General features: G+C 45.9%; 1 protein-coding gene across 1 annotated transcript; it reads left to right on the top strand.

Annotated features, from left to right (window-relative positions):
- Window positions 1-23,845: 23,845 nt before the first annotated feature.
- dbh (dopamine beta-hydroxylase (dopamine beta-monooxygenase)) lies at window positions 23,846-51,791 on the top strand. The gene is made up of 12 exons (XM_060841238.1): window positions 23,846-24,175; window positions 24,564-24,710; window positions 24,848-25,105; window positions 30,602-30,778; window positions 34,457-34,559; window positions 38,685-38,851; window positions 41,343-41,486; window positions 45,340-45,378; window positions 49,534-49,593; window positions 50,143-50,270; window positions 51,110-51,269; window positions 51,405-51,791. The coding sequence occupies exons 1-12, from the start codon at window positions 23,846-23,848 to the stop codon at window positions 51,540-51,542; spliced, it is 1,851 nt and encodes a 616-aa protein (XP_060697221.1). The 3' UTR covers window positions 51,543-51,791.
- Window positions 51,792-52,036: the final 245 nt, after the last annotated feature.

The raw sequence follows: 52,036 nt of genomic DNA, 5'->3' as shown, positions 1-52,036 counted from the left end.
CTCTAACCTCACAGGATCCATTCCCCACCCTCACAGGATCCATTCCCCACCCCCACAGGATCCATTCCCCACCCTCACAGGATCCATTCCCCACCCCCACAGGATCCATTCCCCACCCCCCATAAGGCTTGCTATAACTGTATGACAGAATAACAGAAGACTTTTTAAGTTTTTCTACAGCCACATCATTCCATGGGGAAGTGTATAATAAACAGATTGTGTTAACACCATTGTTCACACTCCATCTGCCGGTGATGCATAGTGTGCTGTGGTGTGTGTGGCAACTACCTCCATGGCAACCAAGTTAAAAACAGGTCGCAACTCACTCAGAATCATCATTAAAACTCAAAATATAATTTTAAATGCTGCCTGTGTAACAAACTGTTTTAACATCTCAGTGTCAGAATTCAGGGAAACCTTTGGTCTTATGTGCTGAAGAGCTCAAAAACATTTCTTTACTCTTAATCTACAAAAGCCAAATAGCCCACTGAAGTAACAAGCCAATGTCCGTTGTATTGCACCACAGTGTCATATGGTGACAGTCGAGAGTGTGGTGCTGGAAAAGCACAGCAGGTCAGGCAGCATCCGAGGAGCAGGAGAATCAATGTTTTGGGCAAAAGCTCTTCATCAGGAATGAGACTGTGAACCGAGGGGCTGGAGAGATAAATGGGAGGGGGATGGGAGGAAGGTAGCTGGAAATATGATAGATAGATGGAAGTGGGGGTAATGGTGATAGGTCGGAGAGGAGGGTGGAGCAGATAGTTGGGAAGGAAGATTGACAGGTAGGGCAGGTCATGAGGGCAGTGCAGAGTTGGAAGGTTGGAACTGGAATAAGGTGGGGGAGGGGAAATGAGCAACTGGTGAAATCCACATTGATCCCGTGTGCTTTCAGAGTCCCGAGGCAGAAGATGAGGCGTTTTACCTCCAGGCGTCAGGTGGTGAGGGAGTGTCGATGGAAGAGGTCCAGGACCTGCATGTCCTTGGCAGAGTGGGAGGGGGAGTTGAAATGTTCGGCCACAGGGTTGTGGGATTGGTTGGTTCTACCTTGAAGAAGTTCTCTTCCTCTCTCTACAAGGATCTCATTGAGTCTCTCTCTCTCACTGCAACCCCCAGGTCGTAGGTACCAACCCAACTCCACCACCCCATGGCCAAACATTTCAACTCCCCCTCCCATTCCGTCACATACATGCAGGTCATGGGCCTCCTGCATCAGCACTCCCTCACCATCCGACACCTGGAAGAAAAACACCTCATCTTCCGCCTCGGGACCCTCCAACCCCATGGCATCAATGTGGATTTCACCTGTTTCCTTATTTCCCTCCCCCTACCTTATCCCAGTTCCAACCTTCCAGCTCAGCACTGCCATCATGACCTGTCCCACCCGTCCATCTTCCTTCCCGTCCATCTGCTCCATCGTCCTCTCCAACCTATCACCACTACCCCTACCTCCGACTACCTATTGCACTCCCAGCTACCTTCCCCCCCAGTCTCACCCCCTCCCATTTATCTCTCCACCCCTCAGCTCACAGCCACATTCCTGATTAAGGGCTTTTGCCCAAGACATCGACTCTTCTGCTCCTCGGATGCTGCCTGACCTGCTGTGCTTTTCCAGCAACACACTCTCGACTCTAATCTCCAGCATCTGCAGTCCTCACTTTTGCCTCATATGATGACAGACCGGAGCATCAGGGAGGAGAGAAATTTATTGGAGCACTGTTGAAGCTTGATATCAGGAATCCAGCAACACCAAGGATTCACTGAATTCATGTGGATACGAGCCTAACAACATTTTATAACACAACGTCACCAGCCATCATCCTAGTAAAGAGGTATTTAATGTCTTGCACCTCACTTCGGATCAGCATGATCCCAATTTTCCAGAAGTTCACTTCAAACTAAAATAAATATTGGTCCAGACTATGGTAATCCAATTAAAGACTGGCCATTTGCTTATAAGTAATTTTAACAACGAGACTTCTGATTCTGCTCTATCTTGGTAACCTTGATTCTAGGTAACCAGACTAGAATCCACTCTGCAAAGATGCAGCATTTGAGACTAAATACATTCCCTTCATACAGCAATAAGTGCTGCATTCCAGTAATGAAAATATTTTAAAGGTTCCAAAGCTAATTTGACAGGAACTAAAGGATGCTGAAAGAAGAGGGAGTGGGGAAGGAGGTAGGTGGGTGTGGGGGTCAGGTGAAACAGTGTGGTGGCAGGTGTCTGGGGGTGGGGACATTTGTTGTCGATGTTTGTTATTGAGTGACCTCCTCTAGACCCTATTTCTTCTGCCTTAAAGTAAAACTCATCATGATTGATTTTTTCAACTTTACGTTAATCTCAATTGAAAGAGAAACTGTTTAACCTTCATTAAAGATTTGTTTGATTAAATTCTGTCGTAAATGTCCAGTTTTTCTAAGAGCAGTGTGACATCACCTGGACGCAAACAACTGAGTTCCTGCCTTGTAATTGGAAGGATTTCCTTTGGCTCATAGTCTTACTATCCAGACAGATGGATGGAAATGGCAGAGGAGATCTGGAAAATAGATACTTACTGAAGTCAACTTTCTTTGCACAAGCATGGTCAAGTCTCTACAAACACAAAACTTAGAAATTTTGCATCTTTTAAAAACTATTCTGCTTTTCCATTCCTATGAACTGAATGAATAACTTCACACTTCTCTACATTACAATCTGTCTGCCACTTCATGGTCCATTCACGTAACCCGTCAATATCTCTCTGCAGGCTTTCTAACAACTTACCTTTTCATCCAACTTTGTATGATCAGAAATGCCTAGATACGTTACTGTTGGCCTCCTCATCTACAAAAGCCATAAACAGGTCGAGGCAGCGGGCCGTGGAGGGGGTCGTTTGGGCCGACTGCTTGCCCCTCTTCCGCGGTTACGTTAGGGCCCGGGTGTCCTTGGAGAAGGAGCACACGGTGTCCACCAACTCCCTGGAGTTGTTCAGGGAGAGGTGGGCGCCGCAGGGAGTGGAGTGCATTATTTCCCCCTCCAACTCTATTTTGATTTAGTCCCTGCCCTCCCCTTCACTGTTTGATCACACAGCGTTGCCCTTTGATGTGAAGGGCACTGCTTGTCACTGGCCACTCGGGTGTATCCCTTCTTCCTGGTAGTGGAAATTAACTAAAGAGTTGTGCACTTTGTGTCTCTCACTGCGTCTCACACCTGCACACAAACACCATGGGGGCTGGGGAAAAATAAGCACTACCGCAGTTAGGCGATAGTGCGGGGGTTAATTAAAAAAAAGAAGGAAAAAGGAAAAAAAAAGAATGAGAGATAATCTCATTGAAACACAGAAGATTCTTAAGTGGCTTGACAGGGTCAATGCTGAGAGGATGTTTCCCCTCATAGGACAGTCTCGGAATAGATGGCATAGTCTCAAAGTAAAGGAACGCCAATTTAAGGCTGAGAGAACAAGGAATTTATTCTGTAAAGGTGGTGAATCTTTGGACCCCTTGCCACAGATTGTTGTGGGAGCAGAGTCCTTGCGTTTACTTTAAGGGTGAGATAGATTCTAGATCAATGAGGGAATCAAGGGTTACAGGGAAAAGGCAGGAAAGTGGATGTGAGGAATATCATATCAGCCATGATCCTACTAAATGTTAGAACAAGCTGGAGGGGTCAAATGGCCTACTCCTGCTCCTATTTCTTATGATCCAGTCAGTCTTACATCGGTGGGCAAATTATTGGGCAGGATTCTGAGAGACAGGGTTTGGAAAGCCATAGCTGGATTAGAGACAGTCAGCATGGCCCTGTGAGGGCAGGTCATGCCTCACTATTGAATTCTTTGAGGATGTGACAAAACACATCAATGAAGATGGAGCAGTGGATGTGGTGTATATTGATTTTAGCAAGGTATTTGATAAAGTTCCACATGGTAGGCTCATTCAGAAAGTAAGGAGGCATGGGATACGGGGGATTTTGGCTGTCTGGATACAGAATTGGCTGGCCCATAGAAGACAGAGGGTGGGAGGAGATGGAAACTATTCAGCCTGGAGCTCCGAGACCAGTGGGGTTCCACAGGGATCGGTTCTGGGACCTCTGCTCTTTGTGATTTTTACAAATGACTTGGATGAGGAAGTGGAAGGGTGGGTTAATAAGTTTACTGATGACACAACAGCTGGTGGAGTTGTGGATAGTGTGGAGGGCTGTTGTAGGTTGCAACGGCACATTGACAGGATGCAGAGCTGGGCTGAGAAGTGGCAGATGGAGATCAATCTGGAAAAGTGTGAAGTGATTCATTTTGGAGGGTTGAATTTGAATGCAGAATACAGGGTTAAAGGCAGGATTCTTGGCAATGAGGAGGAACAGAGGGATCTTGGGGTCCATGTACATAGATACAAAAAGTTGCTACACAAGTTTTTTTTTGTAATTATATTTATTAGCAAATTTTGTTTTAACTTTACAAAAATATAAAATTATTGAAAAATAAATCAATAACAAATATCAGTCTTATAAAAAGAAAAAAAACACAAATTACAATACACCTACTGTCTCCTAACTGCTAACCTACCCTCTAATACAAAACAAACCCTAACACTGTGCAAAGCAACTCCAAAAAAGAAAGAAAAGCAAAAAAAACCAAAAAAAAACACAAAATACAGAACAGCTATGCTCAACGCAAGCCTTCCAAACAAAGGAACAGGAGCATTGTATATATACCTGTATTAACTCAGAAGACCCCCTCCAGGGCCCAGGGCTTGACAAATCTAACCGTCATGGTTAAACAAATGCCCTAGTTAAGGTAACTGACAAATCTATATCCAAATAACTCAAGTAGGGCTGCCATGTCTTATAAAAATAGTCTGTTGTGTGGTGCACCATGTTTGTAAACAAGTCCAAGGGAATGTGCTCCACAATTAATTTCTGCCACCCCAATTCTTCAGAAAATTCTTCTGTGCACAGGATGCAAGAACATTAAGTAGTTTCTTCCCATGCCCATCTAAAGATGGTAAATCTGGTAGACCTAAGAGGAGAGATATCGGGTCTACTTTGACTTCAGTCCTCAATCCCCTCCCTATCTCTCCTGCCATGGCGCTCCAGTAAACACGGAGCCTGTGGCCTGTCCAGAAGCAATGGGTAAGAGTACCTACACTTATTCTACATTTGGGGCACACTGGAGATGCCCCTTTTTAAAGCTTCGCCAGACGGTCTGGTGCCAGATGAACCCTGTGCAGAATTTTTAACAGCGTAGCACATGTTCTATCACAGATTGAGATCTTTCGAGTATTCTCCCATATGTTCTCCCATGTTTCAGAAGAGACCTCCACTCCTAACTCTTGCTCCCAGACCTCACGTAACCGGTTAATATCCTGCCAGACCCTGCCACCCAGCAGGCAATAGAGGGCACTAACCGAAAGGGTGCTTGTGGAATGTAGCTACAACCTCTCGGTATCGGGCTTATAGGGCTTAGTGAGAAGCGTAGTTGAAAATGTGTTGCTGGTTAAAGCACAGCAGGTTAGGCAGCATCCAAGGAATAGGAAATTCGACGTTTCAGGCATAAGCCCTTCATCCTGATGAAGGCCTTATGCCCGAAACGTCGAATTTCCTATTCCTTGGATGCTGCCTAACCTGCTGTGCTTTAACCAGCAACACATTTTCAACTGTGATCTCCAGCATCTGCAGACCTCATTTTTTACCCTTAGTGAGAAGCATAGTCTTCTTCTGGATGAAATCCCTAACCTGTAAAAAACGGAAAAGATTTCTGCTGGGCAACCCGTACTTGTGGCTCAGTTGCTCAAAAGACATCATAACCTCCACCTCAAACAAGTCTCCCAAACTAGGAACTCCTCTCGCTGCCCATAGTTTGAACCCTGAGTCCATCATTCCTGGTCAGAACCCTGGCATGCCAACTATAGGTGTAAGTGGCGAAGTCTTGGATAAACAGCCCTCACTCTGACGCATCGCCCTCCATGCCTTGACTGTACTAATGACAATGGGGTTCCAGCAGTGGTCCATAACTGTCCTCATCTTATCCATGACCAACAGGTTAATAAGAGGGCACTTTTCCTGGGAGGCCTCAATATCCAGCCATATTGAGCTTGGATCGTTACCTACCCAATCACAGACAAAGGACAGCAGGGAACTCAATTGATACCTCCTGATGTCTGGGAAATCAACTCCTCCCCCTCCTTGAGGCAATTCCAATTTAGTAAGTTTGATAAGGGGCTGCCCACGATGCCAGACAAAGGAACCAAACAATCCCATAAGCTTCCGCAGCATTGACCTGGGAAACTGTATAGGGAGCGTACGCATGGGATAATGCAAACAAGGAAGAACATTCATCTTAATGAGAGATATTTGGCCCAGACATGAAACTGGAGATCTCGCCTAATATTGTTGAGCAAGTGAGCAAAGTTAGTCCGAAATAACAGATCAAACTTGGGGGGAATAAAAATGCCTAGGTATCAGAACGCTGCCCGTGACCACTTAAAAGGGAACTTAGGGCCACCTTCAACTTCTGGCACATCCTTAAGGTTCCCCCAAAGGCATAGCCTCCGATTTTGCAAAGTTAATCTTATACCCTGAAATAGCCCCAAATGAATTCATACATTGTATCAAATGGGGTACGGAGGTCATTAGGCTCAATAAAAACAGAAAGACATCATCCACATACAGTATAATCTTGTGTGCCCTCAATACCACTTCCAGAGTGAATAGCCTCTGCCAGCGGCTCTATCACCAACGTAAACAACAATGGTAAGAGGGGGCAGCCTTGCCACTACCCCATCAATCCTAAAATTCCCAGACTTCACCCCGTTGGTGATGACCATGGCCAGAGGGTGGCGATATAAAACCTCCACCCAACCCAAACTGTTCTAAGACATTCCATCCAGTCAGATGCTTTCTCTGCACCTAAGGAAATCACCAACCCCTGAATCGATCGTTGCTGACAACACTAGACCATATTCAGCAACCTTTTAATATTATTAGAGGACCTACGGACCCTTATAAAGCCTGTCTGGTCCTCTTTAATAATATGGGGCAACATCCTTTCCAATCTCAGCACCAGGATCTTAGACAGAATCTTGAAATCTGAATTTAATAGAGAGATGGGCCTGTATGAGGCACAATCTTCAGGAACCTTCCCCTTCTTAAGAATTAAGGAAATATTAGCTACTCTCAAAGATGGTGGTAGGCATTCATGCATATAGGAGTGATTGTACATCTCCCTGACATCGGCCCTGACAGAATCCCTATAAATTCCTTATAAAATTCACCCGGAAGATCATCAGGGCCAGGCACTTTCCCACTCTGAAGTTGTCGAGCTGCATCCTGTATTTCCTGAATTGTCATTAAGGAGAGAGGCCTGTACCAAGTTTACCCCTGGGAGGTCCAAGTTCTTAAAAAAGGTCTCCATTTTAGCCATCCTGTCTTCACAACTTTCAGACTGATATAATTCATTGTAAAAGCTCCGAAAAGCCTCATTAATCTTTTTAGCATGGTATCTAGCACGCTTTTTCCTAGTCAGGTGTGCTAAATACTTCCCTGTCCTTTCCCCACATTAGAACAGCCTTTATCTAGCAAAACCAAGTTCTTTCTTTGCGTTCTGTGTCAGTGTTGAATTCAAGGCAGCCCGAAGGGCCGTGATCCACTGTAGCTTAGTCACTGAAGGCCGTGCAAAATGTGCTGCCTCGGTTGCTTTCAACCGCGTCTCAAGTAGACGCTGCTGTTCCTCCTTCTGTCATTTCCGGCTAGCCGAATAGGAAATAGCTAACACCTAGCAAAGGCCTTAGCAATCTCCCATAGCATAGACAGACTACTAGGCGTGCCTGAGTTGATAGTCAAGAATTCCTGAAACTCCTTCAAAAGGTATTCCACAAATTTGGAATCCTTAAGGAGAAAAGGGTCCAAACATCAGTGTTGCAAACCTAGCCCTTCACTCTTGGCCTTAACCTCCAAATATACCGCCGCGTGATCAGAGATAGCTATATTCCCAATTTTACAACCCATAATCGAATCCAGATGGCTCGAGGGAGCCAGAAAGAGGTCAATCTTCATGTGACATTTATTTGGGCTTGAAGAAAAGGTAAAGTACCTGCCAGTAGGGTGAAGACATCTCCAAATATCCACCAGCCCCAACTCCTCGCATAAGTCAACCATCTGCTTGACCTGCCAAGAAATAGTTGGGGACCCACAAGGCATCCTGTCCACTGTCGGATCCAAAAGATTAAAATCCCCCCCTATAATAATGTGCTATGTTCCAAAAGCACTCAATTTAGAGAAAGCACTAATCAAACATATGAGAGGACAGTACACATTTAAAATACCATTTTCCTCCCCATGTATCAGGGCTTTAAGAATCACAACCGTCCCTGCTCATCTTTCACCTGCTCTAATAATGTGAATGGAAGATTTTTCTGGATAAGTACCTCCACTCCCCTACTTTTAGTAGTAAAGGATGAAAAGAATACCCAGCCATAACCCCCTTGTTGTAATTTAAGGTGTTACCCATCATCAAGACGGGTTTCCTGCAACAAAACAATATCAATCCGTTCCCTCTTAAGGCTAGAAAGCACTTTTTTACTTTTAACAGCTGAATGACTTCCCTTAATGTTCCAGGTGCACCATTCAATAAGACACTTAGCCATATCCCCTTTCAGAGACCCTTGAACCCCTCAGAGGGAGAACCCTGCTTACAAAGCGCTGAGCATGAATAAATAAAGACTCATAAAAAACTACAAAGAAGACCAACTATAAAACCTTGAATGGAAGACTCTTCCACCTGCCCACAGGGGGCACTCACCGTACACATCCCCTCCTTCACAGCTCCTTCAAACCCAGACTGTGCCCCAGTCTTAGGCCAGAAAAAAACCAAGGAGATGATCCTTAAATCAACAGAAAAAAGACAAAGTCAGGATGAACGCTTCACTCATCCCTGGCTTCATGTCGCCCCTACTTGTAACTAAAAGAGAAACAAATTAAAAAAAGGAGAGACAACAAAGAACATCCACACAATTTCCCATCAGAAAACCCAGTTATTAAAAAAAAGCAACAACTTATTCCAAGCTCTTTTCCCCCCTTTCCAAAAAGGAAATTATTAGGGAGAAAGAAATGAATTAAAGAAAGGAAGGGAAAAACATGGAGAAAGATAGAAAAGAGAACTAACATTAACATATTCTTCAGGCCAATCTGTCTATTTTAAAGTGTCTACTACATTTTCAGCTTTATCTGCTCAGTCAAATGTATAAACTGAGTCCCCGTGGCTGAAATGGAGCATTGTGGGGTACCTCATGGAGTACTGGATGCCCAGGTTCCTCAACCTCTTTTTAACTTCATCAAAGGATTTCCTCTTTCGAATTACAGCTGCAGAGAAATCCTGGAAAAACATGATTTTTGACCCTTTGTGCAGCAGTGCCTGCGGATCTTTTCCCAGGGATCTGGAAGCTTCTATGACTTTTTGCTTATCCTTATATGAGTGGAGGTGCACTAGGACCGAGCAGGGGCGCTGCAATGGCCTGACCTGTGCACTGTAACCTGATATGCCCTTTCAATCTGCAGCCTGCTGGACTCCATGTGAAGGCCCAAAACCATAGGCAGCCAGTTTTCAAAGAAGCTGACTGGCTGCTCATCTTCCTCACCTTCAGGGAGCCCGACAATTCAGATATTTATCATCCAACCTCGATTTTCGAGGTCGTCGATATGGTTTCCCAAGGCCCGCACCTCTCTCTCCAGCACCTGGATCCGACTGGATGGGGACTCCATCGCAGCTTCCGAGGCCTTAGTTCGACCCTCCACCTCCCTCCAGCCTCACCCCAAGGCCCTGGATCTCCTGCTCATGCTTCTGCAGCATGGATGTGATAGGTTGGACCTGGGCACGAATCTCCCCATGGATCCCCTCAATCACAGCCCCAACTTTCAAGCTAAGCCTCTCCATCACCGCAGCCAATTCCTGTGAGTCTGTCAGGTCCCCGGGGTATTCAGGAGAGGCTGCTGCTGCTGCAGTCTCTGGTGGGGTAGGTGCTGCAGGGCAGTGTCCTCCCTGCTGCTGTTTGCTTGCTCCTTTTCCCTTTGGCATCCTTCCCACTCCCAAATATTAACAAATATGTGTTCTGTAAGGTTTTAAACTAATAATTCCACCACATGAGTTGGTCAGGGATGGCAAAAAACACTAGTGTGCCTTTGCTGTTAGGCAGAGCTGTCCACAGCAGTTCTACAGAATCGCCGCCATCTTGCTGAGTCGCCACCCACATTGGTAGGGTTGTTAAGACGGTGTATGGTGTGTTGGCTTTCATTAGCAGAGGGATTGAGTTTTAGAACCGTGAGGTTATGCTGCGGCTCTATAGAGCCCTGGTTAGACCACACTTGGAATATTTTGTTCAGTTCTAGTTGTCTCATTATGGGAAGGATGTGGAAGCTTTCGAGAGCATGCAGAGGAGATTTACCAGGATGCTGCCTGAACTGGAGGGCAGGTCTTATGCAAAATGGTTGAGGGTGCAAAGGCTTTTCTCATTTGTACAAAGGTGGATGAGAGGTGACTTGATCAAGGTGTACAAGATGATGAGAAGCTTAGATAGAGTCGGAAATGGCTATCATGAGGGGGCGTCATTTTAAGGTGATTGGAGGAAGGTTTTGGGGAGGTGTCACAGAGAGTGATGGATGCGTGGAATGCACTGCCAGCAGTAGTAGTAGAGTCAGAGACATGAGGGGCATTTAAGTGACAAGCACATTGATGGTAGTAAAATGAAGGGTATGTAGGTTTATTTGATCTTAGAATATGATAAAAGGCCAGCACAGCATTGAGGGCTGAAGGGCCTGTATGTGCTGTACTATGTTCCATGTCAGTCCTATGTCTCCATAGCAACTAGTCTGGGGACAAGAGCTAATGTGCTCAGGGAGATGTCAGGGCACCTCTTGACCGTACCTCAAGATCGCTCGAGAGAATGGGCCACAGTTAGTCAGTTGGTTCCACCTGGAGAAACGTGGGGGGCGAAGAGGGGCAGGGTGGGGTTGGGGAGCAATGGGTTGAAGGAGACGCAGGAACCTATTCATGGGAGCTGGGGGGGGAGGCTGGTGAGGGAGAAGACAATTGTGAAAGGAGTTGTAACAGTAAGGGGTAAGGGAGATCTAAAGTACAGCATGGATAGGAATGGGGTAATACAAGAGGGGAGCTTGCTGAAGGTCAGGAGTACCTGACTCCGAGGGGGGGCACACTGTATGATCACAGCTGGTATAGACACCTCATATGGAGCAAGAGGAGACGGTGCACGGTGATAATTCATGTAGGCGGGTTCTATTTGGACCTCGGAAGATGCAATGATTCTGAGGTTCACAGGAAGTGATACCAGGAAAGGGATCAAAATGTTCAGTGCCTCTCAATGTCACAACACTGACAGCAAGGGAATTGTTAAGAAAGCCCATAAATGCGAATACAACCAAGGAGTCGTGGAAACAGAGAAAATCAGAGGAGGAATAGTCTATTCAGCCCTTTCAGCCTGGTCCATCATCTAATCTGATCATGGCTGATCATCCAACTCAGTCCCCTCTACACACCATGCCTTTTGATCTCATTAGCCCCAAGAATACTGAGTACGATTCCGGTCTCCCTCCTATCAGAAGGATGCTGTGAAACTTGAAAAGGTTCAGAAAAGATTTTAAAGGATGTTGCCAGGGTTGGAGGGTTTGAGCTACAGAGAGAGGCTGAATAGACTGGGGCTGTTTTCTCTGGAGTGTTGGAGGATGAGGGATGACCTTATAGAGGTTTATAAAATCATGAGAGGAATGGATAGGGTAAATATACAAGATCTTATTCCTGGGTTGGGTGAGTCCAGAACGAGAGGGCATTGGTTTAGGGTGAGAGGGAAAAGATATAAAAGAGACCTAAGGGCAACATTTTCAAGTTGGACCGAAGGGTCTGTTTCCATGCTGTACATCTATATGACTCTATAAGTATATTTAACTCCTTGAAAATATTCACTGTTTTGACCTCAACTGCTTCCTATGCTAGAGAATCCCGTATACTCACCACTCTCTGGGTGGAGAAATTTCTTTCCGTCTCTGTGTATCCTTAGACTGTGATCAAAGTCCAAAGTCAACCAAGCACAATTCAAGTTTCAGAAGATGACCAAGCTTTCCACATTGTTAACCTCACACCCCATGTCAATGGCATCACGGATCAAAAGCTTTTACAAGACATGGTCAAGACAATACGCAATAAAATTTATACAACAGCCAACATACTCCCGGCACATATTGAGATTGACACTCCATGTACAGCCTGCAAGAGACCATCTTACATCAGTTTGGTGACAGATCACCAGATCCATGGATTGGTAGCACCACACCGCAGAGCCAATAAACAAGCACAGCTTGGCTTTCCAAAGTCTTTCATCTGGTCCATCTGAACAGGCCAGCAGCAGCTGGATTCCTCGTTCTACACCAATCTCTGTACAGTCACAACTCAGTAGATTCAAACCACATTCATTTGAAGGACAGGGCGCACATGACTCAATCAACTCAGTCAATAATCTCAAATACCTGGAGTTAGACTGATTGAAAGGATGATACGAAGTCTGTATAACACCAGGGACACGTGGGTATTGAACACAAAAGATGGCTAACACATGGAATGATCAGGATTGAATCAGAATAGTCAATGACTTGTGAATTCATGTGAGGCAGCAAAATGGGTCAACTCTAGCAGCAGTTGGAGCTCCTCTCTCCACTTCTCAGACAAGAGTAGCAACAGAACCACTTCCAGCACAGGGGAAGATTACACCCTTGTGACAGGTTACTTCTCAAAGTTTCTCATTGTTTGACAACTTAGCAACACAACAAACATGACCATTACTGACACAACGAGTACCGTTTTCATTTAATTCCATATCCTAGAATGGATATCTTTTGATAACAGAGAGCACACTTGTATTGTGAATGTGTAGTGTGTATGCATGTATGTGTGTTTCAGTATTACCTCCCCATCATGCTCAGCCTTGTAGAGTGTACGGGATATACGACCAAATCAGTGATTATTACATTTTGAGCAACAAGATTTTCACATTGAAATGCTGCATTTTTACATCGTACCAATGGAGATGGGATTGCCATTCGTAGCACACCCTCTGTTTGCAAAACGCATGTGTATGACCAGCAACCAGCTGTTTAACCATTCTGAGACACATTCTTCAAAAACCAAGGAGAATGAAAAAGATACACAAAGCAGATGAAGAACTCCAAAAGCCACTTACTGTGCAGGGAGTGTAAGTTAGAAAAATTATTGTAAATGCTTGGACACCAGCAACCAACCCAGATCATGGGAAATCATTACTGATCATGGAAGCCCAGTTCAGACAAACATGACAGAGAAAGTGAGAACATGCCGCTGTGTAGTGACATAGACTGACAGCAACCAGCAGCAAGGCCACCAAATAATGGACAAAACACAACATAACAGGACATGCCTCTCCTGATGGTGAAATAGTCACCAGATCACAACGTGTTGTCAAACCTTCAATGCATGGAACTTGAATTGTTTGTCTTGTAAACTCTGTTTTAGTTAATTGTATATTTATCAGATTTACCCACATTCCTATGTATAATTATGTCTATCAGTTTAGGATAAGTTTAAACTTTAGGAAAAGGGTGATGTTTTATTTTGTTTCATGTTCAGTATGTAAGTGTAGCTTTAAGCAATATGCTCATGGTGTCATCACAATGTCATAGTGTGTGACCTTAAGTTAGAGAAGTCTCAAATTCCATCTTAACCTGGGGCTCATCTGAAACATACTCTCTGTAACCTAAAAGCTAGCCAACACACAACGTGCCTGAGGAGTTTAATATTTATGTATAATAGGTGCTTGTAATAAATATCTGTTTGATTCTTCAGCACCATCATATCCATATCCAATTTCAGATGTTGTAAGGAATAACAAACATCACTGCATGATTTAACATGCAATGTCCTGATGAAGGGCTTATGCCCGAATCATCGACTCTCCTGCCTCTCGGATGCCGCCTGACCTGCTGTGCTTTTCCAGCTCCACACTTTTTGACTCATATCCTTCTGGTGGCAAAACATGCATCAAATCTTCATATTTCAAATGTATTTTGTATTTTTCTTGACCACTTTGAATCGTTTCTTTAAATATTTCCCTCTGTTTATTTACAGCAATACCTTTAATCTAAATGGATTAACCTAAATTACAATTAACCTTAGTCCATTCTCCCCTCAAACCTCTGTACCCCACTTCACTCAGGTTTATGATTCATGTTTGTGATTGGAATGTCATCCCCAAATTTAATATGGAATTCAATTATTTTATGATCACTATTTCCAAGAATATATTTTACAATGAGATGACTAAAGGATCTTGCTTGATTTCCCAATAATGGATCTCAGACAGCTTTATCTCTGATCAGATCTGCAATGCATTGCTCCAAGCAACTATCATAGCTTTAAATTAAGGGGAGGTAGGTATAGGACAGATGTTAGGGGTAGATTCTTTACTCAGCGAGTCGTGAGTTCATGGAATGCCCTGCCAGTAACAGTGGTGGACTCTCCCTCTTTATGGGCATTTAAACGGGCATTGGATAGGCATATGGAGGATAGTGGGCTAGTGTAGGTTAGGTAGGCTTGGATCGACGCAACATCGAGGGCCGAAGGGCCTGTACTGCGCTGTATTTTTCTATGTTCTATGTCACAAAAATATTTTATGAATACATCTTCTAGAGCTCTCTTGCCAATGTGATTGTCCCAGTCTACATGAAGATTTAAAGTTCCACACAATCATTACATTCCCGTTGTTTCATACTCCATTACCATCTTGTTTAACAGTCAGTCCATTTGAGAATACATTGCATCAAATAGGCTGTGTATCAGGTTAGTCCTGAGTCATCAAGAGGCCAATTGGATGCCTCAGAACAAATAAGTTACTGAACTAATGATTCAGATGCTCAGAGATGTGACCTCAAATCCCATCATAACAACTGGGAATCTAAACTCAAATAATTAAATTAAATGTGGATTTAAAATGCCACTGTTTGTAATATACGCTTGAAGTTATCAAATTGTTGCAGAAACCCTATTTGGTTCACTGTTGTCCTTTAGGGAAGGGAATCTGCAATTTTTTGTCTAACCCTTTCTTTGATGAGATGTGAGCATTGTTGGCAATAAAAGATAAAGTCAGCATAGTCTCACATTCTCAAAACACAATCAGAAATTGCTAGAAAAACCCAGCAGGTCTGACAGCATCTGTGGAAAGAAATCAGAGCTAACATTTAAGGTCGAGTGACCCTTCCTGAGAACCTTCTGATTTTGTTTCTGGTTTTCAGCATCCACATTTCTGATGGTTTTTATTTATCCTGACTAGAGAAAGACAAGTGGTGGTAGGTTTAATCTTGTGGACACCACAGCTTGGGAGAGGGGTGGAGGAGGCAGGACCTTCAGTGTGACTCCAGCTGGTACCTGCAATGTTGGCATCACTCTGCAACACAAACCCCTGGACATGGCTTTCTTTGACCTTACAAAGATGTTTGACATTGTCAATTGGGAAGCATTATGGAGCGTCCATAATGGCTACACTGCTTTGGCTACACTGTGAAGTTTGTCCCCCTCCTTCGCCTGCTCCACAATGACATAGAAGTCGTGGGAATGACAAATGGTACCCCCACCAAACCATTCCCCGTTCGGACCGGGGTTAAGCAACACTGTTCCTGATCTACCTCACTGCAATGCTTCACCTCAATGGGACACACTCCCTGCTGGAGTGGGTCTAACCTTCAGAGTGAGCAGGAAATTATTCAACATCCCCCCCACCTTCACACCGAAACCAAACTCACACCAACGCAGTGCCATTAGCTGCAGTTCGTAGATGATGCTTGTGCATGTGCAATCTCACAGGATGTACTCCAGACCATCGTCAGCACCTTACAGAGACATTTGAGAGCATGGGTCTCACCCTCAACATGTGCGAGATGAAGGTCCTCCACCAAACTGGCCTGGGATTGTGGAGTGAATCCCTGATCATCAAGGTCCATGGGGAGGCCTGAGAGAATGTTGGTCACTACCAGAACCTCGGAGGGGTCCTGTCAGCCAAAGCAGTTTTTGATGACAAGGTGCAGCAGTGCCCCCCAGCGTGCTAGCGCAGCCTTCGGCCGCCTCAGTAAAAGGATGTTCGAGACCAACAACATCAGACCTGACACCAAGCTCATGGTCTACAGAGCCCTCCTATACGGCTGTGAGCCATGGATTGTCTACAGCAGACACCTCAAGGCACTGGAGCTGTCCCACCAACACTGCCTGCCCAGGATCCTGGGAAACTGCTGAGAAGAAAGATGCACCAACACCAGTCACCCCGACCAGGCCGATATCCCCAACATCGAGGTACTGACCACCCACACCTTCATCAGCTGCAGTGGGCTGGGCATGTTGTCCCCATGACCGACACGAGATTCCCTACTCCCAACTCCGACAGGGCAGGTGAGCCCCAGGAGGACAGAGGAAGCACTTCAGGGATATTCTCAAGGCCTCACTGGGGAAGTGCGGCATTCCCACAGACCCCTGGGAATTATTGGCCCAGGACCAAACAAGTGAGGGAGGAGCATCTGGGAAGGTGTTGAGCACCTTCAGACTGGCCACTGGGAAAAAGCAGAAACCAGGCAAAAACAGCAAAGGGAGCACACTAATGCCCCACACTAATGCCCCACCCACCCCTTTCTGTGACCATCACCTGCCCCAAATGTAGCAGAGTCTGTGGAGGTCAGAGCGGTCTGTCCAGCCACTTACAGACTCACTCTGAGAGTGGAAGAGAGTCATCCTCATTTCTGAGAGACTGGAGATAATGAATGCAATGCAAACCAGCCATCCATCCAACTGAGCTAGCAACCCCTATTGGCAAAGTTATCATGTACTAGTTTTGAGGGGAGGGGGTTGGGAGGAAGGCAGCAACGTTTCACCAAGAACGGTTTGATATTGTCTGCTGCACTGCCTGGACTTTGTCCATTAATTTTCTTTGTTCAGAAACAGTGAAACAATTTCTTGGACCCAATTTATTCAAATCTTTCATTATTTTAAATATTTTGATCATTTTCCTTCCCAGACTTTTTTCCAAGAACAGACAGAATTTTACAAGGCCCTGAAAGATGATTGAATCTGAGGGTAGTGTGTCCAGTCTTGGGTAGATTAGCTGCAATACTGGACTGCTCTGGAACTGGCTACAACTGTGTCCCCTCAGTCATCTCAAAAACTCTAACTCTACTCCATTTGTCCTCTGAATTGAAATAATTTTCTCTTTAAAATCTCGATTAAACTTGTCAAATATGAATTCGTCTGTAATAAACCTGCTCTCAGTTTTGATTAGATCATTCAGTTAATGCATCTCAAAATATGAAACTGAAGACTTTTCCACAACAGACTTTAAATGAATTGGAGACCAGTTCACCAAAATAATTCTTCTCCCTCATGCACAACACACATCAAACACTCACAACACACATCAAACACACACAACGCACATCAAACACACACAACACACATCAAACACACACAACGCACATCAAACACACACAACACACATCAAACACACACAACGCACATCAAACACACACAACGCACATCAAACACACACAACACACATCAAACACACACAACACACATCAAACACACACAACGCACATCAAACACTCACAACACACATCAAACACACACAACACACATCAAACACACACAACGCACATCAAACACACACAACACACATCAAACACTCATAACACACATCAAACACACACAAAGCACATCAAACACACACAACACACATCAAACACACACAACACACATCAAACACTCATAACACACATCAAACACACACAACGCACATCAAACACACACAACACACATCAAACACTCATAACACACATCAAACACACACAACGCACATCAAACACACACAACACACATCAAACACTCACAACACACATCAAACACACACAACGCACATCAAACACACACAACACACATCAAACACACACAACACACATCAAACACACACAACACACATCAAACACTCATAACACACATCAAACACACACAACACACATCAAACACACACAACACACATCAAACACTCACAACACACATCAAACACACACAACGCACATCACACACACGCAACACACATCAAATACTCACAACACACATCAAACACACACAACGCACATCAAACACATACAACACACATCAAACACATACAACACACATCGAACACACACAACACACAAACACCCACAACACACATCAAACACATACAACACACATCAAACACACAAAACGCATATCACACACACACAACGCACATCAAATACACACAACACACATCAAGCACACACAACACACATCAAACACATACAACGCACATCAAACACATACAACACATATCAAACACACACAACGCACATCAAACACACACAACACACATCAAACACACACAACGCACATCAAACACATACAACGCACATCAAACACATACAACACATATCAAACGCACACAATGCACATCAAACACACACAACACATATCAAACACACACAACGCACATCAAACACACACAACGCACATCAAACACATACGACATACATCAAACACATACAACACACATCAAACACCCACAACACACATCAAACACCCACAACACACATCAAACACATACAACACATATCAAACACACACAACGCACATCAAACACACACAACACACATCAAACACACACAACGCACATCAAACACATACAACGCACATCAAACACATACAACACATATCAAACGCACACAATGCACATCAAACACACACAACACATATCAAACACACACAACGCACATCAAACACACACAACGCACATCAAACACATACGACATACATCAAACACATACAACACACATCAAACACCCACAACACACATCAAACACCCACAACACACATCAAACACATACAACACACATCAAACACACAAAATGCACATAAAACACACACAATGCACATCAAACACACACAACACACATCAAACACACACAACACACAAACACACATCAAACACACACAACACACATCAAATACCCACAACACACACAAACACACACAACGCACATCAAACACACACAACACACATTAAACATACACAACACACATCAAACACACACAACACACATCAAACACACAACGCACATCAAACACCCACAATACACACAAACACACACAATGCACATCAAACACACTCAACACACATCAAACACACACAACTCACATCAAACACACTCAACACACATCAAACACACACAACTCACATCAAACATACACAACACACATCGAACACACACAACACACATCAAACACACACAAAACACATCAAACACACACAACGCACATCAAACACACACAACACACACAACACACATCAAATGCACACAACACACATCAAACACACAAGTGCACCTTAAACACACACAATGCACATCAAACACACACAACACTAGGAAAACAACACACAGGTCTTGCATAATTAGATACAGGAACTATGGATATTTAGAAATAAGTGAAACACTCAAGCCAAAATGTTGAAGAACTCACCAGCACTGTGATTCTGATCAGTTTTTGATTTTCTGTAATTCAGTTTAATGAGGATCAGGATGTTGTTGCTAGGTGATGAGAATTAGGTGGGCGTTTGGATGTGCTGAGGATATGATGATTCTGAGATGCAAACTCTCCTGTGAATAAGCTTGACACTCACTGTCCCTGTCTCACCTACCTCACAATGACAGCAAAACAGGGCTCCACAAGAGCCCTTATGGTTTGGCATTATGAGTGCACTTGCACAGAACATACATAACAGATGAATTAGCAGCAAGACCAGCCATTAGGCCGACTCCACCATTCAATTAGTCTTTAATATCTGCCTGACCCCAATAACGTCTCACTTCCTCATTCATCGAAACGATATCCATCTCAGTGTTTAAAAATCTCCAAAACTTGCCCTACTGCTCTTTTTGGAAGTATTTTCCAAAGACTCACAACCCATTAGGAGAAAAAAATCCCACCTTGTTCTTAAACAGTGATCCATCACTCTGGATTCTCCCATCGAAGAAAGCCACCAGGTTATAGTTCAACAGGTTTATTTGGAAGCACTACCTTTCGGAGCAACGCTCCTTCATCAGGTGGATGTGGAGGATAAGATTGTAAGACGCAGAATTTTTGTACAAAATGTGGAGAAATGGGATTGTGGGAGATATAGCAGTTTGGATCTGTAATTGGCTTGCTGAAAGAAGACAGAGTGTGGTGGTTGATGGGAAATGTTCATCCTGGAGTCCAGTTACCAGTGGTGTGCCGCAAGGGTTAGTGTTGGGTCCACTGCTCTTCGTCATTTTTATAAACGACCTGGGTGAGGGCATAGAAGGGTGGGTTAGTAAATTTGCAGATGACACTAAGGTCGGTGGAGTTGTGGATAGTGACGAAGGATGTTGTAGATTACAGAGAGACATAGATAAGCTGTAGAGCTGGGCTGAGAGCTGGCAAATGGAGTTTAATGCGGACAAGGGTGAGATGATTCACTTTGGTCGGAGTAATCGGAATGCAAAGTACTGGGCTAATGGTAAGATTCTTGGAAGTGTAGATGAGCAGAGAGATCTCGGTGTCCAGGTACACAGATCCTTGAAAGCTGCCACCCAAATTGACAAGGTTGTTAAGAAGGCATACAGTGTTTTAGCTTTTATTAATAGAGGGATCGAGTTCCGGAACCATGAGGTTATGCTGCAGCTGTACAAAACTCTGGTGTGGCCACACTTGGAGTATTGTGTACAGTTCTGGTCGCCGCATTATAAGAAGGATGTGGAAGCTTTGGAAAGGGTGCAGAGGAGATTTACTAGGAGGTTGCCTGGTACGGAGGGAAGTTCTTACGAGGAAAGGCTGAGGGCCTTGAGGCTGTTCTCGTTAGAGAGAAGAAAGTTGAGAGGTGACTTAATAGAGACATACAAGATAATCAGAGGGTTAGATAGGGTGGACAGGGAGAGCCTTTTTCCAAGTACGGGGACGGCAAACACGAGGGGGCACAGCTTTAAACTGAGGGGTGATAGATATAGGACAGATGTCAGAGGTAGTTTCTTTACTCAGAGAGTAGTAAGGGTATGGAATGCTTTGCCTGCATCGGTAGTAGATTCGCCAAGTTTAAGTACATTTAAGTCATCATTGGACAGGCATATGAACGTACATGGAATAGTGTATGTGGGATGGGCCTTAGATTAGTATAACAGGGCGGCGCAACATCGAGGGCCGAAGGGCCTGTACTGCGCTGTAATGTTCTATGTTCTATGTTCTATTCATAGCAAAGGTTTACAGTGTGATGCAACTGAAATTATATCCTGAAAAAGACCTGGATTGTTTGCGATGTCACTCATCTTTTAGAATGACTGTGTTGGTTTCACTTCTTTCATATGGAAATCACAGAACCTTTTTAAAAGTTACATTCGCAAGTGAACTTTAATAATTGGTGTCATGTCGGCCCAGATAATGTATTGAAGGTGTGAGCTTCCCTGTGTGAGGCTGTCTGTACCCCAATGGTCAAACTGATTCTATTTCTAAAAAAGGGATTTACAGAATCTTACACGGCTTCATGCAGTTTTTGAGCAAAATAAAATGTAATTCTGCAAGTACAAATTCACCTCCCATACATACATGTGTATGTGTACATGTGGGTTTGTGTGTGTGTTGTGTGTATGTGTGTGTGGGGGGGGAGGGGGGTGGTTATGGGTGTCTGTGAGAGAGCATATGTATGTGTGTGAGTGTAAAGGGGTATAAGTCTGTGAGAGGGTGTGTGTGAGTGTGGGAGTGTATGTGTTGACATATGAGAGAGGGTCTGTGTGAGTGTGAGTGTCTGTAGGACTGTGTCTCACTGCCTCCTTGCTCTCTCTTCCAAACACAACAGTGAAGATGGGCTCAGCATCAAGAATAATAGCCCTGACCAGCTCTGTCTAAAGGGGTCACCACCAATTCCTGCTTCATTACTGTTGACTCAGCTTGAGTTTCTCTGAGTGTCCTTGTCTAATTATCGAGCTGGTTAAAATTGGCAAAAGTCAGTTAGGAATAGTGCTGCACCCAGAGATTTCCTTGGCTCTGTCTTTAAGGTTCTGGGAAGACAGTTAGCTCCTGATCACTGATGCTGTTGTCACAATTCCCTTCAGTCTACTGGCTGCCAAGAGGTTATTGGCAGGGAAACAGAGCACAATCTGCTCATAGAGAGAGGTGCAGGGTAGGGTGAAGGAAGCTCGTCACCACCATCTCAGGGAGACAAAGGCAACGGGCAATCAATGTTGGACCAACCAGCGAAGCCCACATCTCCTGAATTAAGAAAACAAAAAAGGAAGCTGAGACCCCGTTCCCTCAACGCTGCATCACAGTTGCTGGCTTACTCCATCTGTAACTTGGGAATCTGCAGAGATTATATGGTGTGGGGAAGTGGGATGTGAGAAAGAACATTTGGTTAGTTAGTGTGTCTGCACCTTTGATCTTTTCAGCCTGATCATTAGTCAGTGCCTCAGACACGGCCTGTCTAAAGATAGCAAGCACCTTCTATAAGGGCTGAGGCATCGTACTGCCTTCAAATATGCACCATCTTTCCCTGCAGGAGGAAGGGAAGTATGTCAGTGACATATGGTGCAATATGCATGGGTAATCTGGGGATCAGGGTTGAACAGCTGACTGTGTGTGCAAGGTGTGTGAACTAGGTTTTAGCCTTTCATCAACATCAAGGATGTGAAGGAGAGTTGAAGCAATGAATGTTCAGTCTGTGTCCTGATTGATTGAGGTAATTATTATTCGAGATGGAGATGTGCGCACTAGGCAGTATGTAATCCCTCTGGTACAACTGGTGCATTGTAGTGGGTGAAGTTGTATTTACAAACCTTGTGAGGTCATGAGCATCTTTCAACACTGCATCCAGTTCCTGAGAAGTAGATTACCGGCATTAAGCTGCAAACCTCTCTGCTCCTGGATGGTTCCCACTGACAGTGAACATTTGTGCTCCTCAACTGGACACACTTTGTGTTTGATTGACTCACTGCAGTGGACACTCTGGTGTACACAATTCCTGCATCTGCTGCAGTCAGAAACTGCTAGTAACTGGTGCGAACTACCTTTAAAGTGGTGGTAATTTCACATGAATTTGGTACCATTCTGTGATGGACTGTCACAAGCCAGTGTGTTTCTGTGCTGTGCAGAACAACACAACCATTTGAGTTTAACTTTGTGCCACCTGGTCCATCACCAGGATTTATCCTGCAGCTAATTTCTATTCAGAGATGTTATTATACATATTTGAAGCAGGTTGGAATTGAACCTGGGTTTCCTGCACAGTAAGTTCATGCTGCATGGTCAATCCCGTGATTACCTTCTAGCTGAATCCAATCCTCCCCCATCAGTTTCCCCATTCCAGACAATCAGACCTCCTTCATGGGCTGTGGTCTCTTTCTTGTCATGTCTCCATGAGTATGTGGGAGGTGGGGGAATTGAATGGTGGAAAGTTTAAGAAAGGGAGAATTATATCATGCATCGTGAAATGACTGCAGGAAAACTGAACTTTCAGTGATTGAACCAAACAGGGCAGTGAAAACACATTCGCTATTTTTTACCCAATAAATTAAAGAGACAGATGAGCTAAAATGGTTAAAGGGCAGCTGGGTTCTTTCAGCTTCCTGATGCTGAGCTTTTCTAATAAGATTAGGTGAGGATGAAATGTGCTTGCCTCGGGGCTGAGCTATAATTCGATCAGAACTTTGATCCAGACTGACCATTCTCCTTAAAGGAGGCAACAGCGCTGATTTCTGCTTCACTTGAGGTCTTTAACAATGAGGGATTCTCAGTGTAGGCAGAGCCTGAGACTCCGGGAGACTATCTGCATCTACCTGACCACCCTGCTGATCATTCTCGGAGTACTGGTGTCTTCATTTAACACCACCATCCCCAGGCACAGCTCCTTTCCCTATCGAGTACCTTTGGATCCCCAGGGAGTGGCACAACTGGACTGGAATGTCAGCTATTCACAGGAAGTTGTGTATTTCCGCCTTTTGCTCAGACAGTTGAAGTTTGGGATAATATTCGGAATGTCAGACAGAGGAGACATTGAGAATGCTGACCTGGCCATTCTCTGGAGTGATGGTCAGAACTCCTATTTTGGGGTAAGTCAGGTACAGTGTTTACGGGAATCCAGAAGCAGCCACTTCCCAAACACCCGACACAGTTCCAGGTCATTGCAAGCTGCACATTGTATTGATCTCACAATGAGCCTTAGTGTCAGCAGAGACACATACAGCGCACACCCCTCCAAACACACACACACACACTCACACTCAACCACACACACTCACACACACTAAACCACACACACATACCCTCACGCACACTACACACACACACACACACACACACACACACACACACACACACACACACACACACACACACACACACACACACACACACACACAAGCAAAACACAGTCTTGTTAGAAAGTTGGCCTGTGTCTTTAATTGATCCAAATTGATTCCCCGTGTCCTGTGTTGTTAGGATGCCTGGACTGATGATGAGGCACGGGTTCACTTGGACATGCAGCAAGATTACCAATTGATTGATGCTCACCAGTCTGCCCAAGGCCTTTACCTCACCTTCAAGAGACCATTCAACACTTGTGATCAAAGAGACTACATCATTGAGGTGAGTTGGAAGTGAGCTGCCTGAAACTGGCTGTTTCTGTTCTAACTGGGGAGGGTGCCCTTTCTTCCTGTGTAGAGCCTGATTGGCTTTGAATGCAACGTGTATCTATGTCCAACTGTTTATCCTCTTCACCACAGGGTGGAACAGTTCACCTTCTGTACAGATTCCTCGACCATCCCATAGCATCACTGCAGTCAATAGATCTGAAGGAAATGGCCGGTGGCCTACAACGAGTACAGCTCCTGAAGCCAATGTTTCAGACACCAACACTGCCCTCAGATATCAAGATATTGGAGGTGCTCGCTCCCAACGTGACTATCCCTGACCAGGAAACAACGTACTGGTGTTACATCAGCAAACTGCCCCATGACTTCCCTGCACATCACATCGTCATGGCAAGTAACAGCACGAGCAAGAGCTTTGTGAAGGGGTAGGCAGAGGGAGTGGAGGGTGAGGGGGTGGAGGAGTGGAAGGTGAGGGAGTGGAGAGTGAGGGTATGGGGAGAGGAGGGTGAGGGAGTAGGAGTGGAGGGTGAGGGAGTGGACGGTGAGGGAGTGGGGGAGTAGAGGGTGAGGGAGTGGAGGGAGAGAGAGTGGAGTGTGAGGGAGTGGAGGGTGTGGGTTGGAGGGTGAGGGAGTGGAGTGTGAAGGAGTGGAGGGTGTGGAAGTGGAGGGTGAGGGAGTGGAGGCTGAGGGGGTGGAGGGTGGGGGAGAGAAGGCTGAGGGGGTGGAGGGTGAGGGAGTGGAGGGTGAGGGGGTGGAGGGTGTCTGAACACTGGAGGGACCAGTTCAATCACGGCACTTGAGAGGGAATTGGATGGTTCGGTAGAGTGCAGGAATATGGCAAGAGACTGTTGCTAGGTAAAGCACTAGTGCAGGCATGATGGACTGAAGGGCCTCCCTCTGTGCCAGAACATTCTGTGATCACTGGCAGAGCCGATATTATTGCCCATGGGGGACAGTGGGGGGGAGAGGGACAGTGGCAGGGTGGGGGAGTGTGATGCAGTAGGAGTGGGACAGTGGGGGGGGGGAAGAGTGTGGTGTAGGGGGGAGTGGGGGGGAGCGTGGTGTAGGGGGAGTGGGACAGTGTGGAGGGAGTGGGAGAGTGGGGGCAGTGAGGTGCAGAGGGAGTGAGACAGTGGGGGGAGTGGGACAGTGAGGGGGAGTGGGGGGAGTGTGGTGTAGGGGGAGTGGGACAGTGGGGGGGAGTGTGGTGTAGGGGGAGTGGGACACTGGGGGGGAGTGTGGTGTCAGGGGAGTGGGACAGTGGGGGGGAGTGTGGTGTCAGGGGAGTGGGAGAGTGGGGGAGGAGTGGGAGAGTGGGGGGGGGAGTGAGGTGCAGAGGGAGTGGGACAGTGTAGGGGAAGTGGGACAGTGAGGGGGGAGTGGGACAGTGTAGGGGAAGTGGGACAGTGAGGGGGAAGTGGGACAGTGAGGGGGGAGTGGGACAGTGAAGGGGGAGTGGGACAGTGAGGGGGGAGTGGGACAGTGAGAGGGGAGTGGGACAGTGAAGGGGGAGTGGGACAGTGAGGGGGAAGTGGGACAGTGAGGGGGGAGTGGGACAGTGAGGGGGGAGTGGGACAGTGAAGGGGGAGTGGGACAGTGAGGGGGGAGTGGGACAGTGAAGGGGGAGTGGGACAGTGAGGGGGGAGTGGGACAGTGAGGGGGGAGTGGGACAGTGAGGGGGAAGTGGGACAGTGAGGGGGGAGTGGGACAGTGAGGGGGGAGTGGGACAGTGATGGGGAAGTGGGACAGTGAGGGGGAAGTGGGACAGTGAGGGGGGAGTGGGACAGTGAGGGGGGAGTGGGACAGTGAGGGGGGAGTGGGACAGTGATGGGGAAGTGGGACAGTGAGGGGGGAGTGGGACAGTGAGGGGGGAGTGGGACAGTGAGGGGGAAGTGGGACAGTGAGGGGGAGTGGGCCAGTGCGGGGAGTGTGGTGCTGTGGGGATGGTAAGGTCAACAGTATTACAGTTGTGGAAAGGATGTTTGGGGACCCGTTAACTGAGGTAGTTTGGGCTGAGTTAGAAACAGGAAAGGAGAGGTCACCCTGCTGGGAGTTTTCTATAGGCCTCTGAATAGTCCCAGAGATGGAGAGGAAAGGATAACGAAGATGATCCTCGATAGGAGCGAGAGTAACAGGGTAGTTGTTATTGGATCTTTAACTTCCCCAATATTGACTGAAAATACCATAGTTCAAGTAGTTTAGGTGGGTCAGTTTTTGTCTAATGTGTGCAGGAGGGTTTCCTGACACAGTATGTAGACAGGTCAACAAGGGGCGAGGCCATATTGGATTCGGTACTGGGTAATGAACCCAGCCAGGTGTTAGATTTGGAGGTAGGTGAGCACTTTGGTGATAGTGACCACAATTCGGTTATGGTTACTTTAGTGATGGAAAGGGATAGATATATATCACAGAGAAAAAGTTATAACTGGGGAAAAGGTAATTATAATGCAATTAGGCAAGAGTTAGGATGCATAGGATGGGGAAGGAAACTGCAAGGGATGGACACAATTGAAAGGTAGAGCTTATCCAAGGAACAGCTTCTGCGTGTCTTTAATAAATATGTACCTGTCAGGCAGGGAGAATGTTGTCGAGCGAGGGAGCCAGGGTTTACTAAAGAAGTTGAATTTCTTGTCAAGAGGAAGAAGGCAGCTTATGTTAGGATGAGACATGAAGGCTCAGTTAGAGTGCTTGAGAGTTGCAAGTTAGGCAGGAAAGACCTAAAGAGAGAGCTAGGAGGGCCAGGAGGGGACATGAGAAGTTGTTGGCAGATAGGATCAAGGAAAACCCTGAAGCTTTCTATAGGAATTTCAGGAATAAAAGAATGACTGGAGTAAGATTAGGACCAATCAAGGATAGTAGTGGGAAGCTGTGCGTGGAGTCCGAGGAGACAGGGGAAGCACTAAATGAATATATTTCATCAGTATTCATACTGGAAAAAGACAATGTTGTCCAGGGGAATACTGAGATACAGGCCACTAGACTGGAAGGGTTTGAGGTTCACAAGGAGGAGGTGATTGCAATTCTGAAAAGTGTAAACATTGATAAGTCCCTGGGCTGGATGGGATTTATCCTAGAATTCTCTGGGAAGCCAGGGAGAGCCTTTGGCTTTGATCTTTATGTCATCATTGTCTACAGGAATAGTGCCAGAAGACTGGAGGATAGCAAATGTTGTTTCCTTGTTCAAGAAGGGGAGTAGAGACAACCTTGGTAATTATAGACCAGTGAGCCTTACTTCGATAGTGGGTAAAGTGTTGAAAAGGTTATAAGAGATAGGATTTATAATCACCTAAAAAGAATTAAATTGATTAGGGATAGTCAACACAGTTTTGTGAAGGGAAAGTCATGCCTCACAAACCTTATTGAGCTCTTTGAGAAGGTAACCAAACAGGTGGATAAGGGTAAAGCAGTTGATGTGGTGTAAATGGATTTCCTTAAGGCATTTGATAAGGTTCCCCACAGTAGGCTGTTATACAAAATATGGAGGCATGAGATTGAGGATGATTTAGCAGTTTGGATCAGTAATTGGCGAGCTGAAAGAAGACAGAGGGTGGTGGTTGATGGGAAATGTTCACCCTGGAGTTCAGTTACTAGTGGTGTACCACAAGGATCTGTTTTGGGGCCACTGCTGTTTGTCATTGTTATAAATGACCTGGATGAGGGCATAGAAGGAGGGGTTGGTAAATTTGCGGGTGACACTAAGGTCGGTGGTGTGGTGGACAGTGCAGAAGGATGTTGTAGGTTACAGAGAGACACAGATAAGCTGCAGAGCTGGGCTGAGAGGTGGCAAATGGAGTTTATTACGGACAAGTGTGAGGTGATTCACTTTGAAAGGAGCAACTGAAATGCAAAGTACTGGGTTAATGGTAAGATTCTTGGTAATGTAGATGAGTAGAGAGATCTTGATATCCATGTACATAGATCCCTGAAAGTTGCCACCCAGGTTGATAGAGTTGTTAAGAAGACATACAGTGTGTTAGGTTTTATTAATAGAGGGATTGAGTTGAGTTTCGGAACAATGAGGACATGCTGCAGCTGTACAAAACTCTGGTGCGGCCACACTTGGAGTATTGTGTACAGTTCTGGTCACCGCATTATAGGAAGGATGTGGAAGCTTTGGAAAGGGTTCAGAGAAGATTTACTGGGATGTTGCCTGGTATGGAGGGAAGGTCTTACGAGGAAAGGCTGAAGGATTTGAGACTGTTTTACTTAGAGAGAAGGTTGAGAGGTGACTCAGTAGAGACAGAAAAGATAAACAGAGGGTTAGATAGGGTGGACAGGGAGAGCCTTTTTCCTTGGATAGTGATGGCTAGCATGAGGGGACATAGCTTTAAATTGAGGGATGATAGATATAGGACAGATGTCAGAGGCAGTGGAACACCCTGCCTGTAACAGCAGTAGACTCGTCAACTTTAAGGGAATTTAAATGGTCATTGGATGAAAATGGAATAGTGTCGGTTAGACGGACTCCAAATTAGTTCCACAGGTTGGTGCAACACTGAGGGCCGAAGGGCCTGTACTGTGCTATAATGTTCTATGTTGTATTTCCATTGATTCCAGTGAAAGGGGAGGGAGAGGGGGACATCTTTGGGAGGGATATACCCTGAGCATATTGGGAGAATGCTCCTTAAAATCCATCCCCTTCTATTTTTGTGCCTCACCACATTGCCTGTGCCTGGATTTGGGTACTTGATCCCACCCCATACCAAGCATGCCCTTTCCCTGGCTCCATTGATCGTCTGAGAAGGACATTGATGATTGGGAGAGAAATGGTGTACAGGGATATGGGGAAAAACTCAGGAGACTGGCACTAAATAAAAGTAAAGTTCAGACATGATGGGAAGAATGACCTGTTTCTGACGCATAATTCTGTGGACTCTGATACAAAGTCCAAGCAGGAGCCTACACTGAGCTCTGGTGTTACAGGCACAGCACAAGCTGATAGTACCATGGGACACAGGGGACTGACCCATTCAGTCTTGTCTGTGACCTTATGACCCTGATCTGAAGTTACCTGTTTCTCTCTCCACTGTGCCCAGACAGACTGAGCATTTCCAGCACTTTCCTGCTTTTATTTATCCTGAGTTGAGTGTGTTATTGAGCTCATTAAGAAGGAATTAAACAGTTAACCAGAGAGGATTCAGAGATAGGATCACAGCCTGTAAGAATACTTCCCAAAACTAATCTGTGAACTAACTGGGGTTTAACATTCCCACAGTGACACAGTCAGATTTTGATGAACTGAAATTCTCAAAGTTATGGTGCTCAGGATTATTGGTCGAGTAGAGGAATTATTAGCCCTCTCATTAGCTTTTAACTACTCACTATCACATGATTTGTAGACACCGGTGTTCAGCTGGGGTGGACAAAGTTAAAAATCACACAACACCAGGTTATAGATCAGGGTGGGCAGCACGGTGGCACAGTGGTTAGCACTGCTGCCTCACAGCGCCAGAGACCCGGGTTCAATTCCTGACTCAGTCAACTGACTGTGTGGAGTTTGCATATTCTCCCCATGTCTGCGTGGGTTTCCTCCGGGTGCTCCGGTTTCCTCCCACAGTCCAAAGATGTGCGGGTCAGGTGAATTGGCCATGCTAAATTGCCCATAGTGTTGGGTAAATGTAGGGGAATGGGTGGGTTGCGCTTTAACGGGTCGCTGTGGACTTGTTGGCCCCAAGGGCCTGTTTCCACACTGTAAGTAATCTAACCTAATCTAATCAGAATGTTGCTGGATCTGAGGAGCAGGAAAATCAATGTTTTAGGCAAGAGCCCTTCATCAGGAATAAAGTCTGACCCCCACCCTCACTCTCACCCTCACTCTCAGCCATCCTCACCCCCATCCTCCCTCTCCCCCTGACTCTGACTCTAACCCTGACCCTCTGTGTTCAGTATGAGCCAGTGATTGCGAAGGGGAATGAAGCAATTGTCCACCACATGGAGGTGTTCCAGTGCGCCCCGGAGTTGGACCGGATTCCATTCTACAGCGGCCCATGTGACTCCAGGATGAAGCCTTCGCGGCTCAACTTCTGCCGACATGTGCTGGCCGCGTGGGCAATGGGAGCACAGGTCAGTGAGAGGTCGGCCTGGTACTGGGGGCCGGGAGGTAGGGGTGGCGGGGTGGGTGGGTGTTCTACATGGTAATGGTCCTGCACGGTGTGCCCTGGGATTGAGGGGCCTGTCCATTGAAGATATCACAGGGGAGTGGATGGGTGTGATGCGTGAAGGTCCCACATGGGGGGAATGAGTCTATCCAACCTTCCTTCATAGCTAAAATCCCCCATATCAGGCAACATCCTGGTAAACCTTTTCTGTACCCTCTCCACATTATCCACATCCTTCTGGGAGTGTGATAACCAGAACTGTACGCAATATTCCATCTGTGGCCTAACTGAAGTTCCACAAAGCGGCAGCATTACCTGCCTATCCTTATACTCAATGTCCCGTCCAATGAAGGCAGACATGCCATTGGCCTATTTCACTCCCTTATCTACATGAGCTGCCACTTTCAGTGATCTGTGGATCTGCATACCCAGATCCCTCTGCATGTCAATACACCTAAAGGTTCTGCCATTCACTATATACAATAATTTCCACTTCCAAAATCCATCACCTCATGTGTGTCCAGATTAGGGCAGCACGGTGGCACAGTGGTTAGCACTGCTGCCTCACAGTGCCTGAGACCCCGGTTCAATTCCCACCTCAGGTGACTGACTGTGTGGAGTTTGCACGTTCTCCCCGTGTCTGCGTGGGTTTCCTCCGGGTGCTCCGGTTTCCTCCCACAGTCCAAAGATGTGCGGGTCAGGTGAATTGGCCATGCTAAATTGCCGTAGTGTTAGGTAAGGGGTAAATGTAGGGGTATGGGTGGGTGCGTTTTGCCGGGTCGGTGTGGATTTGTTGGGCCGAAGGGCCTGTTTCCACACTGTAAGTAAGTAAAGTAATCTAATCTAAACTCCACTTGCCATTTTTCTGCCCATGCCTCCAACTGATCTATATCCTGCTCTATCCTCTGACAAACCTCCTCACTATCCAGAACTCCACCAATCTTTGTATCATCTGCAAACCAGCCACCTTGATCTCCAAATTATTTATGTCGACCACAACAGCAGAGGCCCCAGCACTGATTCCTGTGGAACACCACTGTCACAACCCTAAAAGCATCCTTCCACCGCTACCTTCTGTCTCCTATGACTAAGCCAGTTCTGTATCCAATCAAGATTAGAGTGGTGCTGGGAAAGCGCAGCAGGTCAGGCAGCATCCAAGGAGCAGGGGAATCAATGTTTCGGGCAAAAAAAAACCTTTTATCAGGAAGGGCTTTTGCTCGAAACGTCAATTTTCCTGCTCCCCGGATGCTGCCTGACCTATTATGCTTTTCCAGCACCACTCTGATCTTGACTGTAATCTTCAGCATCTGTAGTGCCCACCTCTGCCCAGTTCTGAATCCACCTTGCCAACTCAGCCCAATACCATGTGACTTCACCTTTTGGACCAGTCTGCCAAGAGGGTCCTTGTCAAAGGCTTGACTGAAGTCCATGTCTACAACATCAACCACTTTTCCCTCATCGATCATCTTTGTCACCTTCTCAAAAAACCTGATCAGCTTAGTGAGGCACGACTCCCCCCCCCCCTCACCAAAAAAGAGACCACACTGTCTGTCATTATGACTGACCCTATTCCCAGCACTGAACCTGTGGGATCCTACCTCTCACTTAATGCAATTCCAAATCTGCAATCTTTCTGGACACGAACAACTCATCAAATCAAACTGGTCCATTCCTCCTCTATTTCATCCCTGGATGTCTACAGGGTCGATGAAAAGCCAAGGTCACATCCCAGTTTATTTTGGTAGGCTTCAGGTAAAGAACGTTGAAAAACCTTGAGGAATTAATTTATTACGTGACATGTTATCCAAGGCCTTTTGGGAAATGAGAAAAATTACATCGACACATCAACTTCCTCTATTCTGTTGTTACCTCCTGAAAGAATTCAGTGTGGTTCATCAATCAAAAAATTCCCTTTTCTAATCCATGTTGACTATTCTTTTTTGTATTTCTCTCTCCTGGATGGTATCTATCCTCTCCTTTTGGAGATATTCAATTAGTTTTCTGACTGCTGACATTAAGCTTAGTGATCAATAATTCTCTTGACAGATTCTACCTCCTCTCTGACTGTCAGAATGATATTGACTACCCATCCATCCTTTGAGGTACTCTGGTGCTAGTTAATGACTCAATGTATATAAAGTTGTCTTTGCCTTTGTTCCCAGATAATTCTAAAACATTTGATTCAATCTTTCTGGATCAGGAATATTTTTATCCTCTAAATATTATGTTTCATGTAATTACATCATTTTAATTTCATCTTCCAATTTTAGGTTCAATTGATCCATTTACCACTTGAAGTAAATATTTAATATTGCAGCCATTTTCCTCACTCTCTGTGATTTTATCCTGAATGTCCCGACATGGTCCTATCTTTGTTGGTCTACATTGTTGTTTGTCAATAGCGTTGTCTATTTTATTTTCCACATCCTATGCTCAAGATTCTTACGAACAGCCTTTCTGCAAGACATTAACCTGTTCTTTGTCATATTATATCCTTCTCTATCAGTATCTTAAGGTGTATTACATTAGGATCATTATTTCCTACACCTTGTATTTTTCCTACCATCTGATTCCCCACAACACGATCCAAGAGTCTACTCTCCCTCCCTGGCCTTCATACACATAGAGTTGGAAGAAATTCTATACACATTCTACAAACATTATTTACTTTTATCCCATCAATCGTGTTAAAATAGGGTACAATATAAATCAGGAAATAAACATGTAACAAGGACAATGCAATAATCCTGGGTGACTTTATTTACATATAGATTGGGTAAATCGAATGAGCATCAATTCAGTGGAGAGTTGCACAAATGTTTTTTGAGAGCAACGTGTTAAGGAAATAATTAGGCAATAGACTATTTTAGATTTTAGACTATTTTAGATTTTAGACTATCTTATGATGATGGATTGAGAAAGGGCTAATTAATAGTCTTATGGGAAGGGTATTGGGGGAAAACATACAGACACTGAATTAGTTATAAAAGCAATTTCTCTCTTTTTAAAACAGCTCACTCCACTTCTCTATATTTTCTGGCTATTTCCTCCTCCCTCAACTTATCAGTCACATGCTCATTGCTCTTTTATTGGTTTCATTTCTAGTGGTGTCTTCCGACAAGTTGGGGTATTTGATTTGGTTTGATTTATTATTGTCACATGTACCTAGGTACAATGACAGGTCGATTTGCATGCTGTACCAGCAGATCAGACCATACAAAAATCATAGGCTGACAGAACAGAGCCTTAGCCATCTTCTTATTCACCCTCTCAGCAACAGCATCGCACCCACTCAGCTGTAAGGAATCCATTAGCGAGTTTTGAGAAGATTTGTAGCTCAGGTTGAGGTTCAAGATGTACGTTTGCTCACTGAGCTGAAACGTTTGATTTCAGACATTTCATCACCGTAAGGAATCCATCTCATCAGTACAGCCCCTTACCTTAGTGTTGGAGCCAATGTTTGAATCTCCTGGAGGACACGGGGTTCCTTGTAATGTTTGATTAAAAGTTTGTTGGGAAGGTTGTGACACGGAGAGAGTAGTTTGATATGATCTCTATACAAGCTCAGATTATGTTTCGACAGGTGATTTGTGGATCTGCCATTTACTCATTTAGTGAAATCCAGTTATTTCTGCCTTTGCAGCCATTTTATTACCCAAAAGATGTAGGACTCATGATTGGTGGAGCCAATTTCTCAAAGTACTTGCGTCTGGAAGTTCATTACCACAACCCACTGAGATTGTCTGGTAAGTGTGATGCTGTATGACTGTGTGTGTGTGTGTGTGTGTGTGCGCGCGCGTGTGTGTGTCTGTGGGTCGGAGATGGAGGGGTTGGAGATGAATGGATCAGTGGACTTTGAAGTTTTGCATCCAACAAGCAAAATTAATGTTTTGAGAGGCTCAGAAAAGGTAACAAAGAGGTCTCTGTGACTTGAGATGAAGGACGAGGCTGTGTAACACAGAGCAACAAATGTCAACTGAAAAATGGTCGAGTTTGTAAGAGTAGAGTCTTATCACTAACTGCTTGTCACATGATAGTTAGGACATGGAGACTGCAGAGGGACAAAAGAGATTTACCAGAACGTTGCCTGGATTGGAGTCGATTAGCTATAAGGAGAGGTTGAACAAATTTGGATTGTTTTCGCTAGAACATCAGAGGCTAAGGGGAGACCTCATAGAAGTATATAGAATTATAGAAAATAGAACATTACAGCCCAGTACTGGCCTTTTGGCCCTCGATGTTGCACCGACCTGTGAAAATAATCTGGTGCCCATCTAACCTACACCGTTCTAATATTATCCATATCTATGTCCAATGCCCATTTAAATGGCCTTAACGTTGGCGAGTCTACCACTATTGCAGGCAGGCCATTCCACGCCCCTACTATTCTCTGAGTAAATAAACTATCCCTGATAACTGTCCGAAATCTATCACCTCTCAATCTAAAGCTATGCCCCCTCGTGTTATCTTTCACCATTCAAGGAAAAAGGCTCTCACTGTCCACCCTCGCCATCCCTCTGATTATCTTATACCTCTCCATTAAGTCACCTCTCAATCTTCTTCCCTCCAACGAAAATAGCCTCAGTTCCCTCAGCCTTTCCTCATAAGACCTTCCCTCCATACCAGGCAACATCCTGGTAAATCTCCTCTGAACCCTTTCCAAAGCTTCCACATCCTTCCAATAACGCGATGATTAGAACTGTACGTAATACTCCAGGTGCAGCCGTATCAGAATGTTGTACAACTGAAGCATGACCTTGTGGCTGCGAAACTCAATCCCCCTACCAATAAACACCAACACACCGTATGCCTTCTGAACAACCCTATCAGCCTAGGTGGCAACTTTCAGGGATTTATGGACCAGGACAATGAGGTCTCTCTGTTCATCTACACTGCCAAGAATTTTACCATTAGCCCAGTACTCTGCATTCCTGTTACTTCTTCCAAAGTGAACTACTTTACACTTTTCTGCATTAAACTCCATTTGCCACTTCTCAGCCCAGCTCTGTATCTTATCCAAGTCCCTCTGTAACCCACAACATCCTTCGGCACTATCCACAACTCTGCCTACCTTAGTGTCATCTGCAAATTTACTAACCCATCCTTCTATGTCTAATTCAGATCATTTATAAAAATGACAAACAGCAGTGGCCCCAAAACAGATCCTTGCATCACACCACTGGTAACTGAGCTCCAGGATGAACATTTCCCATCAACCACCACCCTCTGCCTTCTTTCAGCTAGCTAATTTCTGATCCAAACAGCTAAATCACATTCAATCCTGAAACTCCGTATTTTGTGCAATAGCCTACCGTGTGGAACCTTATCAAACACTGAACTGAAGTCCATATACACTACAACAACTGCTTTACCTTCATCCACCCGTTTCGCCATTTTCTCGAAGAACCCAATATGGTTAGTGAGGCATAACCTACCCTTCACAAAACCATGTTGACTACCCATAATTAAATTATTCCTTTCCAGATGATTATAAATCCTATCTCTTACATCCTTTTCCAACACTTTATCCACAACCGAAGTAAGACTCACTGACCTATAATTACCAGGGTTGTCTCTACTCCACTTCTTAAACAAAGAGAACATTTACTATCCTCTAGTCTTCTGGCACTTTTCCTGTTGACAATGAAGGCATAAAGATCGAAGCCAAAAGCTCTGGAATCTCCTCCCTGGCTTCCCAGAGAATCTGAAGTTAAATCCTAGTCAGCCCAGACGTTTTATCTATTTTCAGATCTTCCAAAATTACTAAAACCTCCTCTTTGTCAGCATCAATCCCATCTAATCTTGTAGTCTGTATCTCTGTATTCTCACTAACGTTGCCCTTTTCCAATGTGATTACTGACAAAAAGTATTCAGTATTCATTAAGCATTTCCCCTATGTCCTCAGATTTCACACACAACTTCCAACTCCTGTCTTTGATTGGCCCTAATCTTACTCTAGTCATTCTTTTATCCCGGATTTTCTGGTAGAAGGCCTTAGGGTTTTCCTTGATCTTACAACTTCTCATGTCCCCTCCTGGCTCTTCTTAGCTCTCTCTTTAGATCTTTTCTGACTAACTTAAAACTCTCAAGCCCCCTAACTAAGCCTTCATGCTTCATCCTCACATAAGCCGCCTTCTTTCTCTTGACAAGTGCATCAACTTCTTTAGTAAACCATGGCTCCCTCTCTCAACAACTATCTCCTGCCCGATACGTATAGACTTATCAAGGATTGCATTTTGGGAAAGCAAATCTTAGCAAGACTTATTCACTTAATAGTAAGGTCCAAGGGAGTGTTGCTGAACAAAGAGACCTTGGAGTGCAGGTTCATAGCTCCTTGAAAGTGGAGTCACAGGTAGATAGGATAGTGAAGAAGGCGTTTGGTATGATTTCCTTTATTGGTCAGAGTATTGAGTACAGGAGTTGGGAGGTCATGTTGCGGCTGTACAGGACATTGGTTAGGCCACTGCTGGAATATTGTGTGTAATTCTGGTCTCCTCCCTATTGGAAAGATGCTGTGAAACTTGAAAGGGTTCAGAAAAGATTTACAAGGATGTTGCCAGTTGGAGGATTTGAGCTACAGGGAGAGGCTGAACAGGCTGGGGCTGTTTTCCCTGGAGTGTCGGAGGCTGAGGGGTGACCTTATAGAGGTTTATAAAATCATAAGGGGCATGGATGGGGTAAATAGACAAAGTCTTTTCCCTGGGGTCAGGGAGTCCAGATCTAGAGGGCATAGGTTTAGGGTGAGGGGGTAAGATATAAAAGAGACCTAAGGGGCAACATTTTCACGCAGAGGGTGGTACGTGTATGGAATGAGCTGCCAGAGGAAGTGGTGGAGGCTGGTATAATTGCAACATTTAAGAGGCATTTGGATGGGTATATGAATAGGAAGGGTTTGGAGGGATATGGGCCAGGTGCTGGCAGGTGGGACTAGATTGGGTTGGGATATCTGGTCGGCATGGACAGCTTGGACCAAAGGGTCTGTTTCCGTGCTGTACATCTCTATGACTCTATGGCTCGCAGTAGCTGTTCCTTGAATAAGCTCCACATTTCAAGTGCGTCCATCCCCTGCCATTTCCTTCTCCATCCGATGTATCCTTATGAGAGGCATGGATTGTGGGGATGGTCTGCATCTTCTGCTCAGGGCGGGAGTGTCAAACACTAGAGGGCATAGGTTTAAAGTGAGGGGGTGGGGGGGGTGGTGTTTAAAGGAGATGTGCGAGGCAAGATTTTTACGCAGAGGGTAATAGGTACCTGGAAGTGTTGCCAAGAGGGTGGTAGAAGCAGAGGCAATAGCAATGTTTAAGAGTTATTTAGACAGACACATGAATAGACAGAGCGTATAGAGGGAGCTAGACCGTGTATAGACAGATGGGATTAGTTTAGAATGGCATTGTGGTCAGCACACACGTAATGGGCTGAAGGGCCAGTTCCTGTGCTGTACTGTTCTATATTCTAACTCAAATATCTGAATGTAAGCACTTGTTCATAGATTCAATATTAACAAACACCAAATGAGGTGTAGAAAAAAATCCCTGTCTCCAGAGTAAAACAAGAAGCCCCCTGTGTGTATCCAAGTTAGTATCTGGCTAGTGATGAGATATGATTTTACTGAACTGAGGACTCAGTCAGTGTGATCCGGTTTCGGAGTGGTGCCCTATGGGTGGAGTTTTGGTAAATTCCGTCTATGCACCAGTGAGGATGTATAACATCTTTCTCTGGTTAGGTACAGGTACCTGTGCTGCAGAGCCCGGTTGTAACCTGTTCAACTTGCACTTTGTTTAACCAAAGGAGAAGCATGTGTTTAATGAACCAGCCAGGTTTCAAGTGAATGCAGTTCAGTTATCAACATTGATAAAAACTCTGCATCGCAGGAAGGTTGGACAGTTCTGGAATTCGCTTGTTCTACACTCCCACTTTGCGGAAGGTCAATGCAGGAATCCTTGAACTTGGATTGGTGTACACTCCGGTCATGGCTATTCCACCTGGTGAGGCAAACTTTGAGCTCACTGGATATTGTACAGCAAGATGCACAGAGCAGGTGAGTGTACACAAGGTGTCCCAGACTAACCAACTATTGATAGAGCAGAGTCATACAGTGAGAATATGGTGCAGAGACTGACTGGGGCAATGACACAGATAGACAGAGACTGACTGGGGGAATGACGCAGATAGACAGAGACTGACTGGGGCAATGATAGCAGATAGACAGAGACTGACTGGGGGAATGACGCAGATAGACAGAGACTGACTGGGGGAATGACGCAGATAGACAGAGACTGACTGGGGCAATGATAGCAGATAGACAGAGACTGACTGGAGGAATGACAGCAGATAGACAGAGACTGACTGGGGAATGACACAGACAGACAGAGACTGACTGAGGAATGATAGCAGATAGACAGAGACTGACTGGGGGAATGACGCAGATAGACAGAGACTGACTGGGGCAATGACACAGACAGAGAGTGACTGGGGCAATGAAGCAGATAGACAGAGAGTGACTGGGGCAATGACACAGATAGACAGAGACTGACTGGGGGAATGACGCAGATAGACAGAGACTGACTGGGGGAATGACGCAGATAGACAGAGACTGACTGGGGCAATGACGCAGATAGACAGAGACTGACTGGGGCAGTGACGCAGATAGACAGAGACTGACTGGGGCAATGATACAGATAGACAGAGACTGACTGGGGCAATAACAGCAGATAGACAGAGACTGACTGGGGCAATGACACAGATAGACAGAGAGTGACTGGGGCAATGACGCAGATAGACAGAGACTGACTGGGGCAATGACGCAGATAGACAGAGACTGACTGGGGGAATGACGCAGACAGAGAGTGACTGGGGGAATGACGCAGATAGATAGAGACTGACTGGGGGAATGACGCAGATAGATAGAGACTGACTGGGGCAATGACACAGATAGACAGAGACTGACTGGGGGAATGACGCAGATAGACAGAGACTGACTGGGGCAATGACACAGATAGACAGAGACTGACTGGGGGAATGACGCAGATAGACAGAGACTGACTGGGGCAATAACAGCAGATAGACAGAGACTGACTGGGGGAATGACGCAGACAGAGAGTGACTGGGGGAATGACGCAGATAGATAGAGACTGACTGGGGCAATGACACAGATAGACAGAGACTGACTGGGGGAATGACGCAGATAGACAGAGACTGACTGGGGGAATGACGCAGATAGACAGAGACTGACTGGGGCAATGACGCAGATAGACAGAGACTGACTGGGGCAATGACGCAGATAGACAGAGACTGACTGGGGCAATGACGCAGATAGACAGAGACTGACTTGGGGAATGACAGCAGATAGACAGAGACTGACTGGGGCAATGATACAGACAGAGACTGACTGGGGCAATAACAGCAGATAGACAGAGACTGACTGGGGGAATGACGCAGATAGACAGAGACTGACTGGGGGAATGACAGCAGATAGACAGAGATTGACTGGGGGAATGACAGCAGATAGACAGAGATTGACTGGGGCAATGACGCAGACAGAGAGTGACTGGGGCAATGACACAGATAGACAGAGACTGACTGAGGCAATGACGCAGATAGACAGAGACTGACTGGGGGAATGACGCAGATAGACAGAGACTGACTGGGGCAATGACGCAGATAGACAGAGAGTGACTGGGGGAATGACGCAGATAGACAGAGACTGACTGGGGCAATGACGCAGATAGACAGAGACTGACTGGGGGAATGACGCAGATAGACAGAGACTGACTGGGGGAATGACGCAGATAGACAGAGACTGACTGGGGCAATGACACAGATAGACAGAGACTGACTGGGGCAATGACACAGATAGACAGAGACTGACTGGGGCAATAACAGCAGATAGACAGAGACTGACTGGGGGAATGACGCAGATAGACAGAGACTGACTGGGGGAATGACGCAGATAGACAGAGACTGACTGGGGGAATGACGCAGATAGACAGAGACTGACTGGGGCAATGACACAGATAGACAGAGACTGACTGGGGCAATAACAGCAGATAGACAGAGACTGACTGGGGGAATGACGCAGATAGACAGAGACTGACTGGGGGAATGACGCAGATAGACAGAGACTGACTGGGGGAATGACGCAGATAGACAGAGACTGACTGGGGCAATGACGCAGATAGACAGAGACTGACTGGGGGAATGACGCAGATAGACAGAGACTGACTGGGGCAATGACGCAGATAGACAGAGACTGACTGGGGCAATGACGCAGATAGACAGAGACTGACTTGGGGAATGACAGCAGATAGACAGAGATTGACTGGGGCAATGACAGCAGATAGACAGAGACTGACTGGGGTGATCACACAGATAGACAGAGACTGACTGGGGGTCAGAGTCTGATCAGGAGGAGGTTATGACTGAGTTTTGAGAATGAAGATCACAAGCATATCCAGCCTACCTTCAGTCATGCTCTATGTGGTGTTCACTAATCATTCAGGGTCAATGTTGATATTTTGCTACTTTTGCAGAGTTTACCGGAGAGTGGGATTCACATTTTTGCTTCACAGCTTCACACTCACCTTGCTGGTAGAAAGGTTAAAACCGTCCTGGTTCGGAGTGGGGTTGAGGTGGACGTGGTCAATGCCGATGAACATTACAGTACTCATTTCCAGGTATTGCTGGCTTTTGGTTAATTCTTTTGTTCCGGCCTGAACCTCAAGATTGGTAAAGGCTCTGGGACAAAGTCTAATGAAGCAACTCACCTCCAGCTGATTTCTGCATCTTGATTCCATGTAGCGGCTTGATTCAAGTTTAAAAGTGAAGTCAAGCTTTCTTTCATTGATTATTCAATCCCTATGCCCAACTAAAATCCATCAGTCTCAGTTCTGACATGTTCTACTTTATCGAGTCATAGAGATGTAGAGCATGGAAACAGACCCTTTGGTCTAACCTGACCAGATATCCCAACCCAATCTAGTCCCACCTGCCAGCACCCGGCCCATATCCCTCCAAACCCTTCCTATTCATATACCCATCCAAATGCCTCTTAAATGTTGCAATTGTACCAGCCTCCACCACATCCTCTGGCAGCTCATTCCATACACGTACCACCCTCTGTGTGAAAAAGTTGCCCCTTTTATATATCTTTTATATCTTTCCCCTCTCACCCTAAACCTCTGCCCTCTAGATCTGGACTCCCCTATCCCCTAGGGTCTATTTACCCTATTCCATGACCCTCATGATTTTATAAACCTCTATAAGGGCACCCCTCAGCCTCCAACGCTCCAGGGAAAACAGCCCCAGCCTGTTCAGCCTCACCCTGTAGCTCAGATCCTCCAACCCTGGCAACATCCTTGTAAATCTTTTCTAAACTCTTTGAAGTTTCACAACATCCTTCTAACAGGAAGGAGACCAGAATGGTTTTGAGTAGTTAAAAATCACACAACATTGGGTTATTGTCCAACAGGTTTAAATAATTGTGGCTGAAAGAACTTTTGACGAGAACCCATCTACTGAGATGGTATGGGCTGAGGTTAGAGACAGAGAGGAGAGGTCACACTGCTGGAAGTTTTTTTACAGGCCTCTGCAGAGTTCCAGGGGATTGGGGGAAAGGATCAGCAAAACAATTCTGGGTAGGAGTGAAAGGAACAGGGTGGTCATTGTGGGGGGCTTTAACTTCCCCAGCACTGACTGGAAATGTTATAACTCTAGTACGTTGGATGGATCAGTTTTTGTCCAATGTGTACAGGACAGTTTCCTGACACAGTATGTCGAAGGGCCGACAAGAGGGGAGGCCACACTGGATCTGGTGCTTGGTAATGAACCAGGCCAGGTGTTTGATTTAGTTGTAGGTGAGAGAGTGACCATAATTCAGTTCTGTTTAGTTTAGTGATGGAAAGGGATAGGTACATGCCACAAGTCCAGAGTTATCGATGGGGCACGGGCAATTATAATGTGATTAGGTAAGAATTAGGATGCATACAATGGGGGAGCAAAATGCAGGGGATGCAGACAATGGAAATGCGGAGCTGGTTTAAGGAACAGATATTGTGTGTCCTTGATCGGTATGTTCCTGTCAGGCAGGGAGGAAGTGATAAGGTAAGGGAACTGTGGTTTACTACAGAAATTGTCTCACTTGTTAAGCAGAAGAAGGAGGCTTATGTGTTGATGAGACAAGATGGTACAGATGAGGCGATGAGACAGATCAGCTCGGAAGGATTTAAAGAGAGAGTTAAGAAGAGCAAAGAGAGGAAACGAGCAGTCTTTAGCAAATAGAATAAAGGAGAACCCTAAAGCTTTCTATAGGCATGTGAGGAATAAAAGGATCACTTGGGTAGGAATAGGGCCAGTCACAGACAGAAGTGGGAGGTTGTGTGTGGACCCTGTGGAGATCGGAGAGATGCTAAATCAACATTTCTCATCGGTTTTCACTCAGGAAAAGGAGAATATTGCCCAGGAGAAGAACGAGGTACGAGATATTAGACTAGAAAGGATTTAGTTATGAACAGGTGTTATTAATTCTGGAAGTAGACAAGTCCCCTGGGCCAGATGGGATTTATTCGAGAATTCTCTGGGAAGCTAGGGAGGAGATAGGGAGGCCTTTGGCCTTGATCTTTAAGTCGTCATTGTCTACAGGTTTAGTACCAGAGGACTGGAGGATTACAAATGTTATGCCCTTGCTCAAGAAGGGCAGTAGAGATGACCCAGGTAATTATAGACCAGTCAGCCTTAAGTCTGTTGTAGGAAAGGTTTTGGAAAGGATTTATAATCACCTAGCAAGCAACAATTTGATTGCAGATAGTCAACGTGGTTTCATCAAGGGCAGGTCATATCTCACAAACCTCATTGAGTATTTTGAGAAGGTGACCAAGCATGTAGATGAGGGTTGGGCAGTTGACATGGTATACATGGACTTCAGTAAAGCCTTTGATAAGGTTCCACATGGTAGGCTGTTGGAGAAAATGCGGAGGCATGGAGTTGAGGGTGATTTAGCAGTTTGGATTAGAACCTGGCTTTCTGTAAGAAGGCAGCGAGTGGTGGTTGATGGAAAATATTCAGTCTGGAGTCCGGTTACTAGTGGTGTGTCACAAGGATCTGTTTTGGGACCACTGCTGTTTGTCTTTTTTATAAATGACTTAGACGCAGGCATAGGTGGATGGATTAGTAAATTTGCAGATGACACTGAAGTCGCCCCATTATAGGAAGGATGTGGAAGCATTGGAAAAAGTGCAGTGGAGATTTACCAGGATGTTGCCTGGTCTGGACGGAAGGTCTCCTGAGGAATGGCTGAGAGATTTGGGTCTGTTCTCATTGGAAAGAAGAAGGCTGAGAGGGGATTTGATAGAGACATACGAGATGATCAGAGGATTGGGAAGGGGAGACAGGGAGAGTCTTTTTCTGATGATGATGATGTCAGGTTGTACGAGGGCCCATAACTACAAATTGAGGGGAGATAGATTTCAGACAGATGTCAGAGGCAGGTTCTTTACTCAGAGAGTGGTAAGGGTGTGGAATGCCCTACCTGCCAATGTAATCAACTCAGCCACATTAGGGAGATTTAAACAATCCTTGGATAAGCACATGGGTGATGGTGGGGTAGTGTAGGGGGACAAGCTGAGAATAGTTCACAGATCGGTGCATCAGCAAGGGTCGAAGGGCCTGTTCTGCGCTGTATTGTTCTATGTTTATTTGGAAGCACTAGCTCTGGAAGCTACCTGATGAAGGAGCAGTGTTGGACTATAACCTGATGTTGTGTGATTTTTAACTTTGTCTACCCGAGACCAACACCGGCTCCTCCAGATGATTGTTTTGAGTGAGAGAGAATTCCAGATTCCCACTCCTCTGTGCCTGGCATCATCAAACTTGTCTATTCTTCAGATCCTCAGGCAGTGGAGAGCTTTTCACTGTAATGCCTTGGAACCCCCTCCCCCCGCCAATTAGATTATACAATACCCAATAACTGAGCAAATACAAGGCCAGTCACTATAACCAGACTTTATGTTTAACCCTTTAATGCCCGGGATGGGGCTGTGGAGAATTCCCCAAACTCCACCCCCTCCCCAACTCCTGAAATGCACCTTTCTGACCAAGTCTCATCTCCTTGTGCTCTAGCTCCTTGGGCCAAATTTGGGTGAGCATTTATATAATGTACCTCTGTATGTTTTAGTCAAGGCTCAGGTGATCACACAGCCCCTGGTTACAGCCAATGGCTGTGTGGAATTTCCTGTTTGTATCTATTTAATTTCTGGACTTCCTCTCTGAGTCTGGTTAGAAACGGTGAGGTGCAATTTACTTCTTCATCCCAGTCAGTGAATTGTTTCCTGTGACCCCCCCCCCTCACTGGGAGCAGCTGGGAAACACAATCCTGCAGCCCAGAGTGACAGGGAATCAGGACTGTTAAAGGACAGGACCCCAATAATGGTGTGTATTGAGCTGGTTCTGTGGAAACTGATGAAATGTTGTGCATTTCAAGGAAAGAACAAAAAGATTGAGTCAGTTTCATAAGAATCTACTTTGATCTTTCAGGAAATCCGACTTTTACAGAAAGAGATCACTGTGAAGCCGGTGAGTGTCTCTGGAAATTCACCCCGTACCCCCAATCCCGTCCCGTCCCGTCCCATAGCCCCACCCGGTCCTGTACCCTCCAACCCTTTGCTGACCCTGAATGACTGAACATTCACATTTCGGTGGGTTTATCATTTCAAACCTTCACAAACAGCCGAGTGTAAAATTCACTTAACTCAGTCTAAAATAATGACTCCCCTCAACACCCAGCCTCAGCCCAAGACAGCGATTCCATGTCCTAGAATCTCCAGTGGAGGTGGGAGGGATAATATTGAGAAACAACCTAGCTCCCCCCTGCCCTGCCCAGCTCCCCCTGCCCTGCCCAGCTCCCCCTGCCCTGCCTAGCTCCCTCCTGCCCTGCCTAGCTCCCCCTGCCCTGCCTAGCTCTCGCTGTCCTGCCTAGCTCCCCCCTGCCCTGCCTAGCTCTCGCTGTCCTGCCTAGCTCCCCCCTGCCCTGCCTAGCTCCCTCCTGCCCTGCCTAATTCCCCCTGCCCTGCCTAGCTCCCCCTGCCCTGCCTAGCTCCCTCCTGCCCTGCCTAACTCCCCCTGCCCTGCCTAGCTCCCCCCTGCCCTGCCTAGCTCCCCCCTGTCCTGCCTAGCTCTCGCTGCCCTGCCCAGCTCCCCCTGCCCTGCCTAGCTCCCACCTGCCCTGCCTAACTCCCCCTGCCCTGCCTAGCTCCCCCTGCCCTGCCTAGCTCCCTCCTGTCCTGCCTAGCTCCCTCCTGTCCTGCCTAGCTCCCCCTGCGCTGCCCAGCTCCCCCGCCCTGCCTAGCTCCCCCCTGCCCTGCCTAGCTCCCCCCTGCCCTGCCTAGCTCTCGCTGCCCTGCCCAGCTCCCCCTGCCCTGCCTAGCTCCCACCTGCCCTGCCTAGCTCTCGCTGCCCTGCCTAGCTCCCCCCTGCCCTGCCTAGCTCCCCCCTGTCCTGCCTAGCTCTCGCTGCCCTGCCTAGCTCTCGCTGCCCTGCCCAGCTCCCCCTGCCCTGCCTAGCTCCCCCCTGCCCTGCCTAGCTCCCCCGCCCTGCCCAGCTCCCCCGCCCTGCCTAGCTCCCCCCTGCCCTGCCTAGCTCCCCCGCCCTGCCTAGCTCCCTCCTGCCCAGCTCCCCCTGCCCTGCCTAACTCCCTCCTGCCCAGCTCCCCCTGCCCTGCCTAGCTCCCCCCTGCCCTGCCTAGCTCCCTCCTGCCCAGCTCCCCCTGCCCTGCCTAACTTCCTCCTGCCCTGCCTAGCTCTTGCTGCCTTGCCTAGCTCCCCCCTGCCCTGCCTAGCTCCCTCCTGCCCTGCCTAGCTCCCCCCTGCCCTGCCTAGCTCCCCCTGCCCTGTCTAGCTCCCCCTAACTCATCCATTTTCAAATGCGGTCACCTTTCAGTCACAAAGCTGCAGAGAGTATAGAGCCAGTTTATCACCGAAACTGTGGAAGCAGGCAATTTGGCCCATCAAGTCCACACCGACCCATTAACAGTATCCCACCCAGACCCAGTCCCCACTCTGTAACTTTACATTTCCCACAGCTAATCCACCTGCATATCATTGGAGGAAACTAGAACACCCAACTGAAACCCACGCAATCACTGGGAGTATGTGCAACTCCACACTCACTCACACACACACAGAGTCACTCACACACACACACACAGACACACACAGTCACTCACAGTCACTCACACACACACAGTCACTCACAAACACACACACACACACACAGTCACTCACAGTCACTCACACACACAGTCACTCACACACACACACACAGTCACTCACAGTCACTCACACACACACACACAGTCACTCACCGTCACTCTCACACACACACAGTCACTCACAGTCACTCACACACAGTGACACAGATGCACACGCACACACAGTCACTCACACACACAGTCACTCACACACACAGTGACACAGACGCACATACACACACACACACACACACACACACACACAGTCACACACACACACACACACACACACAATCCTTAGATACACTGGACAAACCAAATTTATGGGAAAAATATCAAGGACAAGTTCATTGAAAGTATAATTTTCATATCAATATAACAAAGAATCAACTTGGGAACTGTTGAGGAAGGTAAATTGATAACTTTATTGCAAAGGACTCTCTGAGGAAGATCAATCATAACATTAAATGTGACATAGCATCAGGTTAAAGTCCAACATGTTTATTTGAAATCAAAAGCTTTTGAAGTGCTCCATCATCAGATGAACTTCAAATAAACCTGTTGGACTATGACTTGGTGTCATATGACCTCTGACCTTGTCCACCCAGTCTGACACCAACTCCTCCATATCATAATATTAGCACATTTTAATTTTAAATTGAGTGATTTAATTAAAAATGAAACTAAGGGGCAAATTGACTAATGTGGATTGGGGAACAACTTGTCTTGCAGGGAATGCAACAACTATTCACAAGGCTGACCTGTCAGGAGAGTAGACTGCAATAGAATTTCAGAAAGTTAGAGTTGGTCTAATTAAAATTGATGCCAACTTGACAGGTGCCAAGCTTTCCCATGGCCCAAGGGTGCAGAGATGGGGGTGTCACAGATGCAGAGAGAGAGTTTGATCATAGAGTCATAGAGATGTACAGCATGGAAACAGACCCTTCGGTCCAACCCGTCCATGCCGACCAGATATCCCAACCCAATCTAGTCCCACCTGCCAGCACCCAGCCCATATCCCTCCAAACCCTTCCTATTCATATACCCATCCAAATGCCTCTTAAGTGTTGTAATTGTACCAGCCTCCACCATATCCTCTGGCAGCTCATTCCATACACATACCCTCTGCGTGAAAAAGTTGGCCTTAGGTCTCTTTTATATCTTTCCCCTCTCACCCTAAACCTATGTCCTCTAGTTCTGGACTCCCCGACCCCAGGGAAAAGACTTTGTCTATTTATCCTATCCATGCTCGTCATAATTTTGTAAACCTCTATACGGTCACCCCTCAGCTTCTGATGCTCCGGGAAAACAGCCTCAGCCTGTTCAGCCTCTCCCTGTAGCTCAAATCCTCCAACCCTGGCAACATCCTTGTAAATTTTTTCTGAATCCTTTCAAGTTTCACAACATCCTTCCAATAGGAAGGAGACCAGAATTGCATGCAATATTCCAACAGTGGCCTAACTAATGTCCTGTACAGCCGCAACATGACCTCCCAACTCCTGTACTCAATACTCTGACCAATAAAGGAAAGCATACCAAATGCCTTCTTCAGTTTGATCATAACTGAAAATGAGAACTGTTCTCACTCGATAATCTTGTGACTCTGTATCCCAAAGAGCTGTGGATGCTCAGTCATTGTCTTGTTGTAAGGCAGGCTGCTAAGCTTTTGATCAATACATCAATATCAATCAATAACTACATCAAACGGATTTGGTACTGCGAGAATATGCAGATTGAGTGGGGAGATGAAGTCCAGGGAGAAAATTAGTTCTTATCTTCACAAATGGTGGGGCAGGTTTGTAGGAGCTAACTCTCTCATTTCATGGATAATGAGACTTGATTCCTTGTTTCCGCCTAATTTACTTTTCTATTCCATCTCTTGCTCACGCCCCCACCCCAGTGTCCTCGTCTTTTACTGGTACCTACAGGTAGTTTTTGCTACCACTCCATATACAAGGGGTGCAGTCCCAGCCAATGCAGTTGTGGTGGAACCGGGGTCATGGCTTCACGTTCAGGTTGTTTCATGGAGCCACTCGCTGCCCCTCACTGGGGAACAGTGTGACAGAGGAATGCTCAGAGAGAACTGTTGGTGCCTCCCCTCCCAGGGCTGGACAATGTGTTAGGCTCACTCTTCCTCAAGTATTGCAAATTAACCTTATTCCATAAAACAAGATCTAAAATAACGTCTTGCCTGATGTTCTTATAATAGATTCTACTAGAAACTGTTACAAAGGCATTCCATGAGCTTATTTCACAAAGTCCTTTGTTACCTTTTAGTTTGGAAACTAAAGTTATTGCGTTGGCTTTGTTACAAGTGCCTTTTATTTCTTAATTACAACTTTGTACAACAATTTGGCTGTAATTGCCCTTCTCGTTCAGCTCTCCCTCTTCCTCAGCCCCTGGCCCTCAACATTGTTGTGGAGCCTGCCCATACCTTAATCAATTCAGTAAATGTTCTTTAACCATGTGATTCCTCTCAACAGGGAGATGTTTTGATAACCTCCTGCACATATAACACTGAGGACCGGAGTCATGTGACTGTGGTAGGTACTGAAACATCAGAGCAGGGACTGACCCATCTTAATGAACAAATATCTTCAGCTGACAAGAGAAATGTCCTGGGAATGTTGGAATCTGAGAGAGAGAGAGGCAAAAAATGCTGGCAATACTCTGGTCAGACATCAAAACAGTGTAAAAGATTCTAATCTTTCATCAGAACATATTATATTTGGAGATGTAACAGGTTTTAAGGAAGAAAGGAAATTGATACAAAATGATCACTTTGCAGAGTCACATTGAGGTCTAGTTACACACACACCTTCAGACAGCACTGGCCTCACCTCTGGGATTGACTATAACCGTCCACATTGTCACAAATATGAAGAATTTCCCTTCATGTGCCTAATGAGAGAGAGAGAGAGATGTGCAGTGGGTGGGGTGGGTGAAAGAAAGGAGAGAGATGGGAGAGAAGTTGAGAGTGACGACAGTTCAAAGTGAGTTGATGTTAAATGGAAAATGAATAAACATGAGGAAGAGTTCAAAGGGTTTGGGACAAATTGGAAAGTTGACGTGATTGCAATTTGTTTGTTTAGGGGGGATTTGGAATCAATGAAGAAATGTGTGTGAACTACGTGCACTACTACCCCCAGACACAACTGGAATTATGCAAAAGTGCAGTGGATATCAGTTACCTACAAAAATATTTCACCTTTATCAACAGGTAACAATCTGCATTTTTACAGTATATTTGACATAGCAGAACATTGACAGGATGATTAAACACCATGGAAAACACTGAGCTACAGCAGGAGATCTTTGCACAGTAACTGAAATGTTGGGTGAGTCAGCTGAGGGATGGTCACAAATAGTGCAACGAAAGTCAGGGGAATCTCCTTCGAGACGTGCACAAATTGTGTCCCTGGACCTACAGACATAAAAACTTTTCAAAATCATTCACAAGGTTCGCATATCACTGGCTGGGCCAGCAGATATTGCCCATCCCTAACTGCCCCTGAGAAGGTGGGGCTGAGCTGCCTTGTTGAACTGCTGTAGGTTGACCCACAATATCCCTTAGGAGGGAATTCCAGAATTTTGACCCAGGGACAGTGAAGGAACGGCAATATATTTCTAAGTAAGGATGGTAAGTGGCTTTGAGGAGAACTTGTAAGGGGTGGTGTTCCCACGTATTTGCTGCTCTTGTCACTGTAGATAATAGAGGTCACAGGGTCTAGAAGGTGCTGTTGAATTTCTGCAGTACATTTTGTAGATAGCACACACTATACCGGAGGGAGCGGATGTTTGTGCATGTAGTGCCAGTCAAGAGGGTTGCTTTGTCCTGGATGGTGTCAGGCTTCGACTGTTGGAGCTGGCCCCATCCAGGCAAGTGGGGAGTATTCCATCACACTCCTGACTGTGCCTTGTAGATGGTGGATAGGCCTTGGGAGTCAGGATCTGAGTTACTCGCTGCAGGATTCTTAGGGGGTGGGTGGGTGGGGGCGGAGTGGGGGGCTCAGTGATGCCATTGATAGTGATGGTCATGCCACTGTTCTATTTTTAAAGGATTGACGATGACAGGATTTGTAGCTGTCCCCAGGTCCCAGTAACACAACAGTTTGATGCAGTGTCCTGGAGCTCGTTCAGCAGTCAGGTGCTGAAAGCCATGTACGATTTTGCACCCATTTCCGTGCACTGTAACAAGTCCTCAGCAGTGAGTTTCCCAGTAAGTATCAAAGCTTCTGCAGGACTACATCCCAGCAACCCTGCCACAGGGAGATAGTCAGATTCTATGCTACACTAAAATTATTTAAGTTCATTTAAAATCAAACCTTGACAATGCGATATTTTCTATGTTCAGGGAAACTGGGACAAGCAGCCCCTCCCTCGGGTAACTGCGGCACTGTCAAAGTCACAGGATCATTGCCAGAGATCGAGTCACATGACACCAGGAGAGGTGACAATGGTCCAACTTACTGCCAAGAAGCCAGGAGAGTGATGGAAGCCCCTTCAGTGGGTCACTGTATCCAACTGTGGGCTCAGTGAATCCATGCAGTAATCGTTATGAGCCAACCTCGGTGAGGTTGGAGGAGGGACAGGGATGGAACGCTAATGTTTTTGCTGCTGTGTCTCACCAAAGAAAGCTTGGTCCATGTCTGTATCCTTGTACTGTCACCCTGTGTGTATTGTCCTTTAATCAATCTGATGTTAATTTGTTTCCTATTAAACAGCAAACTCTCTGAGATCAGAACATGTACGTTTCTTTAAATGATGAAAGTCAGCTCCTCCATAAACATAGAAAATAAGAGGAGACCATTCGACTCCTCACGTCTACTCCGCCATTCATTCTGATCAGGGTTGATCATCCAACTCAATAGCTTCTTTCTGCTTTTGATTTCTTTAGCCAAGAGCTATACCCAGATCCTTCTTGGTTTTGGTCTTGACTGCTTTCTGTGATAGAAAATCCCACAGGTTCCCCACTCTCTGGGTGAA

The sequence above is a fragment of the Hemiscyllium ocellatum genome, chromosome 21 (genome assembly GCF_020745735.1).
Source record: "Hemiscyllium ocellatum isolate sHemOce1 chromosome 21, sHemOce1.pat.X.cur, whole genome shotgun sequence".
Taxonomy (NCBI): domain Eukaryota; kingdom Metazoa; phylum Chordata; class Chondrichthyes; order Orectolobiformes; family Hemiscylliidae; genus Hemiscyllium; species Hemiscyllium ocellatum.
Note: the sequence above shows the minus strand (reverse complement) of the source record. Positions and strands in the feature narration are given on the sequence as shown.

Bases quoted from the DNA above. Each gene is read 5' to 3' on its own strand.
- dbh (XM_060841238.1), top strand. From the start codon at position 23,846: ATGAGGGATTCTCAGTGTAGGCAGAGCCTGAGACTCCGGGAGACTATC. The intron at 38,852-41,342 runs GTGAGTGTACAC...CTACTTTTGCAG, and splicing joins CAGCAAGATGCACAGAGCAG to AGTTTACCGGAGAGTGGGAT. The intron at 41,487-45,339 runs GTATTGCTGGCT...TTGATCTTTCAG, and splicing joins ATTACAGTACTCATTTCCAG to GAAATCCGACTTTTACAGAA.